At 39.3% G+C, this 70,821-nt stretch overlaps 6 protein-coding genes and 1 pseudogene across 7 annotated transcripts; 6 read left to right on the forward strand and 1 right to left on the reverse strand.

The window, feature by feature from the left end:
- Nucleotides 1–10,337: 10,337 nt before the first annotated feature.
- On the forward strand, nt 10,338–20,905 carry LOC110701738 (WD40 repeat-containing protein HOS15). Its single transcript, XM_021879370.1, has 14 exons — nt 10,338–10,533; nt 13,100–13,245; nt 13,340–14,075; nt 15,242–15,336; nt 15,437–15,483; nt 15,953–16,097; nt 16,401–16,464; nt 16,944–17,102; nt 17,203–17,324; nt 17,899–17,973; nt 18,669–18,722; nt 18,821–18,894; nt 19,618–19,692; nt 20,419–20,905. The coding sequence occupies exons 1-14, from the start codon at nt 10,473–10,475 to the stop codon at nt 20,636–20,638; spliced, it is 2,073 nt and encodes a 690-aa protein (XP_021735062.1). The 5' UTR covers nt 10,338–10,472; the 3' UTR covers nt 20,639–20,905.
- A 199-nt stretch (nt 20,906–21,104) lies between these two features.
- LOC110701740 (pentatricopeptide repeat-containing protein ELI1, chloroplastic-like) lies at nt 21,105–23,702 on the reverse strand. Its single transcript, XM_021879371.1, has one exon. It carries the CDS (start codon nt 23,102–23,104, stop codon nt 21,203–21,205), a length of 1,902 nt encoding a protein of 633 aa, XP_021735063.1. The 5' UTR covers nt 23,105–23,702; the 3' UTR covers nt 21,105–21,202.
- A 568-nt stretch (nt 23,703–24,270) lies between these two features.
- LOC110701741 lies at nt 24,271–27,232 on the forward strand. 2 transcript variants are annotated; one of them, XM_021879372.1, is made up of 3 exons: nt 24,271–24,533; nt 24,628–24,820; nt 26,895–27,232. In XM_021879372.1, exons 1-2 carry the CDS (start codon nt 24,382–24,384, stop codon nt 24,776–24,778), a joined length of 303 nt encoding a protein of 100 aa, XP_021735064.1. In that variant the 5' UTR covers nt 24,271–24,381; the 3' UTR covers nt 24,779–24,820; nt 26,895–27,232. The 2 variants fall into 2 exon arrangements, with proteins under 2 accessions (XP_021735064.1, XP_021735065.1); XM_021879373.1 differs by having other exon boundaries at nt 24,274–24,533; nt 24,628–24,746; nt 26,895–27,178.
- Nucleotides 27,233–28,983: 1,751 nt separating this feature from the next.
- LOC110701698 (zinc finger protein 7-like) lies at nt 28,984–29,960 on the forward strand. The gene has a single exon (XM_021879325.1). The coding sequence runs from the start codon at nt 29,101–29,103 to the stop codon at nt 29,641–29,643; it is 543 nt and encodes a 180-aa protein (XP_021735017.1). The 5' UTR covers nt 28,984–29,100; the 3' UTR covers nt 29,644–29,960.
- An 18,107-nt stretch (nt 29,961–48,067) lies between these two features.
- LOC110701742 (probable indole-3-acetic acid-amido synthetase GH3.1) lies at nt 48,068–57,052 on the forward strand. The gene is made up of 5 exons (XM_021879375.1): nt 48,068–48,351; nt 48,841–48,903; nt 54,542–54,580; nt 55,193–55,981; nt 56,108–57,052. Exons 1-5 carry the CDS (start codon nt 48,068–48,070, stop codon nt 56,673–56,675), a joined length of 1,743 nt encoding a protein of 580 aa, XP_021735067.1. The 3' UTR covers nt 56,676–57,052.
- A 2,409-nt stretch (nt 57,053–59,461) lies between these two features.
- Nucleotides 59,462–62,038, forward strand: LOC110701743 (probable indole-3-acetic acid-amido synthetase GH3.1). Its single transcript, XM_021879376.1, has 4 exons — nt 59,462–59,745; nt 60,267–60,368; nt 60,495–61,283; nt 61,369–62,038. The coding sequence occupies exons 1-4, from the start codon at nt 59,462–59,464 to the stop codon at nt 61,919–61,921; spliced, it is 1,728 nt and encodes a 575-aa protein (XP_021735068.1). The 3' UTR covers nt 61,922–62,038.
- Nucleotides 62,039–67,030: 4,992 nt separating this feature from the next.
- Nucleotides 67,031–70,724, forward strand: LOC110701699 (annotated as a pseudogene).
- Nucleotides 70,725–70,821: the final 97 nt, after the last annotated feature.

A 70,821-nucleotide genomic window follows, 5' to 3' on the forward strand; every position in this document is an offset into this window, starting at 1 on the left:
TCGGTTATAAAATTTGCTGATTCTCTGCTTATAAGCGGCCATTCTGTCTCGGGCTGAGTCTCTTACTTCGTCGAGGAAATCGAGAGATTCCCTCATCAGTCGCTCATTCTCAGCCGAGAAGTGGTGCACTCGTAGGCTCTCAGAGCCAATTTCCACTGGAAGAACGGCTTCGGCACCATACACCAGTTCAAAAGGTGAATAGCCCGTTGCCTCTTTTTCAGTTGTCCGAAGGGACCAAAGGGTTCCAGGGAGCTCCTCCAGCCACTTGGACTTTTGATCTTCCACCCTCTTCTTGAGGGCATTTAGGATCTGTTTATTTGCAGCTTCGGCTTGTCCGTTACTTTGCGGGTGGCATACCGCTGAATATGCCAGTTTGATGCCGAACTGATTTGTATACCGCTTCAGTGGTAAGTTATCAAATTGCCTCCCATGATCGAAGACAAATACTCTCGGGATGCCAAAACGAGTGATGATATTCTGCCAGATAAATTTTCTGACAGTTTGCTCTGTAATGTTCGAGGCTGCTTCGGCCTCGATCCATTTACTGAAGTAGTCAACACCAACTATCAGCCATTTTTTCTGGTACACAGCCTCTGGAAATGGTCCTAGTATATCCAGTCCCCATTGGGCAAACGAGAGTGGATTAAGGATCGGCTGAAGATCCCTTGCTGGCTGGTGGATAACTGGAGCGTATTTTTGACATTTTTCGCATTTTCGGACCAGCTCCTTAGCATCTGCGATCATGGTGGGCCAGTAATATCCATCCCTCAATGCCTTGTGGGCTAAGGTCCTTCCCCCAATGTGGTTCCCACAGATGCCGAGGTGAATCTCCCGTAGGATATAATCTGCATCTGTTGGTCCCACGCATTTCAGCAATGGGGCAGAGAAGGACTTTTTCAGAAGTTCCCCCCTGAAGACAATGAACCTTGAGCTGGTTCTCTTCATCTTGGAGGCCAAAGCTTTATCTTCGGGAGTTTCTCCCCGAAGCTTGAAAGCTAGGATGGGGTCCATCCAACTAGGCTCTGGGTCAGCGCAGCACACTTCAGGTGCTTCGTCGACACTTCTCTCTCGACGCACTTCTACATATACAGATCTGTTCAGCTCGGTAAGAGTCGAACTGGCAAGTTTGGAGAGTGCATCGGCTTGAGTATTCTGACCCCTTGGGATCAGCTGAACCTCAAAAGTTTTCAGCTCTGCAATGACTGACTTGGTCTTGGCAAGATAAGCTATCATGGAGGGCTCTTTGGCCTCGTAGCTGCCGCTAATCTGATATGCAACTAGCTGAGAGTCTGTTTTCAGGCAGACATGATCGGCTTCCAGGGAGATGCACAATTCTAGGCCGGCGATTGCTGCCTCATATTCGGCTTCGTTGTTCGAGGCCTTAAAAGAAAATTTTAGTGCATACTCGAAGGATTTGCCTTCGGGAGAAGTTATCACTACTCCTGCCCCCGAACCGTTTTCGGTGGAAGATCCATCCGTAAACACGGTCCAGACTTTCTTTTCATTGTCTAGCGCTTCTTGGTATGAGCATTCGGCCAAGAAATCCGCTAGAGCTTGAGCCTTAATGGCAGCCCTCGGACGGTAGCTAATGCTGAATTCGATGAGCTCAAAAGCCCACTTGGCTAGCCTACCAGATTTTTCAACCTTGCCGAGAACTTTTTCCAACGGCTGATCAGTTAAGACCACTATCTGATGGCAATCAAAATAGGGCCTCAGCTTCCGAGCAGCTACTATTACCGCGAAAGCGACTTTCTCGAGTAGAGGGTAGCGAGTCTCGGCATCCGTCAGTGTATAACTGACAAAGTAGATCGGTTGTTGACTTTTACTTTCTTCCTTCAGCAGTACTGCACTGATGGTGGCTGGGCTAACGGCCACATACAGGTACAAAGTTTCTCCTTCTGCTGGGCTAGCCAGCGTTGGGAGTTGAGTCAGATGCTCCCGAAGCTGTTTAAAGGCGTCTTTTTGCTCTTCCTCCCAAACGAGCTCTTTTGTTTTCGGGAGTTTCAGGGCTTTGAAGAAAGGTAACCCCTTATCCGAAGCTCTGGAAATGAACCTCGAGAGGGCTGCCATTCTTCCGGTGAGCCGCTGAACATCCCGCTTTGTTTTCGGCTCAGGAAGGTCAAGCGCTGCTTTGACTTTGGAGGGATTGGCATCAATCCCCCTTTTGCTGACTATGAACCCAAGGAATTTCCCTGACTTCACGCCGAAGACACACTTCTTCGGATTCAGCTTCATTTGATGCTTTCTTAAGGTGGCGAAAGTTTCAGCCAGGTCCTTAACATGGTCCTCAGGTTTTTTGCTTTTGACGATCGAATCGTCGACATAGACTTCCATGTTTCGGCCCTTTTTATCGGCAAAAAATTGATCCACCAGCCTTTGATAGGTTGCCCCCGCATTTTTCAATCCGAAGGGCATCATTTTGTAATTGTACACCCCAGCGTTCGTGACGAATGCCGTCTTTGCTCGATCGTCGGGGTGCATGAAGATCTGATGATACCCCAAGAATGCGTCCATGAAACTAAGCAAGGCATGGCCACTTGTCGAATCGACTAGCTGATCGATCCTCGGCAAGGGATAGAAATCCTTCGGACAAGCCTTATTTAGGTCCGTGAAGTCAACGCACATCCTCCAGGTACCATTGGCCTTCTGAACCATCACCACATTTGCCAGCCATTCTGGATATTGGCAAGGCTCGATGAAGCCTGCCTCCAGCAATTTTTTGACCTCGGCGGCGATGTCTCGGTTCTTATTAGCGGAGTAATTCCACTTCTTTTGCTTAATTGGTCGACACGTTGGGTCAACATTTAACTTATGGGAGATGAGGTCTGGACTTATCCCGGGCATATCAGCTGCCGAGAAAGCAAACACATCTCTGTTGTCCCGAAGGAGCTGAATAAGTTCACAACGGGTGTTCGAATCAAGGTCCATCCCGATTGTTACACATTTCTCAACGTCTCCTTCGGCCAACTCAACTGTTTTAGTCTGTTGGTCCATGTCCATTGCTGATGGACTGGACTCTTCAGAATCTGGCCTGCTTCCTATGTCAGCAGGTGTCCCAGTCTTTTTGTTCTTCGGCTGGCTCTCTGAGTCTTGCTGTTCAGCTGAAGAGCTAGCCTTTTCCCTTTCGGGCCCTTTACCTCTGGGTACAGATCCTTAGGCCGAAGCGCTTAGGCCTTTCGGCTTTTTTGTGCTTGGCTCTCTTTCTTTTTCTTTCTCCTCCTCATCCTTGTCGTCATCTGGGCGACTACTGGATGGCTTGAGGTAGTTGCACCTTCGGGCGTCCTTTTGGTTGCCCTGTATCCTTTCAGGGAAGCCAGCGTCTGAGACGTAAATCATCAGCTGATGATAAGTTGAGACGACCCCTTGGATCTCATGAATTATGGGTCTCCCCAAAATCACGTTGTACACTGAAGGAGCGTCAATGACCAAAAATTCAATCATGACGTTCCTGGCTGCCTCATCGCAGCCGATGGTGATAGGAAGTGTCACCTTCCCATCTGGATAAGTTGAAGCTCCGTTGAACCCGGATACCGGGTAGGGTACCGGCGTAAGGTGCTTGGGCTTCAGCTTGATTTGATTGTAGGCCTTTCGGAACAGAATGTTTGCTCCGCTGCCACCGTCAACAAGGACCTTACTGACGTCGTGGTTGGCCACCGTGGCGATGATCACCAACGGATCCTCGTGAGGGAACGTTATCCCCCGGCAGTCGGCGGCTGTGAACGTCATGTTCGGCACCGGCGATTGGGGAGACTGAATGTCAGCGTTGTTCACCTGGTGAGTCAAAGCCCTAAGGTGTCGCTTGTGCTCCCTCCGAGAGCATATTCCTCCCGAGATAACATTGATCGGAGAGAATTTCCCCTCCGGCTTTTTACTGTTCTTCCGGGGGAAGTCGAGGTCTTGCCGAGAGTCCTTTGCTGACTTCTCGGACTCTTTTTTCTCGCGGTGATCCGCGATGTATTTTTTCAAGTATCCCTTCCGGACCATGTCCTATATCTAGTCCTTCAGTTGGATACACTCCTCAGTGTTGTGTCCCGGAGATTCGTGGAACTCGCACCACTGATTTTTATTTTTTCGCTGATACCACTCTAGGAGTGGTCTCGGCTTTCGGTAACTATGCTCCTCCTTCGTCACGCTGTAAATTTTGGCGCGTGGAAGAGAGAGCGGAGTGTAGGACTCGTATCTGCCTGTGTATGAGGCAGATTTTTCCTTCTTTGGGTCGCTGGCCGAAGATTGCTCCGAGGCCTTTGACTTTCCCTTTGCCTTATGGCCTTGGCCTTCAGACAAGGGTATTTGTCTTTGTTTCCCTCCCCCGAATTGAGGTTGGGTTTTCGCTTTGTTCCATTCTTCGGCTCGGATGAACTTATCCGAGGCTTTCAGAGCTTCCTCCAAGGTCTGCGGGGTATGCATGACCATGAAGTCTAGGAACTTCCCGGGCTGAAGGCCATTCTGCATTGTAAAAACGGCTAGCCCCTGGTCTAGCTGGGAGACGCTGGATGACTCGTTACTGAAACGGGTCAGATAGTCTCGGAGGCTTACGGTTTCCCCCTGTTGCAGACTCATGAGTTCTGCAGTAGTCTTCTCTCGGCGCTTTGCCGTGGAAAACTTGCTCCTAAATTTGGAGGACAGATCATCCCACCCTGTTATAGAGCCTTGCTTTACTCCTTTGGAGATCCACGCTTGCGCGACCCCCTTGAGAGTGGTTGGAAAAAATATTTGCACCAAGTCGCTTCGGATCTGGGGCAAAGATGCATATGAGTCTCATACGAGGCCACGTGATCCTTCGGATCCGAGGTCCCGTCATATGTGATGTGCGACGGTATTTTAACCGTGGGCACGTGCTCTTCCAGTATCCATTGCTCGAATGGCGAACTGGCGGGTAGCGTAACGGCCTTGCCCTTGTTCCTGGCCGAAGGGACCGCGCTCCGCCCTCTTAGAGAGGTAGGAGTGGTTTTCGTCCCTGGCTGGGAAGTCTGGGCCTCGGCCGCAGGGAACGAGAGGCGACTGTGCACGCTCGGTTCCTTGCCGCCGAGTCGGTCGAGGACGCTTCGGCGAACAGTCTCAGGTCGTTCTCGGTGAATAGATTCTGGCCGAGAAGCCGAGCTGCTGCTCTTATGCGTTTCTGGTCGGGAGGATGAGGATCCTTTGAAAAATTGAGGGTTCTTTTTCCTCTCTTTTTCAGTTTTCCAGGTATCCTCTTCCCACTCTCCCAGTTCCCGGGAGGAAGGAAGCTTCCCACCATCACGGTCTAGCTTCCTCCGTTGATGCCGGGTATGCGGAGGAGTTCGATCACGAGGTGGTGGCATATTTTGTGCCCTCATTGCCTCCATGAGCACTGCCAGTGCTCTTGCCACCTCCTCCGAGCTGGGCCCCGCCAAAGGGGTCCTCGGTCGAGTATGGGAATGAGAGCGCACAGGCGATGGTTGGCTTTGGGGCACTGAATGTGTCTTATGATCGGACTCACCCCTGCTAGACCGAGAGTGACTCGGCCTATGATGAGAGTTATGAATAACGGGAGAAAGGGAATCCTCCCTGTATGATCCTCCCTGTATGATCCTCCCCCCGAGCTGGCACCCTTGGGAGAGTTCCGGTCCGGCGAGGGTGATGGTGTAGGGGTTTTAGGCTTTTCGCCTGCTCCTTGACGGAGGCCTTTGCTCTTGCGGTTCTTAGCCATTGCTACTAAGATTATTGCAAGATGATCTTGGTTAGAAATTTGGCTTAAAGATTTTTGAAAGTCTTCCCCACAGGCGGCGCCAAATTGTTTCGGGTGAAAACAATGGGACCTTGTCGAAGGTCCGATGAAGTGGAGAAGACTAGATTCGATCCAAGTAATGTTGGGCCGAAGGTTTCCTGCACAGTAAACACACGTAAACTAGCCTCGGGGGTGTTGCCGAGGAAGGCCCCTCCGATGCTAAAGTCAGTACAGTGTGTAGAAAGAGAACACTATGCAAGAGAATTAATTGCTAGAGGCTTTGCCTGAATGAATGTACAAATGTAATATTGATGACTTTTATACCTCTGCATACATGGAGAAGTTGGGCCTTAGCCCAATTGGCTTGCCTTGAGGACTGATCTTTGACTTTAGCACAATTGGAGAGATGAACCTTGACCTTGGACTTTTAATTGGATCATTTAATGCCTAGGCCCAATTGGACTAAATTGGACCCAAACAATGGTGATTTATTTTTTGGCAGATGCTAATATTATGGTGTTATACATGGCATTCTTATCCTGCTGCACTTTGTATTTTTGGTTTCTTTTGTTTAGGTAAAAATGTCGAATTTAGTATCAGCTAGAGTTCATGGGAAAATTGTGAATGGACTGAAGATTAATTCGAGTAGTGATAATATTATTAAGGTTAATGAGTTGGTGCATTGCGCCCATAAATATGGAGATAACGAATCAAAACTACATTATCTTGGTTGGAATAAAGTGTTACCCTCTACCATATTTAAATTTCGATTTCATAAAGATGGTACAATTTATGAGAACGACGTCGTTCTTGTGACATGAAATGGAATGGAGTCGAATGTTTAATAAATCTTGTGTACAACGGGCGTATGTTAATTTTATTGTTAACGGTCAGTTTGAGTATAACTTTAACTGTTTTTATGGTAACTTTAACTATTTTTATTGTAAACGGTTAGTTTATCGTTGATTTGAATTTTATTTTAATGTGTAATTTCTTATAAATTCGTGATTACATACTATAAAAACTAATATGATTAATCTAATACATTACAAGTTTTTTGTAAGATAAAATTTTTTAATAGAAAAATAATAACTTTTGCAGTATAAAGGGTAACTTTAAGTATTTTTAACATAACTTTAACTTGTTTTACAATACGTACAACCGCCTTTTTAGAGAATTTATATCGAATGTTAGCGCCGTCGTGATTTTGGACGTGGATGATGCCCATTTTGAATGGTCTTCCGCAGGTAATACAATTTATTTTGACAATTTCAATGTCAAATACAAACTTATTAAGGCTAAGTTAACCAATAAATGATGTAGTCCCATACTCTCATTATTTTACCTTATTTTTTAATAACGTTAGCGTTTTTTTTTCTGTTTTTTTTTTTTTTTTTTTTTTTTTTTGTAAGAACAGAGTACAGAATACAAAAAAAAAAAAATTGTCACCAGATTCTACATGTACTCAGAATTTTATAATTGGACTATTCTATTGTTTTATGTATGCTTTGTTCCGTTTTATACAACAACCAAATAAGGTATTTGGTGAAGAATTGAAGATTTTTGGCACAAATTATTATTGTTAATTATAAGTAGTAGGAAAATAAATGTTATTAATAGTAATTTAAGGGAAGTAAAGTACAAAGTATCTTGCCATGGCCATGGTTGCATACCTTGGTTTGGTTACACAAGATTTAGGGTCATCACACTTGACACTATAAATGGGTCGTAAATTCGTAATAAGCAACAATTTCGAATAATGTTCCTCACTTCCTCCAATCATGGAGCAAAGCCAGGCCACTTCATGTCATATTTTTGCATTTTTAAACCAACATTCACTTGTTTTGTCGTACTTTATTGTGCTTAGATATTCTGATGGTTCAACAAACATGTAGGTCTAAACCCATGACATGGAAAGCACATCAACGTGTTATGACATGCTTTATTGTGCCGAAATATGATATAGTCAAATGACTTCTAAAAAAATTACTCAAAGCATTTAATTTGCATAAAATTTCTCAGTCAAAATAATCAAATTATATTGACATTCAGACTTTGTTTTTAAAAAATGTCCAAGAGGACATTAGTTTTCATCAAAGATCCAAAGTAAGTTGGGTTAAGGTGATTTATTCTGTAAAACATGCATATAATCATTAGAATCAATCAAATCTACTGGTAATTTATTGGGGTATTAATTTATTAATCTATACTTCGTATATCATTTATGGACTAAAAATAAACTTGATGAAGTCAATTAATCTATTTACTGAGCTCGTGAATTGCTCGAGACTCGGCTCAACTAAGCTCGGTATAGGCTCGCCTTGAGATCGGGTTCAACTTGAGATCATAACGAGCCAAGCCTAAGCTATCCTTGGCTTGACTCAAAAGTTTGATTTTTTTTTTTGTATAATATAGACTTTTTTTGCTAATAAATTAATTATTAGCATAAACTTTTCTTCATATTAGGGCGGCTAACACATGTGATGTGCGCGTCATAGCCAGCCATATCCGTAGGATCTTTCGGGTTGGCGTTGCGTTGTTAGTAGCGTTAATTAGGGGAAATATGTAAACAAATAATCTTAGGGGTATAAATGTCCACACGCTATTCTTAAGATTTAAAAAAACAATTAACATTAATGAGAGAAAATATTTAAATGAATATTTTAGGGACATAATCGTCTCAACACTATTCATAAAGTGTTGTCATACTTTTAAAAGGGATACGTAAATAAATATTTTTAGGGGCATAATAGTCTCAACACTATTAATAAGAGTTTACTATACTTTTAAAAAGTAGTGATTTAAGGCTTAGGGACTAAAATTAATCTTCATAACTCTAGTGTTTTTGCTAAATTTTGAAGCTTTTGTTGAGGATTTTTGTTATTGTACATACATATTAAAACTAAAACAAGAGAAAGAGAGATAGAGAAGAAGAAGAAGAAGAAGAAGAAGAAGAAGAAGAAGAAGAAGAAGAAGAAGAAGAAGAAGAAGAAGAAGAAGGAGAAGAAGAAATAGTCCTAGATTCAAATATAGGGGCAATGGATATAATATGATAGTTATAAAAGCAAACTTTGTTTGTCTTGGAAACAATGAATATGGACACCATTTGGGCCCTTGTTAAATGAACTAAAGACCAAATACTAAAGTCCTTAAGCCTCGAGCTAAGCCAAGTCGAGATGAGCTTCCACGAGTCTCAAGCCTTTAAAAGTCTTGAGCTCAAGCTGAGCCCCAAATTTCCAGGCTCGACAAAGCATCGAGTTCGAGCCGAGCCTACCGTAGCTCGGTCTTGATTCGACTCGTTAACAACCCTAGCTTTAAGTAGTAGATTGCCACATGATAAACCCTGGTTTATCAATGTGACAATTGACAATGATAATTTGAAATAAAGTAGGGGAAAAATAATAATAAAAAATGTAGTAGTGAGATTAGCTAGGGATAATGAGCTAGAGGAGAGAGATATAATATTAAAATTTAGTTTTTTGTTTTAAAAAAGGAAGTGTAATACTTACAAAAACTTCTTAATTCCCTATCCCTACCTTATAAAAAGTTTAAAAGAACTCTTATGAATAGTGTGATGACTTTTTTACCCCTAAATATGTTTATTTACGTATATACCCATTTATGTTATATTAACTTGTTAAGTGTGTTTATACTTTTCATATTTGTTTATCCTCTTTAGTCTCCCTTCCCTTCCAACCTTTTCCTCTCTTTTAAACCCCCATTACTCTCTCCTTCCTTCTTTACTTCCCTACTCTCTTTTTCTCCTTCATTGAAGCAAAGGAGTCCTCAATTAAAGCACCTGCTAATGGATACAAGCCACTTTGTTACTATTATCTTATATAAAATAAAAGAAAATAATAAAAAAAAAACATACACGCACAGAAACCCATCAAAATCACTCCCTATGTGTTTTACTTACCTCATCATCTAATTAGACATTTTTCTTTTGAATCTTTCTCCGTTAACTTTAGTTACAACATTTTAACTTTCAAGCTTGCAAATGCATAATTTTAATCTTCCGTATCTTTGATTAGACGTGTAAAAAGATCTAAAGATTAAATATTTAAAACATATATATAAATCGAGATGAATCTAATAAGATCCCACATGACTATTTTGCCCAACAAAAAAAGTCAATAAAAATAAAGATTAGTTATAAAAATGTGAATAGTGTATATATATTTTCATGTGTTGGAACTAAAAGTGACGGAGGATGTATATTATATATCACAACAAAAGCCATATTACAACACAAAAAGCTTGCAACTAAAATATGAATAGTGTATATATATTTTCAAGTATTACATTTCCATGTCTACACAAGGATATGATTGTCAACGAATTATTTCTTAGTATATGCGTTCAAAAGTCTATCCAATAAGTTTTGAGTGTCATGACAAGCAATTATAACTCGACCATAAAAACTGATTATGTCGTGCGCATTCCCCTAGTTTTTCAAAAAAATACCATGTACTCATATCTTATACTCCGTATATTTTTATCGTACAACAGCCGGAAATCCGTGACCGTAATTATTTACTACGTATCTGCATTACGCCTCGAACCATTTCGGCCCGTTTCTCTAACCAATTAACGGGCCCACCTAAAATTTACCACATACCAAAATTGGGTAAAAAAAAACCTTCAACGGCGCACAACATCAAATAATCTCTGAACTCCGTAACTTCCTTTCCTGTAAATCAGCAGCTCTTTCACTCTCTCTCTCTCTCTTCACGGAATTCATGGCTGCCTAATTCCACCAGTCACCGGTAAATTCGCAACGATGTCTTCTATATCTTCCGGTGAATTAAACTTCCTCATTTTCCGTTATCTTCAAGAATCAGGTTGTTTACCCTTTCTCTTCACATCCTTTTTTCTATTTATTTTTAAAAATTATTTCAATAATCTTAATTTTTCAATTTAAGCGACCAATTTATGCTGTTGATTTTCGGTTTTTGAATTGTTTTCTCATCAAATTATTGCCGAATTTCAGTGATTCGAAGATTTTGATTGTGTTTGTGAGTATTCCTGTTTGCATTTTTGTTGATTTTGTTATTTTGTGTTTGAGAATCGAGGATTTGTAAGTAATTAGGGTTTTGATTGGTTTTATATAGGCTAGAATTAAATTCTGGAATTGTATTGTTGATGGTTTCTTCAGATTTGTGGTTTATGATTTTGGTGCTTACTTGTTAGGTTAATTATTTGTTAGAGTGAATTTTCCGCAAATTTACATGATAGTTGATAGTTTAGAGACATGCATGTTTAGGATTAATTTGTGAGATGCCATCCTGAAGTTTTTGTCTGCAATTTAGGGTTATGACTTGTGAGTGAGAGGGTACTGTAGGAGTGTAGAGTGGATTTAACTGCCGTGGAAAGTGAGTGGTCAACTTTGAGGAAATTGAATTTTGCCGTGGAAATTTACGAGATAAAATGAGCAGTCTATGTAGAGTGGATTTTTTTTTCGGATTGGGAAACTTAATTGACAATTTATTGAATCCGGTAATATTGATGTATGATTGGTTCAGCTTTAATTTCTCGAGATTAGACAACTGGAATGGTGAAGGTATGAAGAAATGGGAGCTAAAAGTGAATTGTTGGGGAATCATGTGTGACTGTTGAAGTGTTGATTCATCTAGTTTGAGATATTCTCAATTTTGTAGGATATAGAAGCTGTTTTGGCTAATTGAATCTCCTAAGAAAACCTGTCTACCTGAGTGCTTGTTGCTTAATGGCAAGACTCAATCCCACAAAGCCATATCGCGCTAGAATGACCACAATTATTTAGTTAAGATTACTAGAGGGTACCTCATCTGATTAATGAAAGCTCCTAGTGAAGCTCCATTATTGATTTTGTACAATGTGTTAGAATTTTAAGACCCAACTATCCAAGCTTATATTTTCCTCTCTACTATTTGCCTATCTGATTATTATTGTTTTTATCAAAATCTTATGGCCTTGTAGATTATTGTTTCCTGAGATTTTAAGGCCCATTTTACGTGTAAAGTTGTATATGTGTAGGGTATTTTGAATTATTTTTTTGTTTTTTGTTTTTTGTTTTTTGGATGAAATCTTTGCTGTCTTGCTTAATTTTTCATCATTAATATAGAATGCTTCAGTATTGAGTTATACATTACCTATTTGGCCTTGCTCGTGTTAATCGACTGAAAAGGACTGTAAAGTCTATGAGGTTCTTCAAAGGTTTTTAGCTTTTTACTAGTTATGATGTTAATTACAATGCTGATTATGAGAGATGTGCCTCTTTTGGTAATTTCTATTGGTAGTTATTGGCTTGGTGCATTTTATACATTTTTTCACAACATGTCGTGCTCAGATTGCCTCATTGTTTTTTTTTTTCTTTCAAATGTGCTTTACTTAGATGGCATACGATGATTTTTTCCATTTATTGAAGGGTGATTTATTGCATTAAAACTGTTGTTGATTGTTTTTTGGAGCTATTTTGGCATTCAGGTTAAAAACCTTATGATAAAGTCTGTAGTAACTGAGTGCCTCTTTTTTTAGCGAAATAAGAAGGCTGGCCGTGAAATATGGGGAATATTGTTATGGGTCATATACAAGAGTCTTGGCCATAGAGTTAGCTTAAATTATAACTTTAATGGGTGTGGAGTTAATGCTTTTGGTTTGCAACATTGTTAGGAGACCAAAATGGTGTTTTTATAGATAAGGTTGCTATGATCTGTTTATAGATTGGTCAAGGTTGATTGCTTTTCTATTATTTGATCATGATTGAACTAAACTTAAATTGTACATCTCATTCTTAGTTTGATATTTGAAGTTATACATTCTCTTGCCCACTTAATAAGTTTCTTGTCTCTTCTGTGTGTTTATGCCTTTCCTGTTAGTGTTATAACTTGCTATGTTGCTTCTTTTAATAATGTTTACCCATCTACTTTATATCCACTTTTTCTCAATATTATAAGCTGTATATTATCTTGCCCCTTTTTAAGCCCTTTGTCTTTTTTATGTTTAAATGCTTTTCCAAGTGATATAACTCTCCATGTTGCTTCTTTTTAATAAGGTTTACCCTTCTACTTTATATCCACTTCTGTTCATTAAGATATTTCTAGACCTTGCCAATGATGATATTAGTTTTTGCTTTAATCAGAGTTTTAAATGTTAGGATTATCAGGTTGTTTTCTACTTTATTTGGTTTTTCTTGAATGATAAATGGTGATATGTATTAGAGGACTCCCTTTCCTTTGAAAGGAAATGCTTTACTCTTCATATTTGTTACTAGTTTATGCATTGCTTTATTCTTAATTGAGCATTTCATGTTTAAATGTGCTCGTGACCCAAGATGTGGAAGAATTGGGACCATATGTTTATATTCTAGTGATGTATAAGATAACAACCTTGACATATGCATTTTTTTTAACATATTTCCCATTGCAGGGTTTACACATTCTGCTTTTGCTTTAGGATACGAAGCCGGAATCAATAAGTGCACCATTGATGGCAATTTAGTTCCACCGGGTGCTCTGATCACCTTTGTGCAGAAAGGGTTACAATACTTGGAAATGGAAGCTAACGTGAATAATGTTAGCAAACACATGCAACCTTCATCTTTAATGTATTGATTGTCCTTGTTATGGTTTTGATGTTGACATTGGTTGTTTTTCTTTGGTGCTGCAGAGTGATGCAGATATGGATGAAGATTTTTCATTTATACAGCCTTTGGATCTTATCACTAAGGATGTGAATGAATTGCGCCGAATGGTTAAAGAGAAGAGGAGAATTTCAAGGAAAGATAAGGAGAAAGAATCTGAAAAGGATCGTGATAGAGAACGAAAGCGAGGAAGAGATAACAGGAGGCTTGATAGGGAAAAAGATCATGTTAAGGATGGAGATGGTAAAGAGAAGGATGAAAAAGCTGTGAGAGAAAAGGATGAAAAAGCTGCGAGAGAAAAGGACGAAAAAGTTTTGAGAGAAAAGGACGAAAAAGCTCTGAGAGAAAAGGATGAAAAAGCTGCGAGGGTGAAGGATGAAAAGGCTGCTAGAGAGAAGGATGAAAAGGCTTCGAGAGAGAAGGACGAAAAAGCTGCGAGAGAGATGGTCAGTAAAGCTGCAAAAGAGAAGGAAGAAAAGTTAGGGAAAGAGAGGGAAGAAAAAGCAGGGAAGGAGAAGGAAGAGAAAACTGGAAGAGACAAGGAAGAAAAATCTGGAAAAGAGGGGGATGAAAAAGCTGTGAAGGAGAGGGAAGATAAAGCTGGGAGAGAGAAGGAAGAAAAAGCTGGGAAAGAAAAGGAAGAAAAAGCTATTAAAGAGGAGGAGGAAAAGCCTAAGATACAAGATCCGTCTGATAAAGAAGATGTTGTTGAGTGTGAAGAGAAGCCTGCCATCAAAGACGAAGAGAATGCAGTTTGTCCTGGTATATTATTTTAATGTGTTCATTATGTGCTTTGATGCGAATTCTATTTCCTGTCCTGTATAATTCTGTATTTGAGTAGCATAGGTCAACACTCAAAGCTAACATCGTTTTTGAGTCATCTATATGAGGTTGTTTTAGGCGTCTTGTATTGGTTGGACAGGGTAGAGGACATTTGGGGTTAAGGAATTACTAGGATTAATCTTAGTCCAATTAGTCAATTAGGAATTTTATTAGATATGGTTTAAAAATTATAAATTATTTACGTAGGTAAAGGATTAAAAGTTATCAAAACTAAAACTCTAAATTAACTTTTTTATCCTAAAAAATATATCTGATAATGCTTACCTGTCGCTGTTTTGTTTATGATATGATATTTTTTTAATCTTAATCCAATCAGTATTAAATATATCTTTTTAATCCTAGTCCAGTTAGACACAGTTTTACTACTTCCTTAAGGACTTGATTTACGCATATAAAATAGAGTGTTTTATTATTTTAGGAGTCCTGGTTATTTTATTTATTATCTTATCTAGATATCTTTGTTAGATTATTCCAGAATTTATATATTTTAAGTTAATTTTTGTGTGATTTAGGTTAATAAAGTTTAAAGATTTGTGATTAAACTTATGAGAGTAGGTCTAGTTTGGTTTATTGTTTGGTAAGTTTGATCAAATTGTTTAGTGTTGGTTCACTTGACTCTAAATTAAGTACCTAGATTTTGTGAAGTTTGTTTGACGTAGCAAAATCATATCAATGGATGTAGGCTAATTAATATTTCTCTGCATCCTTATTTATTGTCATATTTTAAATAGTATTGGTGAGGGCAATATCTTGTTACAGAGTATCATGCTGTTGCCATCTATATTTTGTCTTTGTTGGTGAAGGAAACGATGAAGAAAATAGTGCTACCATCTTCATATGATACTCTTGCTGATTAGCTATTATTGTTTTTATGTCTCAGTTTCTTGGTTACTAAGTGCTGGAAACCAATGCAACTTAGTCAACAAGTATTTGCAATTTAATGTTATAGTAGACACTAGTCCATGATAGGCTGTGCTTTGATCTTTTTGCATGTTTTTGCCTGCTGTTTCCTTCAATGCTGTATTTTTATGGTTAAAATGTTTGTCTGTCTAGTCATCTGAAGCTAATTTTGTCATGGCTTACAGATCCTGAGCCCATGGAAATCTCTCCATCGTCCCCTTCTGTGGGATGTGAAATTTCTGCATCTGACGTGACAATATTAGAGGGCCACACATCTGAGGTTTAATAGCAAACTATCTCCTTTTGCCTTTACACTACATTTTATGTTATTATTCCCTCTGTAGATATGATGAAGCTATATGGACTCATATATTGTCTAGGTTTGCGCTTGTGCATGGAGCCCTTCTGGTTCACTTCTTGCATCTGGGTGAGTGCTTTTGCTACTTGATTGGTTGCTTCTAAGCTTTCTTTCAAGTGTTGTAGTCTATTTTTTTTCTCATACCAAAATACTATTGTTTGATTTTAATAAATGAGCCTGCTTACCAAGCTCTAATTATTTATTAACATTACTCTAGAACTGAGACTAAGTATTGCATCAAATCTTACTATACTTACATGTTGAGTGCTTGATCTCTGAATAGTTCTCTTATGTTTTGGCTGTTTGAAGTCTATACAATTGGCTAAATAGTTGTTCGTGAAGAGTAATATTTGCTTCTGTTGTTGTTGTTGTTGGTTTTTTTTTTTTTTTTTTTTTTGGTAAATTAGTCAGGTGCTCTGAGTTATTTACCATATATCTTTATAGGCCTTAGCATATCTGCCTTATTCTACCTTTGACACTGTGGAAGGTTAAAGTTGCTTCTCTTTTGATTTTGACTCTTTATTTCTGTATGTTTTAGTTCTGGGGATTCAACGGCTCGGATTTGGACAATGCCTGAGAAAGGTTCTAGATCACACAATGGATCCACAAACGTTGTTGTGTTGAAGCATGTTAAGGGGAAAACAAATGAGAAAAGCAAAGACGTTACTACTCTTGATTGGAATGTAAGTTGTACTAGAGCTATTTCCTAAATTGCTTAAATGTATGCCATCTCTAGTTTTTGCATCATATTATTATATGTTGCTCAGTAATAATCAATAAAGTTCACTAGATTGACAAGACCTCTACGGTGGGTGAAGTAGTTTAATAATGTAAAGAACAGAATCAAAATTTGTTTGTTGCATGTTCTAGTGATCTAGCCTGCAGATCAAAAGAAAATTCATTTTCGTTACCTGAGTTTTATATGAATTTTAGTGTACTGCTGCAACTTCTTTGCTCTAAGTTCTTTTCTGTTGTTTCCTTTGCAGGGGGATGGTACCCTTCTTGCTACAGGGTCTTATGATGGCCAGGCAAGAATTTGGAACACAAATGGTACGTCTATATCTGGTTCTCATCTTTGCTAGGTGACTTGTGGAAAAACTGGACAGTCTATTGGTCTTTACTGGTTAACAGTCATGACTGCTGGCTTCCAAAGTTTCCCTAAGCCACTGACTACAAAGTACAAACTACAGTATTTGTTTTTATTTTATTTTATTTATTTATTTTATTTATTTATTTATTTTTTTTTTTTTTTGGGGGGGGGGGGGTTAATCTAAGACTTATGAGAGTGGCTGTTAAGAAAGCAAGCTAAACCATATATAAGTAATATAATTGGAAGGATTTGTTATGGAGTGCAATGGCTAATTAGATTTCTTCTGGTCATTGATAATTGTGGGAAATTGTATTTTCTGATCAGCGCTTTTTGAGAGTAAGGTAGTCATTATTAAGCTGATTAATGCATGAGCTGTGTAGTAGATTGTTGTCTAGATACTATAGCTCCTTTTCATATATATATTTCTATTGATGACCAGGTGACCTGAAGAGTACATTAAGTAGACACAAGGGGCCAATATTTTCCTTAAAATGGAACAAGAAGGGTGATTATCTTCTTACTGGTAGCTGTGATAAAACAGCCATTGTGTGGGATGTGAAGGCAGAAGAGCCAAAGCAGCAGTTTGAGTTTCATTCAGGTGTTTTTTAAAAGGGGCTGTTATTAACTTTACAATGGAATATTTTTAGCTTTTAAGATAGTTGTATATGTGCATTATACTCAAGTTTTCTTTTTTGTAGGTCCGACCTTAGATGTTGACTGGCGGAACAATGTTTCTTTTGCAACAAGTTCTACAGATAACATGATTTATGTATGTAAAGTCGGGGAAAGCAGCCCTGTCAAAACCTTTGCAGGTCATAAGGTTTGTTTTCTTCTTCTTTGTTGTTTTTACATGCATGTCTCGTATTTTCCCATAAGCCATACTGCCATAGCACTTGCTGGATAAAATGGCTTAATATATGTGAATACGTTTTATGGATTCTTGCGTACTGTCTGCTTATAGCCTGGCCTTGTGATAACAACTTTTGGGTATTTCTCTGTTATTGTGTTGCTTTTTTTTTTTTTTTTTTTTTTTTTTTTTTTTTTTTTTTTTTTCCAGTTGAGAATATGAGATTGACTATAATTCAGAATTTGGTGGGCATTTAGTTTTTTGTCCATTGTTTGTTATGTTTGAGAACTGAGTGCATCAATCCAAAGTATTCTTAGATTTATTTAGTTAAGTGGCTCAAATTGTTGGTTGTTCTTTGACTACCTTTTTTTTGGAGGGTGGGGGTTCAGGGCTATATGGGTTTGGATGCAGCTGAGTAATGTGTTCTTTGAATACTTTGATTTTTTTTTTCCCCCCCTAGTTTTTACTGAATAATGCTACAGGATGTTTTAACTATTGTTAGTATTTTATAATTTTTTTCCTTGTATATATATTTTTGCAATTTCAGGGTGAAGTTAACTGTGTGAAATGGGACCCAACTGGGACATTATTGGCCTCTTGCTCGGATGATAGCACTGCAAAGGTTTTTCTTTTTCTTATTAGCTTTAGTTATGTGTAATATCCGTTGCTGGCCTGATCTATTTATTATTTTCTCTGTTCTCTATGCAATATCTTCAATACTGTGTTAGTTGGTTTCGTACGGTGTAGGAGAATAACTTCTTTTAGGTATGAAAGCGTGAATACTTTCCAAACTAAGAATGAGAGGAAATGAATACTTGATAAATTGATCTGAAACGCTTGATGAGCAGCTACTAAGATTCTTTAACGTTATATGAAGTATTCTTATGTAATGTGTACAATATTTTCTTTTTCCATTTTCCTACCAAGAGTTTGTGACAAATTATGGTTGAGGACTTAAGGCTGCATATGGTTGTTATTTTATCAAAATTTGTCAGTAGAATTCATACTGGGTTGTCATTGTGGTTGACTAATAGATTGTCAGGCATTAAGACCAAGTAGAGAAACTCAGATATGAGATCTCCCATAATTTTTATTGTGAAATCTTTAGTTTTTTGAGCTATATTTATAGTAATGATTAGCAAAATTAAACCTATAAGGGATATGAACACCCTTTATCTCTCTAATTACTATGAAGTTTTCCCGTCATTTTTGTGAAAATATGGTGTGCTTTTTCTTTCTCTGCGGTATTATTTTTTCATAGGTTATTTTTCATATTATATGCTGATTTGTAAATCCATATGTGAAATGGATGTGCAGGTCTGGAGTATGAAGCATGATGTTTTTGTTCATGATTTAAGAGATCATTCGAAGGTTTGCTTTGATCTTTTCTTGATTACAAATTTATTTTCTGCTATGGAATCTTAATATAGCGTCAATCTCAAATCTATATATCATATATTTTATTTTAGGAGATATACACTATAAGGTGGAGCCCTACAGGTTCTGGCACTAACAATCCCAATCAACAATTGGTTCTTGCCAGGTAATGTTCTTCTTTACTGTTTCTAATGCAATTAATGTATCATGGATTGACAGGATAATCAATTATGGTTCTGCTGTTGACTTGTAGCTATAGATCATTGTATTTTACTTTTGGCATCTTCATGGCTTACATGTACTATTTATGCTCACCTATTATACTCAATGGTTTAAGAATAGCATGTAGCTAGTATGAACAAATTCTCTCTGCTTGGGCATGTTGAAGGCTTATTTATTTATTGTAAATAAAAAACTTCATATTATAATTATGCAAGTCTTGTGGTTTTTTGAAATGCTGTAGTATCTGATTCCTACTTCTTGTTATTGAGGTGCCTAGCACTTGAAAGAAGCGATAGTACTCGTATAAATTTTTTTATTTTTCATTCATTTTCCAATTTATTTTTCATTCATTTTCCATTTATTTGGAAAATGAGATTAAAAAGGAGCTAAATTCACAATGCAATCACGGCTATAATTTTCTCAAGACTATCTATTGGCTTGACTTGCTAGAATGTAGGCTGACATCTCTTATGAGTCATGACACATGTTACATTGTTACGCATACCTTTCTTAAAGAGAGGACAATTTTACCTCCCATATATATGTTTTTATTATTTCTCAAATCAATTTACAGTCTGCAACAGGAAGATTATAGAATGAATGCACCTGCCATTCCATCTAATTTGTTTTGCTGATTTATGCACTTCTATGATTATTTTTCTTGCAGTGCATCTTTTGATTCCACTGTGAAACTATGGGATGTGGAGCTCGGAAAACTACTGCATAACTTGAATGGTCACAGGTAGTTCATCATTTGAGATGTAGTTGGTCTATGATTGATGGTTTTTTTTGATACGATGCGATTTGTAAACATGGATTATGTTGGGGGCCTCTCATTATGATGGGAGAGGAAGATAAGAAAATATGACTTTTTTTTAATAACTACTACGCATTTTGCTCTGTTCACAGTTCATTTGATGGAGTTCATATTTTACTGAAGTGACAGGAATTACAAATATAATTAAAATTTAGATGATCAGTAAATTAGCTATTCTGTCTTGTACTTGTAGTGTATCATAAGCACTACTCTAAATGAGGTCAGCAAAACTATATTATAAATTGAAATAGGAAAGCAATATGACCACATAATAAGCTACGAGATACATGATGATCCAGAGTCCGGAGTTGCCCAGAAATGAGGCTGACTGGCTGAGTAAGAATACAAGTCACATTTGGTTGGGGATGGAAAAGGAGGGGGTCTCTGATACTGCTTCATGTGTCCTGTTGGATAAGTAGAAGAAAAGCATTATTAATCATGTCGTGGGTTGTGAAAGGGGTGTATAGTTGACAAAAGGCTTGTATAGTCTAGACAGGGGCGGGCATGTAGAGTTTGGTCAGAAGTTTATAGTATGATTCTTGGAATGTTTATGATCTATTGATCTCCATCTGACTGTATTGTTTGATTATATCTCTATATGAAGTAGCTGCTTATGTTTTTCTATGAAGCCTGATCTTGTTCCATTTACAGGGAAGCTGTATACTCACTTGCATTCAGTCCTGATGGTGAATATTTGGCTAGCGGGTCTTTGGATAGATCGTTGCACGTGTGGTCCCTAAAGGAGGGAAAGATTGTGAAGACGTACTCTGGAAACGGGGGCATATTCGAAGTATGTTGGAATAAGGAAGGCGACAAAATCGCCGCATGTTTTGCCAACAATACTGTATGCGTTTTGGATTTCAGAATGTAGCAGTCAGAGGCACAGAGCATGCATGAGAACTAGATGATGCCGAGCTTTAACGTTTTGGCTTAGCTTAGAAAGTACTTGGAATTCTTTCTGTAGTTTGGGTTAGGATTAGATGTTCATTAGTGATGTAGATTTGGTCCGCAATATACAATTATGCTATTTGATAACCGTAATTAAATATTTAAATTACAATTGTGCAGATTACACTTGAGATCAAAGTTTATGGCCCTTCTGATTTTCTATTATTATAGTCTCCAGTTGCTTTGGATCTACAGGTTATCGGCATACGCATTTTACATGTCCTGTTTCATCCTACCTTAGCTCTATTTGTGTCAGTAGGGAATGAGGGCTTCATGATTTTTCTAGCTGGTTGTTGCTGAAGTTTTACTAGGCTGTTTGCGTTGTTTTCTTCATCCAATTTAAAGCTTCTTGTTTGCTTGGATGCTGCGTGAGGGATTGATTTTGGAGATTTGTATTTAGGATCATATTTTGGTATATATACTAGTAATTTCATACAGTAGACAACAACTCTGATAATTTTAACTCTTCAATCATGGTCTTCCTTAACTACCAATAATCTCCACAAGAACACATGCCATTTACGAAATGGTGGAATCGGTTCCTATCCCTCACAACTATCTTGCGTCCTGTAATCTTTGAGATCAGCTTCGTAACTACATGACAATCTGAACATACGCGAAGGTTCTTCACAATCTTGATTGTAGTTCCTGGAGAAGTGCTAATTAAGCCAAAGGCAATAGCAAGTCTCTCACTATGAACTCCCAAAGATTGCTCTTTCTCCTCCTCTCCACCATCACGTAGTACGGTCTCTGTCTGAGGGGAGTAACCATGATCTTTTAACCACTTATACATCTCTTCTAACATCTTATAGATGTCTTTGCTCTTTGGATGTCTCAAATCTCCAGCAAGAAACTCATGTACCTTGTTATTCACCTCAATAGAACTACAACCAGGTTCCTTCTGTATCCCTCTCTCTTTCATCATGGCCCTCACATTGGCTACACCATCCCAGTCCCCTACTCCTGCATATATGTTCGATAGAAGAACATATGTCCCGTCACTTGCTAGGTTTCTGCTGACAAGAAACTTGGCAATTTCCTCTCCTAGAGAATTATTTCCATGTAGACGGCAAGCACCTAGCAATGTTCCCCAAAGAACAGGATCAGGATCGGCATTCATGCCTTTGATAAGGTTGTAAGCTTCCTCTAAATGCCCAGCGCGCCCAAGAAGATTTACCATACATCCATAATGCTCAACCTTCGGTTCAAGACTGTAAGCATCCTTCATCAGAGAAAAAAACTCCTTCCCTTCGGATACCAAACCAGCATGAGCACAAGCATTCAGGACACCAATAAAGGTGATATCAGTTGGGCGAAATCCCTTCTCGCGCAACTCATCAAACAACTGCAATGCCTCTTGGCTAAACCCGTGCATTGCATACCCAACAAGCATCGAATTCCAAACAACAACATCCTTCCCTTTTACACCATCAAACACAAGTCTCGCATCCTCCAAACTACCACATTTAGCATACATATCGATAAGAGCCGTACCCACATGAGCATTAACTTGAATTCTATTATTTACAATGTAAGAATGAACCCATCTGCCTAACTCAAGTGCCCCAAGTTGCCCACAAGCAGATAATACTGATAAAACAGTAATTTCGGTAGGCTTCAATTTCGCCTTCAACATTTTCTGAAAAAGCACCAATGCATCATTAGGCCTTCCATGTTGAGCATACCCATCAATCATCACATTCCAACACACCACATCCTTCTCCACCATCCCATCAAACAGCACTCTAGCATCATCTAGATGCCCATGCTTTGCGTAACAAGTTAGCATCGCGGTCACTGCAACCAAACTTCTCTCAGGCATTGTGTCGAACAGTTGGCGTGCAGAAACCAAATCCCCACCTTTAGCATACACATCCAAAATTCCAGTTCTTACAAACAAATCCCCATCAAATCCAAACCTAATTGCTTGCGAATGGAGCAAAACCCCATCTTTAATCAAGCAAGATTTCAATAGGGAAGAGAAAGTGAAGACATTGGGCTCAACACCTTGAGTTAACATCTGAACATATAATTCAAAAGCCTGAAGATGCAATCCGCGAGAAGAATGAGCATTGATGATAGCAGTGTATAAATATACATCTGGGTTTGCTGTCTTTTTGAAGAGAGAGAAAGATCGGTCAAGATGTCCAACAGAAGAGTAGGTCTTTTGAAGCTTGAAGTTCAAAATGGGGTTGTTTTCGTGGCCGTGCCGGAGAATTACGGCGTGGATTTGGAGTAAATGGGTGAGATTCCTGCATTTGTCGAGCAAAAATGCGAGTTTTTCCGGTGGTGGGCGGTGGCTCGACGGTGGAGATAGGTTTTGAGTACGGGCCGTGCGGCTGGTTAGGGGTGGTGATGGTTGGGATGTGAACAGAGGAGAGGAAGACATGGCGTTTGTTACAAGTGGAGTTGTTGAATTTTACCGGTTATTCAAAAATAAAAAGCCATTTGTAACGAAAATTTTATGTCTCAAACTCTCAATTGATTGCTGATTTAATTACTTGTGAGTTGTATTATTGTATAAGCCATTTGCGGATTTGCCTAATTCTGCTCACTTCGGTTTGATAAGGGCCATAAGGCAATCTATATGGCGGGTTGGGTTTATGGAGAGGTGATTTAAGTTTTTCGTTCGGCTATATGTTGTACTCCGTAGTACAAAGTGATTATGTGTTTTTTTTTTTTTTTTTTTTTTTTTTCAAGTGCTACATCAATTGATGTTTGATACTACTTCGTATTTGCTAAACTACTCAACTAAAGCTAAATTATGAAAAATGTAATATCCAACGCTTATATGTATAGAAAAATAAAATAAAATATTATTGAGAAAATCAACATTTATTATTATTATTTTTTGTTATGGAGAATGACTCAACAAGATCAGTACCTCTCATAGAGTCATAGGTTAACTAGCCTATATACGAACAGGCAGGAATTGAACCCATGAGATCAGAAAGTGAAGCTCTAAAGTTACCAACTACACCAAGTATATGGATTTAAAAAAAAAAAAAAATCTACACCAATAAACTTTGAACAGATGTTACTTTGCTTGTCCAATTAATAAGGCGTAAGTGTTTTACTTGACATCATTAGATTGGGTTGTGAACTTGTTTATAGATAGGTACTTGAATAAATTATGGCGTGTTCGGCAAAATATTGTTGTGAAGATAGCCGTTAGCTATTTAGGTAGCTGTTAACTGTGAAGATAAATAATTTAGATATGAATGTTTGGTAAAGTAGCGGTTGACTAGTTGTTATATATAAAAATCAATATTTTTTTAAAAAACTATAGATTAAATTTTCAATACCTATGTCAATGGCTACCTCTAATTTCAAAAACTAATAGTTTTAACTTTTGATAAAAGCTACCTCTACCACTCAAATCTATCCCAACCACTATATTATCAAACAATCTATTTTTTGTTAAGTAGTGATTTGACTTTTTCAAACCACTAAAAGCTACTAAAAAATTAGCGCCGAACACTACCTAAGATTTATTAATATCGGTTTAGATAGATTATATTTCATATAGTGTTGGTGCCCTTGACGTTGGTGACCAGACGTTATTGTTACCATATCCCCTTAAAGGCTTAAACCCTACATTTCAGTAAACCCTCCTCACTCAACTCTGAGCAAGCAATTGAGCACCCAAACTGAAAACAAACAACAATGGCGTGGAGAAGTGGATCATTCTCAAGGTCTTTCCTCAACGCAACCAGATCTCCTTCCATCCGCCCTTCCACCGCCTTCCGCCGCCCTCCTTCGCCGCTTCTCCCTAACCCCGCTCGCAATTCTCGCCGTCTTTCTTTCACCAACCCTAGGTACCAGTTTTTCCGCCCCATTTTTCAATTCTGTGATTTTTCACTCTTATTTCTGCAAATTTTGATATTTATGAATTCATTATCAATTGTTCAGGAGCGTTGAAGTGTTGGGATGCGCGCAATCGTTGATGCCGATGCATTCGGTGGTGGTCGACACTCGATTGACATCTTACATTGCAGTCGACGCTAGGGCTTTTTGCGAGTTGTCTCAGGGTACCTTCTGTCGCACTTGTCAAGATCGCTAATTTTCTCTCTCCTTTCCCCTCTCTCTATTTCCCTCACACTTAGTGAGTCTCAATTTTTTTTGTGGCATTATACGATTATATTTGTGTTCGTTTGCTTTTCCTTTATTGTTCATTTCAATTGCTTTTATGTTGTTGAGATTTGCTGCATTTTCAACGGTTTGATTTTGTAGTTATTGGATGAATTTAGATTAGAATGACATTGTATGAACTTAGATTAGAATGACATTGGATGAACTTAGATTAGAATGACATTGGATGAACTTAGATTAGAATGACATTGGATGAACTTAGATTAGAAAGACATTGGATGAACTTAGATTAGAATGACATTGGCTGGCTATTCGCATCTTGAATTTGGTGATTAATTTATATGTTTCAGCTATTAAGTGAATTTTGGTTATAAGATATATTTGGACATTATACCAGATACAAGTGAAGTGTTTGGATTTGTTTTGTTGACCAAGAATATTGACAGGTTTGTGTGTGCCTTGATCTTTAATATTTCCATTACTTGTAAAACAAATTCTTTTGGGTCAATTGTCCAATTGGAAGACAACATGCATTGTTTTAACTTGCAAGATGCCAAATTGCATATCCAATGCCTTTATTGAGAAAAGAGTGAGAAGTCTAATTTGCAGAAGTTTTTTGGAGCTCAGGCACGACTGTACTGTATGAGGTCATGGGCCTCATGCACTGGCATGGGCATCAGTTGCACAAGGTGCATTGTTTTTTAAGGGAAAAAATGCCATTTTGTTCTTTTTAAGATGGCACATCTGTAAGGAATTCTAGTATGAGTTTAGGGAAATGAAGAATAATAATGTGATTTTTTTTTTAGTTGTGGTCTTCACGCCTTCACATGCCCCTCATAGATTTGAAGAAAGGCTAGATGCTAAACCTCTAGCCCTTAGCCATTAAGTACAACCGATTACCATAAGTACACCCTTGTCGCTTTTAATGCCAAAATGCATATCGGGGTTTGTATTCTGATTTAAATTAGCTTGAACCCTTGTCACTTCTTTTGTTCTCCAAGCAAGGGAGATTTGTCAAGAAAAGAATTGAGCTCTTAGGTTCTTTCGTTCCCCCTCCCTCCTCTCTTGATGTGTAAGTACCATAAGGGACAGGGTTGCTTTCCTTGAAAAAAGGAGGGTGTTTTTGTGTAACAGTTATTGTGATTTTTCATTTTACATTAAGTATATATGTCGTAGCCAAAATACTCCGACATGTACTTGAGTCCTAGTAACATGGGTAACAATAACAACGACGACGACAATAGCAAAAAAAAAAGCCTTATTCCCAAAAGGTTTGGTTTGGCTGCATAAACCAAAAACTTATCTCTCTTGATCATCCAAGAAGTTTCTTTTCCTCTATTCGCATCTACTTCATGCTTTTGCAAACCCATAATCGTCATGTCATTCTTGTTTCCTCTATCCAAGTCTAGAGTTGTGAATTCGGGTGTCCGGATCGGACGTTTGGGTTCGTTGAGGTCAGGTCCCGTCAGGTCCATTTTTAAATTTAAGGCATGCTAAATTATTGTGTCCATACAAGACAAACTCCGAATTTGGTTTTTTTGGGACGGGTTCAAGTTTGGGTTGGGTTTGTATGATTTGTTTTTGACACCACTATCCAAGTCATGTTTGGCAATTGTATTTTTTGCTAGCACTTTGATGGAATACATAGGTAACAAACCTTGATGTGTATTCCTTGAATATTTATATTGTATAATTGTAAATACTTGTTGAATGTTATTTTTTGCTAGCACTATGATGAATTAGATAAGGCATCTCTCCCTAGGGTTGTGGGCATTTGTTGAACTTCAAAGAACGCACTACTGAATGTAGTAACCATTAAGCAACAAGGAACAATAGAAGCATAATTTTATAATATGAACTGAGGTTCTGAACAAGAAACCTATATTGAGTTCCTTTCCCAAAAAAAATATAAAAAGGTACAATAAATATGATGTCAGATTTTAGTGTATTTGAGCTGTGAAGATCATCTTAATTCTGCTGACATTCTTGTCTTCCAGATTATGTTTATAACAGTTTGATTCATGTTGTGCACATGCACCATTATTGTTGATGATTTTTTTTCTTAATATATTTTGTTAACGTTTTAGGTACTTAAATTGCCTAGTTTGGTGAAGGAAAAAAAAAAAAGGAATTTACTCAGTTGATGGCAGTTGAATTGGTGCATGGAACACTCCAACTTGCAGTAGGCTGCTGGATTAAATATAAGTAGGTTTCATCTACACTTTCCTAGGATCTGTTGGGAAGTTTACTTTCAATAACCTTGTGAAGATCAAGTTAGATTTTTCTTGAATACTTCTATAAATAATCTTTTTAACATTACTTTATGTAGGTGATTCTTTTTTTATTAAAACTATTGAAGGGATTGATGGTACCCCATTTAGTCAGTTTTTTGTTGCTTGCTTCCGCTTGCATTTATACTTTTTTACCCCATTTGTGTATACTGTGGCTCAAGATTTTTATGTTCCTTCCCCCCCTCCCTTCCCATGTCTGGGATGAAGATCGTTCTATGATTCTATCACTCTGTTAGATTTATGATTAGTTCTTCAAGTAGTATTAACCTAGGAATCGTATTACTTGATTACTGGAGATTGCTACTTTGAGTCGGTCTTTAATTTGCTGAGCTATGCAAAGGATTTTTTTTTCCAGAAAGAAGGGTGTGTTAAGGGATAAGATAGACTCTGGAAGCTGGACTCTAGCTGCATTAGCTATGGGACACCATTTTGAGTTAACATGCTGTCTCATGTAAAAATACTAGTATACAATATAGAATTTATCGTAATGTAGACCAGACAACCACAGTGCTGACCATGGAGCCTTAAAAACTTTGATCTTATCTTGCTACCCTGTTTGATTAGGGTAGTTATCAGATAGTTCCATTTTGATCAAATGCAAAAGAATTGTTCTGTTTTGATCAAATGCAAAAGAATTTATTGATCAAAACTAGAATACACAGTAGTAATTTTGGGGACTCCAAATGGGAAAGAATAGACATCCATCTTGAAGTATATGCTAAGCAATTTTTCAACTTGCTAACTTTACTAGGATGCCATAGAAAATTTGAAGCACAAAAACAGCTATAGCAATAGGAATATTCTTCTTTAAAATTGAAATGCTTGTACTGTAATTTTTTTAGTAATACTCCCTCCGTCTCACAATAATGCTTGTGCGGAAATTAAGAAAGTTGTAAATTCCTTAAAACTAATGATTAGAAGTATATGTACATGTGGGGTTAGAGAGATATAGAGAGAAAGAAAAAGTAGTTTGGGAATAATTGAAGAGATAGAGAGAGAAAGTGTTGGAAATTGATGTTAAAAATACAAAAAAGAAAAGGAAAAAAGATGACAACTCATTAAAAAGAGGGTAATTTTGTCAAAAAAAATACAACATTTAAATAGAAAGAGGCATTATATTTTGGTTTACCCAAAAAGGAAAAGAGGCATTGTAGGATAAATTTCTAGGTTTTTTTTTTGGTTTGTTTGTGGGGTAGAAGTTAAGGTTGGTTATGGTGGGGAGAAGCAGAGGATCAGTAGGAGGTGAGATTTAGAAAAATTAGTTATGTGTTGCATTTACTGAATGAAAATGTTAAGTGCAGCTTTAAGGATTATGCGTCAGAATTTTAATGGAGTAATACTGAACTCTTTCTCATAAGTGCTAAATGTATGAATCAGAGCTGCAAGATGGAATAAAGAACTGCAGATGATTGGTAAAAAATGCCGATATTTTCTGGCTTTGATTATAAGTACCTTATTAGAATGAACTCAAAAATATTAGACCATAAACGTCTATTAATTTCTGTACATGTAAATGTGGGGCTGTCCAAATTATAGCAAGTTGCCCTCATTCTTAACAGGCTTACCGAAAAGTATGGGGCAGAAGCAGAATGCAGCTTTTCCAACACATCTTTCTCCTTGGAAAGGAGAATCTTGATCAACTGTAGTTACTCCAACAAAACATTTGAAAAGGTTAGGAAAAGCAGTATGAATAACTCCCACCATCCCAACTACCAAAGAATCTTATTCTTCAATAATTATAGTCCTACACTCCTACTTGATTTGGGATAGAAATAGGAGGAGTTGATGATGGAACCAAAATCCTGACAGAAACCTGCTGCACTTAAAGTTGAGATAAGGATTTTTTTGATGATATGTTAATCAGAAAGTTGTGTTTATCTTAATAGAGAAGCATCCTTTTCCACTAGGATCTTTAAGATGCTTCTTCATCTTTCCTACTCTTATTTAAGAGTATGCATGTCTAGTCCTTCTCCCTGCAAGAAGAAAAATTGTCGGATTTAAAATGGTTTTGGAGAGGGAAGATGGTCAAAACCAAACTGTCAACAATGATCAAAACGAGATCAATGTTGAGATAGGTAATTGGTTAAGCCTACGCTTTATTACAGCTGAGGTAGATTCAGACTGTGGTGGTACGATTAAGACTTTTAATTGCAGTTTTTGCCAAAGGAAGTTTTTTAATTCACAAGCGCTGGGTGGCCATCAGAATGCACACAAGAGAGAGAGAAGGGAAGCTAGGAGGCATAGACTATTGATGAAAGAAATTAGGTCAGTGTCACCTATTTGCAGTGCTCGAGTTGTTAGGTCACTTGGTATTCAGCCGCATTCACTCATTCAAAAGTCTGTCAGCAGAGAGATATTGATGTCGAGTGAATCTCGGTATAATGAATTCAGCTGTGGGTTTGGAACCACATGGAGTGGTAATCTATATAGGCCTGAAGAAGAAATGGCGGCATTGGTTTGGCCTGGAAGTTTTCGGACTCCAAAACAGCAGCCTTGCAAGAAACTCATGAATCATAACGAGATTGACTTGAATCTCAGCTTATGATCATGGTTTATTCTTCCTCAAGCTGTCGGCATAAATAGAAACCTCAATTCTGGTGCTAGCCATAAGATAATGTAGTTTTTTTTTTTTTTTCCTTTCCGTTTTCTATTTTCAGGATAGGATGATCTCTAGAGCCAAACAAACCTAATTAACCTGACCCAAAACATGTGCCGCTTAATACTTGATTATTGATTATTCTACGCTATATTTTGTTCTAAGCAATACTGGTGATCTTACTTGTAGTTTGGTTACCTTGAGATAATCTTAGCGTAAAATAATAACTAGCTTAATAACTGTAGCCTTTGGACGGTGGTACGAGCTTACCTCAGTTCAGAACATATACAGTATTCATCACGTTACTTAGCCGAAATTACAATTCTATCCGACCTCAATGTTGAGAAGGTGATTTTAACTTCTAACTTTAAGGTTAACAGCTACAACTATAGTGCTTATAAAGTTATAATTGCGACCTTTGTTATGATTATGAATAGTAGATATTTTGATTTTGTATGTAACTGATAACCGGCTAATCAGAAACTGGCCTAGTAGGCAAAGAGGTTATTTTTTAAACTTTTTTTGCATTTCTTCATTTCAGAGATATACATCAAACATGTATGAGTTAGAAGACTACTACTTAAACTGGAATTTTTTTGGTGTATTTTTTTTAGTTTTATTTATTTCTCTTAGGAGTGATAACGATGCCTAACTGGCTAACTTGCTCGCGAGCCACCCAAAGTAGATCTAGAAAAACTCATCTTGAGTAAACTTAACATGACTTCAAGGTTTGCTCGAGACTTAAATGAGCCGATTTTTTTTATATGTTATACAATGGCTCTCATGCATCAAGTCTTTGACAATAAACGATGTGCTTGTGCATTATGATGATGGCTCAGAACTTCAGAAGTGCTTTTTGAAAGGAGTCAAAGGACTTCATAGCTCAAGTCGAAGCAATAGGTTATGTATGTTGTTGACCATTTTTGGTAATTTTGCTTCTCGAAAAAAACATTTTCATTCTTTTTTAAGCTTTACTGTTTGTTTAATTCTTTCATTTTTGCTTAAATTTATGGATTTGTCTCCTAAAAGCATAAATGAAATAGATAAACTGCCCCTATAACTTTGGTCGACATAATATTATGTTTGGTGGAATCCAGGAAAGGATCAAACTTCATGCAATCTTGCAAAATCCATACTTTGTGAAAATTTCATTTTAATATTCAACACCCTATTTTTTCAAGCAAGAACAAATCCCTCGAAACAAGGAGAATTTCTACAAATATCCTTACTTTTTTTTTTTATTTTGAAATGTATTGTGTGGAATATCTGCTTTCTAGTCTCTACCACCAAACAAGGAAAGAAAAACCATACAAATTAAGTACAAGTAGATCAATATTAAAGCAATAAGGAAAATTACAATCTTATACAAGGTTTTTTTATCCTCAATTTGAAATAATAATCGTTGTATTTTTTGAGATTTAAAAAAAAAAAATCATTTCATTTCTTAACGTTGAATTATATATATATCTAAATTTATAGATGTGTCATCACTTGATCATAGTGATTGAGATAAAATAAAAGACAATAATTACCCCGTATTATAGAGAGTATTTTATAAACCTTAAAAAAGGGAACCGTTAAGATAGACCGGCCTCTATGCTAGTTCCTCGAGTGGTCCAAATAATTGCTGCCTCTATGGTGCAATTTGTCTTTCAAAACCGTTAATTTCCTTGACCTAATTAAGTCCCCTCTAATTAAAAATGATAGCTGTAGCAATTGCCTATAATATAATCTGCAAAGCTAAGTAGCTTGGCAATATTTAATCAAAGTCTAATGGTAGATTGTATCACGTGAAACTTGTTGGAACCACGACTTAAAGGCTAGACTACAATAAACTAATAAAGTGACAGCTTGATCGCAAAATTTAGCACTCCAAGAATGATTCGAAATGTCCTCATTTATGCAGGTATACTGAATCCAATAACCACTACTTTTTGCTAACATACCTCGTTGTACATATGTACATTCCTCCTTATAATAAAAATAATTAAGAAGAATTACTTTATCATTATCGATATTTTTATAGATAAAATAATGGCTAGGTAGCCTAAATTCCCAACAATCTTAATAGCCGGAAAATACAAGTATATACGTTTCGTTTTGACTCAACTAGTTAAGGGCTTGTTTGGCATCGTTTTTTAATTTAAGTTTTCTTTTTCTTAAAAACAAAAAACCAAAAACAAGAAACAAGAAAAATGTGTTTCCACTCTATTGTCAGTTTTCAAAGTTATCATGATTTTAATAAGTTTGACTAATTTTTGATTCATTATATGACATATATCATATGATTTTGAAAAACAAAAAACAGAAAAATAAAGCAATGTCAAACAAGCCCAATTTAATTTTGCTTGAGTTTTGTTTATTAACTTCGAGTTTTATGAGCATAGAGTGAGAGAGAGAGAATCAAGTACTTGGGATGAAGAGGGGAAAAAAAAGGCAAAGTAGTACATAGAGAATACTAGAACAGTGTGTTATGTGTGATTAAGGGTTTGTGACTGAAGTCATATATAGGCTCAAAACAATCATTAGCTTGAGAGATTGTAGGCCTGGTATATTCACGAGCACTAAAGCCTACAATTGAAGTACTTCAAAAACCTACTATCGAACGTGTTTATACTTCACACGAATCATAATGTAATAAGTTAGTAGATGTCAATAACTTAGTTGTATAAGATTTGAGCCGGGGTTAACATCCAAGACCTATGATCAATTTGGTATGCCAACAAGTACATCATAAGTCATTCGTTACTCTATATACACTACAAGAATGATGTGGAATTGTGGATTATGATTCTTTCTACACAAAGTTTTATCAAATTGCAAATCAACACCCATGAGGCTAATGTGGGCTAAGACTCTATGACTTCTTTATTATTTTCTTCTTGTTATTTATGTTAAAGGTTCCAATTATCAAAGCAAGATGTTGTGCATCTACAAAATGGTTCACTAATTAAAACTCATACGAAGTATTTTTTTTCAATTCCCTTTTTATAAAATAATTTTTCTCTCCCACTTTTTTCTGAAGAACTTATTAATGATAGTATGAGTTTTTTTTTTCCCCTAAAATACTTATCAAGACAGTATCATAGGTAATAGGTTAAATGGATTGAGTCTGAGATGGTCCACTTACCCCTCGTTTTTTGACGAGCACTAAGGCCCCATTATACCTTGCAATCTTGCCAAAATTAATACTTGTACGTAGTATATAGCAATAATATTCCGTATTATTATTTAATAATTAAATAAATAAATAAACTATTAAGAAAGGCAACGCAAAGTGATACCCCCTTTTTTTTTTTATAAATATGGTAATTGGCCTGGTATAACCTTCCAGTAGTATAATCTCATCCAAGTGCTTCAAAATATTACATAAGCAGCCAGAAACAACCAAGACATGCACAAGTTAATTGGACCATTTTTGTTATAGCGTCATACCTAATTAACCAATCACTTTCACTTAATGTAATAATCTTTCTATAATAAAATGTCATTAGGGGCAGCTTAAGCTAAGTTAGTAGGAGACCATAAGAATAAATTAATCTTATTTTATACTCCGCGTAGTAGATTACTACTGTTTGGGGTAAAAATACCCTAAACACGTGGCCCAATGGCCTAGTGACACGTGGCATCCAGCCGTTGGTCAGCAGGGCTCCAATCCTCTGCTGACACGTGTCCTCTAAACCCTAAAAGGGAAACCATCCCTTCCCCACTATAAATAGTGGAAGGACCCTCATTAATGGAGGGCTGGAACATTTGTGGTTCACATTGAATACTCCTCAAAAAGAAAAACACTTACCCGGAGCAATATTAATTGCAGAATTCTCCCATTACGCGAGAAGTAACTTCTACATTACGTGCATTCTACCTCCCGTATCTTTACTAACTTGATCGTCGGAGGCGGAGCTCCTACCCCCAGGAGTCTTCGTGATTTTGCAGGCACAGGCGTCGAAGGGCATTCTTGGAATTGTAACTCTCCCGCAGGACACATCAAAATACCCCGAAACATTTGGCGCCGTCTGTGGGGAGAGTACTTCTAAGATGACTTCTGATACTGTGTCACCGAATCAGGGCAAACGGCCTGTGGTCGAGCCTGAGGTCCAGACGGACCATGAAAGTGGAGACGAAATTGAAACATATGTGGCCCCGGATGGGTCTTTCAGAACGAAGCACCTCGTGCTAAAGATAGAAGAGAACGGGAAATCAGCCAAGCTGCTCCCAGCAACCCAGCCGGGCAACCGGCTGGAATTGCCCAAACGGTGGAGGGCTCAGCCCCCGTTACAAGAAACGAACTCATGTCTTTCATGAATAGTTTCAAGGGTGAGATCAAGAGCCTCATCCGGTCAGCTACTCCAAAGAAGGGTCATCCGCCCAAGAAGCCTTCTGGAAAGAAGGCGGTCAAAGAACGAGTTCCTACCCCTCATCCCAAGCCAAAGGAGGGGGAGGGCTTAAGGTTTGATCCAAGCAGACTCCGTTTTCCTCAAGGGGAGCTGCGAAAGGCCATCCGGCACGTACAGCCGGATGGCTCCAAGAAAACATTCTCAGACGCCCGCACTTTTCTCCAAGAGAAGCGAGGTCAGGCGTCTGCGTCGGCCTCAACGTCGACCTTCCCGGACAGTTTCCATGACGTCTCACACAGGCGTACGGGAACGAACCTTGGGAACCAGACGGGCGAAGCTTCTGCCCGGTCTGGACCCAAAGTGATCCAGCCTGGCCTATTCGGCACACCGAATGGGTTGGGTGGATCCCCTTTTATGTCACCGGGTCTTTTCGGTGGGCAAGCGCAGCAGCCGTTCCAACCCACGGACTGGCAGCTGCGCCTGCTAAATTTGGGGGAACAGCCAACGGCGTTCTCACCAGAGATAACCCAGGCGACACAGCCGCCTAAGATCAAGAATGTTTTGGTGGGGGCCTATGACGGCACCACCAACCCAGAAGACCATCTAATGGCCTACTCTAACCTCATGTACCTCCAGGGGTTAGATGATGTCGTCTGGTGTCGATGCTTCCCGGCTACCCTCAAGGGCATAGCCCAGCGGTGGTTTGGTAACCTACCAGCCGGTTGCATCAACAGCTTTCGAACTTTGGCGTACTTGTTTACGTCAAATTTCTCAATGAATATTCCTGCCAAAAAGACTAGCCTCGACCTAGGGGCAATACAGCAGGGCGACCGGGAGGGCCTCCGGTCATACGTCAGACGGTTCAATCTGATGAGAATTCAGATTCCAGGACTATCAGACGAAGTGGCCTATACAGACTTCTTTCGAGGTCTGAAGGATGGGTCGACTTTTAAGTTTGACCTCGTCCGGAAGAGGGTTGCTACCCTCCAAGAGGCGTTAATTGAAGCTGAAGCCTATATACAGGCGACGGAGCTTTGTGCTGTTAAGCAGCCGTCAGATTCTAAAAAGTCTGATAAAAAAGAGAGCCGGCAACAACATCAGCCGGCAAGAAAGGAAGAAAAGAGAAAAGGGGTCTGGGCAGCTGACCGATTAGGACAGCCGGCCCAGAAGATCAGGCGGAAGTCAGAACCATATGTCCCCAAATACGAGTTCACAAAAGATTGCTCCACCATCCTCCTGGAAATCAAAGACCGGATGTCTCTCGACAAACCGGCTGAAATGAAAAGCCCCGTGAATAAACGGGACAAGAGCAAGTATTGCCAATACCACGAGGATGTTGGCCACGACACCAATGGCTGCTATAGCCTCAGGCGGCTATTGGACCGTCTGGCAGATGAGGGGGCCCTAAAATCCTACCTACCCAAGGCTAAGGGTAATACCCAGGCCAAGAAAGGGCAGGCGGCAAAAACCGGCCCAGTAAACTCCGAGACGGATGAAGAGACCATCTTCACCATAGCAGGCGGTTTTGCCGGAGGGGGTCCCACCATCCGGGGCACCAAAGACAACATCAGGAAGCTGGTCAACTCAGTGGATGAGGGCCAGGCGTCGAAAGACATCTTTCCTGAGGTCCTTATTTCTGAAAAGGACCGGGGCAAGGTCAGGCGGCCTCATGATGACCCCATCGTCATCGAATGCAAGGTTCCCAACCAGAAGGTTGGCCGAATCCTAATAGACACCGGGAGCTCGTCTGACCTAATCAGTTATCAGTGCTTGACCAAGCTCAAGTACACATCCGGTAACATGCACCAGGCTCCTCACCCACTAGTCGGTTTTGGGGGTGGAGTAGTGCATCCGGTCGGAAGCATAGATCTTCCGATCCGGCTGGGTGAAAAGGGGCAAGGACGCCACATGATAGTCAAGTTTTTAGTTGTGGAGGAGCTGTCCGCCTACAACATGATATTTGGCCGTCCTACCCTCAACGCATCTAAGGCTGTCATCATCCCGTCCCTCATGTTGGTCAAATTTCAAAAGGATGATGGTACAGTCGGTGCCCTAAGCGGGGACCAGAAGACGGCAAGAGAGTGCTATCTCTCTGACGTCAAGACAACTATGGGTGCAGCCGGCCAGGGCGAGCCCATAGATATTGATAATTGCGACCCAGCAGTCCCGGCTCCAAGGGCAGCCGGTATGAAAAGAAAGGCGGACCAACTGGCACCCGTCAAAAAGGAGAAATAGCATTCACTAGCCGGGGAAAGGTCAGATGACCAACGACCTCAGCCGGCTAGTGACTGCCTTGATGTCATCCTAGATGACAGCCGTCCTGAAAGAACAGTCAAGGTCGGGACGGTAGCCTTCGAACGGTTGGGAGAAGGCTTGCTCCAGCTGCTGAAGGAATTCAAAGACATCTTTGCCTTTGAAGTGGAAGAGATGCCAGGCGTCAGCCCGGATCTTGCTGTCCACAAGCTAGCCGTAGATCCCAAAAAGCAGCCGATTAGGCAGAAAAAGAGGGATCATGGTGGAGAAAGATCTCAAGCGGCAGCGGCTGAGGTCAAAAAGTTGTTGGATGCTGGATTCATTAGGCAATGCTACTACCCGGATTGGGTGGCAAATGTCGTTCTAGTAAAGAAGCCGAACGGTACTTGGCGGATGTGTGTGGATTACACAGATCTGAACAAAGCATGCCCAAAAGATAGCTACCCGCTTCCAAAGATTGACAGCCTAGTCGACTCAACAGCCGGCCATACGTTAATGAGCTTTATGGATGCTTATTCCGGCTTCCATCAAATACCTCTCTGGAAGAAAGATCAGGAGAAGACGACTTTTGTCACCGATCAGGGGTTATTCTGCTATACGGTGATGCCGTTTGGGTTGAAGAATGCACCGGCTACATTCCAGCGCATGATAAACACCGTTTTTATCAACCAGATTGGCAGGAATGTAGAGGCTTATATCGATGACATGATAGTCAAATCCAAGCTACAGACGGATCACCTAGCAGACCTGCGAGAAACCTTCACCACACTCAGGCGGCACCGGGTCATGCTTAACCCAAAGAAATGCGTATTTGGTGTTGAGTCTGGGAAGTTTCTCGTATTCTTGATTGACCAAAGAGGCATCGAAGCTAATCCGGAAAAAATACAGGCGGTAATTGACATGAAGTCTCCCCGCACTGTAAAAGAGGTCCAGAAGTTGACCGGTTGTCTGGCGGCATTGGGGAGGTTCCTCAGCCGGTCAGGTGACAAGTGCCTCTATTTCTTCCAGGCAATCAGGAAGAGGTCAAGGTTTGAATGGGGTGAAGAAGCAGAGGCGGCATTCCAGAGGCTTAAGCAGCACTTGCATTCTTTGCCAAGGCTAGTGAGCCCCCTACCCCGGGAGGTTCTGTACATGTACCTAGCCGTCTCTGATCACGCCCTTAGTGCCGTTCTCCTCGCTGAGAGAGACGGCATTCGGCTGCCGGTGTACTTCATCAGCCATGTCTTAAAAAATGCTGAGCTCCGGTACCCCATGATCGAAAAATTTGGGTTGGCCTTATTCGTAGCAGTCAAGCGGTTGAAGCCTTATTTTTTGGCACATCCGGTTGTGGTATACACAGATCAGTCGCTCAAGCGTACGATGACTGCTATAGAGTCATCCGGTAGAATGATCAAGTGGGCTGTTGAAATACAAGGCCTTGAGATAACTTTTGAACCCAGGCGGGCAGTGAAAGGTCAGGCGTTTGCCGACTTTATTGTCGAGATGACTAGGCCGGTGCACCCGGAAAACCCTGATCAGGTCTGGAAGTTATTTGTAGACGGCAGCTCTACGGTGAACGGCTGTGGTGCAGGTGTTATCTGTCATTCCCCGGAAGGGGATAAGTTTGAATATGCACTACGGTTTAAGTTCCAAGCCTCCAACAATGAGGCAGAGTATGAAGCCCTGCTAGCCGGATTGCGCATGTGTAAGGCAGCCGGTGCAAGAAAGGTCGACGCCTGCTCAGATTCACAGCTGATCGTTAGCCAATACCTTGGTGACTACGAAGCCACCCATCCGGCTATGATCAAATATTTGCAGGCGGTCAAAGAGGAGGCTGGGTCCTTCGATGAATTTCATCTGCGACAGGTGCCCCGGTCTGAAAACAATCAGGCGGATGCCCTCTCAAAGTTGGCATCATCAGCCTCCGGTGATGCTCCTAGGACGGTCTTTTGGGAAGTCATTGAAAAACGAAGTATTCAGAATGATCCCATTGGAGTCTTGGACAGAACTGCTACCTGGATGGATCCCATCCGGTCCTTTTTGACGGATGGTACCTTGCCGGATGACCCTTCAGAAGCATCAGCGCTCAAGAAGCGTGCTTCAAGTTTTGTTATGCATCAAGGGGAACTCCTCCGGAAGGGATACCTGCAGCCGTTTTTGAAATGTGTAACCCCGGATAGGGGGAGAGAAGTTTTGGAAGATCTACACGCGGGGTTTTGTGCCTCGCATATTGGCGGCAGGTCCCTGGCCAGAAGAACCAGACGGCAAGGGTACTTCTGGCCCACTCTTGAAGCGGATGCCATGGATCTAGTAAAGAGATGCGACAAGTGCCAAAAATTCGCTAAGTTGATACATCAACCGGCAACAGAACTCACGGCAATCCATAGTCCGGTTCCGTTTGCTAAATGGGGCATGGACATTTTGGGACCTTATACGCCTGCATCAGGCGGCCGCCGCTACATTCTTGTAGCAGTAGACTACTTCACCAAATGGGTTGAGGCAGAGGCGGTAAAAGGGATTAAAACGAAAGACGTGATTTCTTTCATCTGGAGAAACGTCATCACCCGGTTCGGGGTTCCAATGTCCATGGTTTTCGATAACGGACCGCAGTTCGAAACGCCTGTCCTGAAGACCTGGTTGGGAGACCAAGGAATTTCCCATTGTTTTGCATCCGTTGGCCGTCCTCAGGCAAACGGTCAAGTTGAGGCTTTTAACAAGTTGATCTCAGACGGGATAAAGAAGAAAGTAGAAAGAGCCGGTGGACTATGGGCAGAGGAATTACCTCATGTCTTTTGGGCTATCCGGACAACCGAAAAGGGGGCAACCGGTGAGACCCCATTTCTCATGACATACGACACTGAAGCAGTTCTTCCCATTGAACATTATGAGCCTACTCTACGCATTATGTTATATGATGAGGAGGCTAACTGGGAAGCCATGCGGTTGGCATTAGACGCTCTTCCAGAGCGAAGGGGGAATGCTGCCTTGCGTCATGAGATCTACCGTCTGCGTATGACTAGAGCCTACAACAAGCGGGTTCGTAAAAGACCTTTGAAAGAAGGAGATTTTGTGCTTCGCAAAATGGAGGCAACCGGTAGGGCCAATGAACAAGGCAAATTAACCCCAAATTGGGAGGGACCCTACCGGATCTTTGAAGAAGTACGAGACGACACTTACCGCCTGGAAACTCCAGACGGAAGAAAGTTGCCTAGAACTTGGAATGTAGATAACCTCAAAAAATACTACTTCTAAGTATTGTACATCTTTTGAAAATTTTCAAATGATTAATGAGAATTACATTCAATTTTGTATACAACCGCCATGTCTTGTGCCTACCACAAGCGGCACCAGTAACTAATTTTTTCATCCGGTGACACCCATACGGGTGAATTCATCGAAGAGAACATCTCCCATTTGGGTGGTAAATTGTTCTAAGCGATCACACAGGCGGACAAATCCGCCTGACGATCCTTCGCACCAAAAAAAGGCCAGGCTAGCAACCCCAAACTTGCAGCCGGCTCACTTTTTGGAAGGACAGCCGGTACTCAATACCGCCGCCTGACTCTCTAAGAGCAGGCCTAAAAATTTTTTCATCCGGTGACACCCATACGGGTGAATTCATCGAAGAGAACATCTCCCATTTGGGTGGTAAATTGTTCTAAGCGATCACACAAGCAGACAAATCCGCCTGACGATCCTTCGCACCAAAAAAGGGCAGGCTAGCAACCCCAAACTTGCAGCCGACTCACTTTTTGGAAGGACAGCCGGTAATCAATACCGCCGCCTGACTCTCTAAGAGCAGGCCTAAAAACATTTGGTCTAGGCCATAATTCATTCAGGGGTATGCTTGCAAAAGCCCAATCGGTGAATGGACATCCTAATCTGGCGTGATTCTTTTGCGAAGTCCCGACCGGTAATTCAGTATAAACCGACTGGCTCCCGAATCTAATGTTGGCACTTAGTGTATATTCGAGCTATATCATATGGATAGTCGCCTGGCTTGCAAAGACCCAGACCGCTATCCAGGGGCAATTACCCAGACGCCATCCGGTTTGGTTTTGGGTCGAAATTTCTTCGCCTAGTTTGCGAAGACCCAGACGGCAGTGTTACCGGTGGGGTCTTCTTGGCAACCCTAGTAAATTTCTTCGCCTAGTTTGCGAAGACCCAGACGGCAGTGTTCCCGGTGGGGTCTTCTTGGCAACCCTAGTAAATTTCTTCGCCTAGTTTGCGAAGACCCAGACGGCAGTGTTACCGGTGGGGTCTTCTTGGCAACCCTAGTAAATTTCTTCGCCTAGTTTGCGAAGACCCAGACGACAGTGTTACCGGTGGGGTCCTCTTGGCAACCTTTGCAAATTTCTTTGCTGTTTGCGAAGACCCAAGCGGTAGTGTTACCGGCGGGGTTCTTTTGGTTATCCTCGCAGAAATATGTATAAAAAATAACAAGAATTCTAGTATTGAAGTGCAGAAACATAAAAAGCATTCAAAAGCCGGCTCAGCCGGTGAAAATGTTAATATTCAAAATAAAAATTATTACAGCTTAGCCCATCTCATCCGGTGCTATTACAAGATAATGCAAGGCGCGCAGGCCGAGAAGTAGTTGCTACTCCAGGCGAACAGTGAACCGGTCCTCTTCCGGTTGGTTCTGGGTTGGATCAGGGTGAGCGGCTGCGTCGGCTTCAGGAACAACTTCTTCCTCTTCAGCAGCCTCCGCCTGCCGTCGCGCAATCTCCTCCCTAACCCAAGCGTCATAGGGTCCGGGCCCCAGCTCATTCGCCTCTTCGGCCAGAATGGCAAGATCAGAATATTTGAAGGCGAGTTCCCAGACGGTGAAGTCCGCCTCCGGGTGGATGAGGGAAAACGCCCGTTGCATCCGGTTTGCACAGTCATGCTCATTCTCTTCAATGAGCCTCTCCTGCTCCGACTCCAAGGTGGCCTTGAAGTTCTCATTGGCAGCAGCCGCCTCTTTGCGCAGGCGCTCATTCTCTTTGGCAAGGCGGCCATTTTCAGTCTCCGCCTTGCTCAGCCGTTGGAGGGGCTCATTCTGCTCCTCCAACTTTTTATTGGCATCATCCAGGGACGCCTGCAGTTGGTCAACTTGGTTTTTCAGCTGATCAATTTGCTGTTGGAGGGCCTTGGTCTTCTCCGCCTGTTCCATGCGTATAGATTTAGATTCTAAGCCATGCATGTACAAAGAGTAGTCAGCAACATTATGGGCGTCATCAACAGCCCGTTTGCTTCTCCTTACCTCTTCAGACTTGCGGGTATAAGCTCGTTTGAGCCCCTCTACGCGCAGCATAGCCTGCAAAAATACAGCCGGTTAATACTGCATATTTAAAAATGCACGTCAAGAAAATTACCGCATGGTTGTTGGAGCATACGTCGGCCAGGTCGACCAGCACCTGGTCGGCATTAAAGGAGTTGATCCCAGGGATCGCCTCCTTCTCGTCCCTGGGGACGGCTTTCAGCATGGCCCGGGCATATTGTGCCCTGTTCGGCCAGCGGGGAGAATTATCTGCACCAGAAACAGACGGTGAGAAACTCGCATATGCTCTGCCTATAGATTGCCGGCTGATTGGAGAATCCCCCGGCTGCGATCGAGACTGTGAATAAGACTTGACCCGCATGGGCAGGTCAAGCAGTGTAAGGTCGAAGTTACCTTGGCGGCCCGAACGGCCTTCAGAGGGACCGGTTGCGGCCCTCAATGGGATGGCAGAAAGCACATCCGCAGATCCAGGCCCGCCTGGGACCTTTATTGATTTGCCGCCGGTAGTTTGCCGGTCGGCTGTCTTCTGCACCTTGGATGCAGACTCTTGTTGGGTCGGCGGAGGCCTGACCTGTTTTTGAAGGGACCGGGGCATCTGCTTCCCGTCCTGTAAACGAGAAAAATATAAGTTATGGGATAAAAGGATTGAAATAAACGAGAAGGATCAGACGGTTATACCTTCTTCGCCGCCTGGGCAGCAAGTTTTTTCTCGAGATTGGCTTTCCGGATGTCGGCAGCCGACCTAGCCGGTGTCTTCTCGGTGGGCAGCATTTTCTTGGCTTCTTCTGCAGAGGAAGGCACACGGTTAGAATAATAAATAAGCAAGGAAATAAAAGCATCCGGTTCGAAAGAAACCGGCTGAGTTCCGAATACATACGTTTTTTAAACATGCTGCTTAGACCACAAGCGGACAAGAAGCATTCGTCCCTAAAAAAATCATGTTTGGGCACCCAGTTTCTAGGTACCCTTACTATCTCTCCGGATGAGAGGGTGTCAGGAACTAACTCAAAAAACCCGGAGTCAAGGATGGTCTCTCTATCATCCTCCGGGACAGGGGGCAGGCAGCACTTGGTCCCCAAGAGTTATGGTTTCCGGTTGTAGATCCGGAATTCTTTGTTCTCTGCCGTAGTTGGGGCCTTAACCAAGTAGAACCGGTGCTTCCAGTCCGACCATTTGGATGGCTTGTCCAAGGTCATAAGGTATTTGGGCTGGGTGGTCAAGGTATACCAGGCTCTCCAGCCGCCTGGGCTCCTACTCAAGTAATGCATGTGGGCAAACGCCTCCCAGCCGGGGTTGAGGCCCTGCATCTCGCAGGCGGCGATATACCCTAAAATATTTACCCATGAGTTGGGGGTTAATTGCCAGAGACCTAGGCCATACCCCCTAAGTATGGCTTTTATTGTGTCGTGGAGAGGGAAGCGGACTCCGGCCACGAAGGCCGCCTCGTAGCACCCGAACCAAGCGTTCGCGTTCGTTTGTCCATCCTCCCACCATATTGTTCCCATAGCAACCGGGATTTTTATTGTATAGTCACCCCCCAGCGGCCGCCGTTTGATAAAATCTGGCAGCGCAGCCCGCATGAGCTCGCGGTCCTTAGAGGAGACGGCGATCATGAGAGGATCGTTCCTATTATCCCAAGAAGGCCTCTCCGCCTCCTCGCTATCCTCAGATTCGGTTAATTAGCTGCTACTGCTACTTTGAACGTGACCGGCATCAGAGCCGGCTGGGGAGTTGGAGACCTCCTTATCAGAGCCTACCTGCTCTCTGGTCTCCTGGAGGGGAGCAGTCTCTTCGTTTAAAATGCTATCACCCGGGGTGCTAGGAGCGCCCCCGGGTGAGCCTCTCTGCTCTACCTCTCCTTGCTCTACTTCACCGCCTGAAGCTGGGACCTCAGGCGGCTGCTCATCTGAGCTCCCACTTCTGTAGTTGGGATCTCTGACAGTAGACCGGATTCTGGCCATTGTGTCCTGCACAGACACAGAGTCGGTCGATATGGGTGTTGAAAAAGGGTTGTCCCAAAGAACAGAGGCGACAAACCCAGTTCTAGACTCAGCCGTACTAATAAACCGGCTGAGTTCACAGCTAGGTTCCGGGTATGGGTATAAGGGGTCCATCTACTTATGGGACCAATGAACAAAAATGCGAGTAAAAGACTCAAACGGAAATACATGAAAAAGTTAGAAAGAATAGAGACGGTACCTAGAAGAAAATCTGGAAATTCTTTGGGATGCTTGCGAAGACGCAGGCGGTTCAAAATCCGGCTGGGTTTCTCTGATTACCCTCTCGAAAACCTTTGGCTAGCTTGCAACGACCCAGACGGTCTGTAGACCGGTTGCTCTCAACGACTCTCAACTCCGAATGCTCTCAACTCTCAAATTGCCGGCTGCTCTCAAATTTTCAGAAATTTGGCAAAGTTTGTAAATGAGAGCTCGGGGGACATCTTCTCCTATTTATAGAATTTGTCCCAGAAGGTGAAAAGTCGTGACTCTTCGCCAACTGCTTTTCCATCCTTCAAAAAGAATCTGAAGAGTTGTAAAAAAAAAAAAAAAAAAAAAAAAAAAAAAAAAAACCTTTCACCGGCGCCACGTGGCACCCTGCCACGTCAGCACCAGTGAGGGGCAAATGTTTGGGGTAAAAATACCCTAAACACGTGGCCCAATGGCCTAGTGACACGTGGCATCCAGCCGTTGGTCAGCAGGGCTCCAATCCTCTGCTGACACGTGTCCTCTAAACCCTAAAAGAGAAACCATCCCTTCCCCACTATAAATAGTGGAAGGACCCTCATTAATGGAGGGCTGGAACATTTGTGGTTCACATTGAATACTCCTCAAAAAGAAAAACACTTACCCGGAGCAATATTAATTGCAGAATTCTCCCATTACGCGAGAAGTAACTTCTACATTACGTGCATTCTACCTCCCGTATCTTTACTAACTTGATCGTCGGAGGCGGAGCTCCTACCCCCAGGAGTCTTCGTGATTTTGCAGGCACAGGCGTCGAAGGGCATTCTTGGAATTGTAACTCTCCCGCAGGACACATCAAAATACCCCGAAACAACTACGTATATAGCTATACATTATTGTTCAATTTTTATATATCGTCTATGTATATGCCTTGTAGTCTTTGGACACTACTACTTTATACAATTCAAATGCTACATTGAGTAGTTATATTGAAAGAATCTTTTGAAAAATGCTAGCACTAAACATAGACCACGATAATAATTCTAAGAATTTGGTAAACTTGTGTAGGTTAGAATAGTTAGATAAACAGTCCATTTACGTGATACGAAAATGTCGAAACACGGACTTTTTACAACCAAAAAAACATGATGATAGCATGTTTCATGCTGCATGCCAGTCAACAAAGGACTTAGTCATTGAAAGTTGTTACTTGCAAGAAACAATCAATCTCTGGTGAATTTGTGGATTGATCAAAGCCAAATACGAAGTACTTCGCATAACTTACAAAAGAACTTAATGGAAAATAATTGAGGCATTGTTTTTTTGTTTAGTGATTATGAGGATTTATTTTAGTGACAGAGATTAAGAGATACAAGGTGTCACATACATGTTTGGCAGTAAGCCAATAGCTTTTACACTATCGATTTTTTAATGTTTAGACAATGTCAAAATACTATTAACCCACATACACATGTTCGGCAATAATGCGTGTAAGGGGAGTGGTAAATGTTGTTGTAGCATTAGTCAAACATCGTCGCTTTTGACCTTGATTGTAACTTACATCTTACAATTAAATATTATATGGATAAATGACCACTTGCCAGTTGCTAATCAAGTATATTGGGTTGCAGCGATGAGAATATGAGAATATGAGATTATACCATACGCTAACCCTTAACCTTTTATTGAAAGACTTAATCCATTATTGGAAGTCATATCATATTTACAATAGAAATATTAAACAAAAATATTCTCCTCAATGAACCTCAATAAATTCTTCAGATCTCCACATTGAGTGTAATCAATCAAAACATAGGTTTACTAAAAAAAAAAAAAAACCTACGAATTTGCTACATTATGAATTCAAGTCAATTTAAGTTTAAAATTCATTCATGTCATAGTAATTACTGTAGTAAGTAAGTAAACTACTACTGCAACAACCTAACACATGCAGACCAGGGTAACAAAAAAACCTAGACTGGACATTTAAAGGCAAACACTACTTTAATAAATGATGAAGATGTTGGTTGAAAGTATGGGATGTAAAAACAAATAAAGCTATCCACTAACAAAAATGGTCACTTTGTGTTGACAGTTTAAATGTATGATTTCGATCAGTCGGTTTTCATTTTCAGGTTCAATGTTTTTAATCTTGCATGGCTCTAATATCAACAGTATAACACGTTTAAACATTCTGAACGGTCTTTCAGAAATTAAAGTTTTTATTCTGCTACATGCAATTACATGCAACTTTGCTTTGCCTTATCTCACAGTCACTCACAAAAAAAGTAGAAATAATTTACGTGTCTTTTTGTTTGGTATGAGAGTCGCCTTGGCGCAAATTAGATCATACACCTGCTTAATTATTACCTATAGTTCTACATGCAAATATGCAATAGGTTTTATAAAAGCACATACGAATATCACCTAATAAAAAAAATATTATAACATGATAAAAGTACAATACATTTTCATGCATTTTACCCACTCGTATGTAGATCTACATACAAGTGATACAACCAAGTATTCTACCCATTGACATGCGGATCAACAAGGATATAGACGATATTCGATTTTACTGAAATAAGTTGAATCAATAATCTAAATTTTACTGAAATAAGTTTAGTTGAATTGTTGTTATTACTTCAGTGCTATTATTGATAAGCGTTACTTTATGTCTTAAATAATATTATGAACTTCTAAGTAATGACATTCAACGTGAAATAATAATAAAACATGATCGGTTAAAAATTTTATAATTGAATACATATGCGTCGAATAAGATCAAACATATAATCTGTAAATCGAAGATGACGAATTTGTTAGGCCAATTCACACATTTCAATATAATTTATTCTTCAAAAATCCTTGTAGTACATACATTTCAATTAATTATGTAACAATAAAATTACGAATGGATAAACTTCCTAGTATAATTACTCAAAATAGCGAACGTCCTTGCGTAAGAATAGAAAAGTCACAACTCAAAATAAAGGGTTGTAATGTACAAAATACACATGAGCTCAACGTAGCAAAATGGTACCAATACAATGCCTGTCTTTTGTGCCGTTTCCGCCGGCAGGCTATCGTTGTCGTTGGTCAGCAGCCTCTTCTGAGGTTTCCCAACTCTTATCCTTTGAAAGCTTCGTGGTCCGTTCAACTCGTATGCCCGACAAAATCAACTGACTTGACCCCTTCAACGGTCCCACATGTCCCCTTAACCTTATACCTAGTGGGCCCTTATGTCCCCCTCTTAGCCCTACAATCTTTGCATAAAATAATATGGAGAAACAAAGATATTCATGATCTCTTCGAGAATATTATCACGGATATCGAAAAAAAACAAAAGTGTTGTAAATTTTAGTAGTACACTCAATGCACAAGGTCAAGGATTTGAATTTTGGAATTTATAGAAGATTCTTATCTAGACAATTAACAATTTCTTAATCATGCATGCTACACAAATAATACTATTAAACGTCAGATAATTAGGTTTTGGATCTATATAAATTTAGTCAAAGAAAAAAAATTTAAGCATTGGATAGTGAGCTTTTGGTTGTTAAATTTCAAACGTAATAGTTTTTGTTGATGCTGTAAATTAGTAACACTTTGAAATTTTACACGATGGAATTTCTAAGATGTATAGTGAACATTATAACATTAGTCAATGCTCATACTATTAAAGCCAAAATCAACTTTTCTTAAGTTCCATGACATATTAAAAGTCAGAAAAATAATATCATTTACAAACAAGCCCATATACTAGTTAAGTTGTCCAAAAGACAATAACACACAAAAATGACAAATATTGGAATATAAAAAAATACTCAAAATCTATAATTACAGTTTTATTTAATAATTTTGCTAGTACGGAGTTATTTTATTTCAAGGACGGCTAGAATAGCTTTACAAAAAATGATTTAAACATGCAAAAAAAAAAATATATCCAATCAATATCACATCATTTGGGTTTATTATGATTAATTGATTATAACTCTATATCAACCAATCAAAAAAATTAAAAATGCATGTCACTGTAATTAAAAATGGAATTAGTACATACGTATTTTAGTCAAGAGCCACAATTCACAAGTAACGAGTTTACTTGTCCCTCTTCCTTGTGGCAACTTTTTACGTGTACCATGACGTCTTTATCCTACGTTATAGCTTTTTTTGCCCTATATAAACTCCTTCGCTCTTTTCATTCTCCCATACTCACTTCAAGCAATATTCACTACTTCACTAGAGCTTCCCAATTTACTTAGCGCAAAAAAAAAAAAAAATACTAAGCTTTCTGCAATATTATTATTGCATTAAATATCTTTTATCTTGCAACATTATTTTTACGACGATAAGCAATGGCGAGAAGAGAGAAAGATTTGGCTGCGTTGCAGTTCATCGAGGAGGTGACGAGCCAATGTGAGGAGGTTCAAAGGGAGGTTTTGGCTCAGATATTGAGCCGAAACGCCGACACCGAGTACTTGAATCGATATGGAATGAAGGGGTGTGTTGATGTTGAGACATTTAAGAACAAGGTTCCAGTGGTGTCGTACGAGGATATTCAGCCCGATATCCAACGTATTGCTAACGGGGATTTTTCCCCTATTCTTTGTGTCCAACCAATCACTGAATTTCTTACAAGGTAACATCCTTTAACTGATTTAATTTAATAATACCAAGTATGTTTTATTCGCAAATTTTTACTGCTAGTATAGCAAGTTTGTGGCGATAATAATGTTATGTTGTTATAAAGATTATGTTTATTTTACACTTATTATTTTATAAAATGATTGCCTAATAACAGTTCGCTAACAAAAAAAAAAGATAAATTTAATTTTGAGTACCTTATATATACAGGAGAGTATATATTATTAACACTCATTAATGTAATGTAGAGTCAAAAAATGTGGTGATTTGACTTTCAATTCTTTTATTGAACGTAGTCAATAATTAAGGATAGATAGATTCTGGTCGAAATTGACTAACTTAATTGAAATAACCTACGAGAGAGAGAGAGAGAGAGTGGGAGAGAGAAAAAAAAAAGAAAAGTTTATTAATATAATTACAAAGAAGTTAATGTTTAATTATGCAAATAATTAGTAATTAGAGATTAATTGGGCGATTATTGCAGCTCTGGAACTTCAGCAGGAGAGAGAAAAATGATGCCAACAACTGCTGAGGAGATGGATAGAAGGTGTTGTGCGACAGCGGAAGCAAAGGTCGAAAACAAACAAGAAAACAATAAAGAAATTCAATGCAAACAATAAGAACAACACCAAGAATTTACGTGGTTCACTATCGATGTGATAGCTACGTCCACGGGCACCGAGATCGAATGATTTCACTATAAACTGCAAAGATTACAAAGATGATTCTTGTATTTCTCAAGAACGGCTTTCACTCTGTCTCTCTTAACCCTAATACTGATATTAGGGAGGTTTTATATTAATCCCTAATTAAAAGATACTTGGGCAAAAAGATAATAAAATAAGATAACCTAAAACCGCAAAATCCGCGTTCCGTATTTTTCCTTCTCCGCCCGGTCAGACCGGGCAAGGTCTGCCCGATCGGGCGCGAGAAGAAAACTCCATACGAATGCTTCAACGTATCTAACCCCCACCGCCCGGTCAGACCGGGCAAGGTCTGCCCGATCGGGCGAAGGCTCGCCCGGTCGGGCGAAGGCTCGCCCGGTCGGGCGCGAGAGCAGCTTCTTCAACGAATTTGCCAGGCACCTCTTCTTCTTCCGCCCGGTCAGACCGGGCAATGTCCGCCCGATCGGGCGGACAAAGCTACGAAGTACGAGTCACCTAATATACTTATCAACAATCTCCACCTTGACGAGAACTCGTAGTCAGCAAACGACCCCATCAAGACATAGTGAAAAAACATCTCAAGCCAAACCCGATGCAGGACTCATGCATAAGCCATACATCCCGATAAGTCTTCAACCAAGACCCATCACATACTCGTCTCCAAGTATAACAACTCATAATGCTCCACCTGCATCACAAGCCCCGGGCAAGCTCCACCTTAAGGCCAACACACCTACACCAGGAGCTCCCCAACTTCGCCCCTCAGGGCCTACTACATCACGTAGTAATCAATATTTAACAAGTCTAAGCAATGTTTAAACTTGCTAAACGGAACAGGCTTAGTGAAGAAATCAGCCGGGTTGTCAGCAGTCCCAATCTTCTTCACCTTAATCCTCTTGTCAGTACGTAAGAAATGATACCTGACATCAATGTGCTTCGTCCGATCATGGTGTACTTGATCTTTAGCTAAGCAAATCGCACTTAGACTATCACAATACACTGTAGCAAAATCCTGTGCAATACCCAGTTCACCTACTAGGCCTTTGAGCCAAATAGACTCCTTAGCTGCAGAAGTTAGAGCCATATACTCAGCTTCAGTAGTTGACAACGTAACTGATGACTGCAATGTAGACTTCCAACTAACCACAGAACCACCCAAAGTGAACACATAACCAGTCACAGACCTCCTGGTATCCACATCAGCTGCATAATCAGAATCACTGTACCCAGTGACCAAGCATTCCTTATCATTCCCGTACACAAGACCAATATCAGTTGTCCCTCTCAGGTAGCGAAAAATCCTTTTCACCCCTTGCCAGTGTTCCCTCCCAGGTCGAGCCATAAACCTGCTTACAACACTAACAGCATGCGCAATATCCGGCCTAGTACAGACCATAGCATACATCAAACAACCAACCGCGTTTGCATATGGAACTCTAGACATATAAGACAACTCCTCCTCTGATTGAGGTGACATAGACAAAGACAACTTACAACTAACAGTAGTTGGCGTACTTATAGGCTTCGATTTTTCCATCCCAAAACGAGACAAAATCTTTTCAATGTAGCTTTTCTGAGTCAAGAAAAGCTTACCTCTAGCCCGATCCCTGTAGATCTCCATACCCAAAATCTTCCTAGCTGCACCCAAGTCTTTCATGTCAAACTCCGAGTTAAGCATCTCCTTTAATCTAGCAATATCAGATTTATTCTTTGTGGCAACCAACATGTCATCAACATATAACAAAAGATAAATCATGGAACCATTATCCAGCTTACTATGATACACACAGCAATCATATGAATTCCTGTCAAAACCTTGTGAAACCATAAAAGAATCAAACCTTTTGTACCACTGTCGGGGGGATTGCTTAAGTCCATACAATGACTTTAGCAATCTGCAGGCATAGTGTTCCTTTCCAGGAACTTCGAATCCTTCGGGCTGCTTCATCAGAATCTCCTCCTCCAAATCGCCATGAAGGAAAGCCGTTTTAACATCCAACTGCTCCAGCTCAAGATCAAAATGTGCTACAATTGACAATAACACACGGATAGAAGTATGTCGAACCACAGGTGAGAATATCTCAACAAAATCAACCCCTTCTACCTGACTGAACCCCTTAGCAACTAGCCTAGCCTTAAAACGTATTTGCTCAGTTTCCGACAACCCTTCTTTCTTCTTGTAAATCCATTTACAACCCACAAGCTTCCTCCCTTCCGGTACCTTTACCAGTTCCCACACTCTGTTCTTGTAAAGAGACTGCATCTCTTCACCCATTGCGGCAAGCCATTGCGCAGACTCACTACAACTAATTGCTTGTTTATATGTGGCAGGTTCAAATGACTCTACATCATCAGCTACACTCAATGCATAACCTGTCATCGCATCAACACAGCAATTTCTTCCCTCCATCTCTTCAATCAATCTAACAGGCTTCTTGATAACTCGTTTAGGCATCTCAAGAATGGTGTCAGGTTGACTAGATGACCCCTGATTAGATTGCTCCACCTCATCCCCAGAGTTAGAATGAGTAGGAGTAATCTCAGGTTCAGGAGTACCCGGCACTGGAACATCAGCATCATCATCAATATATTGTACCCGAGGTAAATCAGCAATGGTAGACTGATGTACCTCAAGTACCCCATCTGTCTGTAATAAATTGTCTCCTTCCCTTCTCAAATCTGAAATCTCTGCATTTTTAATTGAATACATGGTGTTTTCATCGAAAGTAACATCCCTACTAAGAATGACCCGACCCTCCGAAGGTGAAAAAATTCTAAACCCCTTCACACCATCCCCGTACCCAACAAAACACCCCTTCTTGGCTCGTGGATCCAGCTTACCCTCAATAACATGATAATAAGCAACACAACCAAAAATCTTCAAATTCGAAAAATTAGGCAACTTACCACTCCAGATCTCAAACGGAATTTTGGAATCAATTCCAGAATGAGGACCCCTATTAATGACATAACAAGCTGTTAACACAGCTTCACTCCAGTACCTCCTCCCAAGCCCTGCATTAGAGAGCATGCATCGAACTCTCTCTAGCAGTGTCTGATTAACCCGTTCTGCTACACCGTTCTGCTGTGGTGTCTTCCTGACAGTATGATGCCGACCTATACCCTCATCTGCACAGAACTGATTAAACTCGTCTTTGCAAAACTCTAGCCCATTGTCCGTTCGTAGCTTCTTAATCTTCCTTCCTTGTCGATTTTCCACCAAAGCTTTCCATTGCTTGAAAACTTTGAAGGCCTCATCCTTTGACTTAAGCAACCTAAGCCATGTGTATCGGGACTTGTCATCAACAAATGACACAAAATAGTGGTAACCTCCCATACCTTCAACTCTAGATGGACCCCAGCAATCTGAATGGATGTAATCGAGCACTGCATCAGTAATGTGAGCACCCTTGCTGAACTTTGACCTGTGTTTCTTACCAAACACACAATGCTCACAAAATTCAAGGTTGGCAACCTTGACCCCGGATAGAAGACCCCTCTTGGACAATAGCTGCATCCCCTTCTCCCCCATATGACCAAGCCTCATGTGCCAAATCTTAGTCATCTCCTGGTGAGATACAGATGCGCAAACCGCAGAACTAGGCAGTGTAACACCCTCAAAAACATAGAGGGTGTTCCTTTTGATACCCTTAAGTACCAACTCAGAACCTCTGAAAATACACAACTCCCCATCTGAAAACACACCATTGTACCCCAATTCATCCAGGGTACCCAATGAAATCAGATTCTTTCCTAAAGCAGGAACATGCCGTACATTAGTCAAAGTTAACCTCCGCCCATCAACAGTCCTCAACCTCATGGAACCAATACCTGTGACCTTACATGGAGCATTGTTACCGACTATAACCATACCCCCATTGCGAGGTTCATATGTATCAAACCAATCTCGACGTGGACACATATGGAACGAACACCCCGAATCTAGAACCCAGTTATCAGATAAATCATCAGACCTAGCAGAACTGACTAATGCTAAATCTTCCTCTGAATTATAGCTCTCATTCGGTTTCTCTTCAACTACAGCAGCCTGGGACTTGTTTTTCCTCACCGGACAATTATTCCTAAAGTGACCCGGTTCTTTACAGTAATAACATGTTTTAGTAGTAGTTTTACTAGATCCATCCTTGCCGTTTCCAGCACCCGACCCAGCATTGTTCCCCTTGTTAAACCCCTTATTCTTTTTAGACTTTCCGGACTTAACAAATAACCCACTACCATTATCCCCATTATCACTCGTAGCTTTCATTCTGAGTTCCCTAGTATGAAGTGCTGCCTTCACTTCTTCTAAGGTTATAGAATCCTTACCAACAACAAAAGACTCTACAAAATTCTCAAAGCTAGACGGTAGAGATACAAGTAAAATCAACGCAGCATCCTCATCATCAATTTTAACATCTAAATTACGTAAATCAAGCAAAATAGAGTTAAGTTTTTCTAGATGTTCCCGTAAGGAAGTACCTGACTGCATCCGGAGGCTAAACAACCGCTGTTTCAGTAATAATTTGTTGGTCAACGACTTAGTCATATACAATGACTCCAGCTTCAGCCACAATCCAGCCGCCGTTTCCTGATCAGCAACCTCCGTGATGATTTGATCATCAAGACTAAGTAATATGGTAGAGTGTGCCTTCTCTTCCATAACTTCTAACTGCGAGTCAGTCGGTCCGTCTCCTGACTCCGAAGTAGTACTCTTTGGAGCCAACGGACGCCATATCTGCTGTTGTTTTAACAGAGCCTTCATCTTAATTTGCCATAGCCCGAAACTATTTTTCCCGGTAAACTTCTCAATTCTTATTGTTGAATCTCCTGCCATTGTTATCTTCAAGAAACTCTCCAAGGATTGAACCTGAGCTCTTGATACCAATTGTTGTGCGACAGCGGAAGCAAAGGTCGAAAACAAACAAGAAAACAATAAAGAAATTCAATGCAAACAATAAGAACAACACCAAGAATTTACGTGGTTCACTATCGATGTGATAGCTACGTCCACGGGCACCGAGATCGAATGATTTCACTATAAACTGCAAAGATTACAAAGATGATTCTTGTATTTCTCAAGAACGGCTTTCACTCTGTCTCTCTTAACCCTAATACTGATATTAGGGAGGTTTTATATTAATCCCTAATTAAAAGATACTTGGGCAAAAAGATAATAAAATAAGATAACCTAAAACCGCAAAATCCGCGTTCCGTATTTTTCCTTCTCCGCCCGGTCAGACCGGGCAAGGTCTGCCCGATCGGGCGCGAGAAGAAAACTCCATACGAATGCTTCAACGTATCTAACCCCCACCGCCCGGTCAGACCGGGCAAGGTCTGCCCGATCGGGCGAAGGCTCGCCCGGTCGGGCGAAGGCTCGCCCGGTCGGGCGCGAGAGCAGCTTCTTCAACGAATTTGCCAGGCACCTCTTCTTCTTCCGCCCGGTCAGACCGGGCAATGTCCGCCCGATCGGGCGGACAAAGCTACGAAGTACGAGTCACCTAATATACTTATCAACAGAAGGCAACTGCTCTACAGCCTTCTCATGCCTGTTATGAACCAGTAAGTTTATCTAATTTCCTCCACTATTCAACTTTGGACTAATTATATTTGTTCATTCAATTAAATTTTGGTTATACAACTTAATTATGAAATCATACATGTACTACTAATAGAAATTTACTAGTTAAATATAATGCATTGAAATACAGGCTTTTGAAATTAGCCAAAATTATATATTTATATCCTTTAATTTGTTCTTTATACTCTTTTTAACTTGTGTTTTACAGAAAAAGACTACTGAATTTTACAAATAAAATGCTCTCTTACACTGCACCATACTTAGCATTGTGCTTTTTTCTTTGTTGTTTGCTTTCGTTTTTCCTTATTGTATACTTTTGGTATATACACATAGTTAGGTAGGACATGATATGTCCAATAAAATTACACACAAATTTATAATTTATATTATGTCCCTATTTTTCATCTAGTAGCTAACGCGCTAGTTTATACTCGATCTGACCATTTGCTGTATTTGGTTTATATTTTTGCATTAGCTAGCTAACTATTGTATTAAGAATTAATATTCATTCATTAAGCCTTTCATATTTTAAAAAAACATGCAAAATTAATTGCAACTCTGACCATAAATGTTTGATTAATTTGTATCAACAGATACATGCCAGGGCTAGACAAAGGAAAAGGCCTCTACTTCTTATTCATCAAGTCAGAAACAAAAACTCCTGGAGGTCTAGTGGCTCGCCCAGTTCTCACAAGCTACTACAAAAGTAGCCACTTCAAGAACCGACCTTACGATCCTTACAACCTTTATACTAGTCCTAACGAGGCAATACTTTGCCCCGACTCCTTCCAGTCCATGTACACGCAAATGTTATGTGGGCTATACGAGCGCCACGAGGTACTCCGTGTGGGAGCAGTATTCGCATCCGGCCTTCTCCGGGCCATCCGTTTCCTCCAAGTCCATTTCCACGACCTCTGCCACGACATCACCAATGGAACCCTTAGCTCAATAATCACTAACTCGAGCCTAAGGGCTTGTATGAGTAAGATCATGAGGCCTGACCCGGAACTTGCGGAGTTCATTATCCATGCATGTGAGGGTGAGAATTGGGAGGGGATAATCAAAAGAATTTGGCCTAATACAAAGTACTTGGAAGTGATTGTGACGGGTGCCATGGCCCAATATATACCTACGTTGGATTATTATAGTGGTGGCCTACCTAAGGCATGTACTATGTACGCTTCTTCGGAGTGTTTCTTTGGACTCAACTTGAACCCAATGTGTGCCCCCTCAGAGGTTTCCTACACTATACTACCTAATATGGCGTATTTCGAGTTCATCCCACTCGACGACAACTCGGGCTCTCAGATTGTAAACTTGGCTGATGTGGAGGTTGGCAAGGAGTATGAGCTTGTAGTAACCACACAATCAGGATTGTACAGGTACTTGAACTTGAATTAATACTCTTGGTTAATTAGTTAATATAAATATATTAAATAGTAATTTTACTATTATGTATTTGTTTTTGCACAGTTCTAATCAGTTTTCTATTTCTGCCTTATGTATAGGTACCAAGTTGGGGATGTGCTATACGTGACAGGGTTCTACAACTCAGCCCCGCAATTCAAGTTTGTTAGGAGGAAGAACGTTCTACTTAGTATCGACTCAGATAAGACCGATGAGTCAGAGTTGCAAAGCGCGATTGAAAGCGCATCAGCTTTACTCAAACCCTTCAACACAAGCGTTGTTGAGTACACAAGTTATGCGGACACCAAATCTATACCAGGACATTATGTCCTTTATTGGGAGCTTTTAACAAAAGATCCCACAAATGGGCCGGATCATGAGGTATTGGGCCAGTGTTGTTTAGCCATTGAGGAGGCCCTTAACTCGGTTTACCGACAATGTCGGGTTTCGGACCGGTCAATTGGGCCGCTTGAGATCCGAGTGGTAAAAAATGGAACATTTGAGGAGTTGATGGACTATGCAATATCAAGAGGAGCATCAATTAACCAGTACAAAGCACCTAGGTGTGTGAATGTCAAGCCCATTGTGGAGTTACTAGACTCTAGAGTAGTTTCGGCCCATTTCAGCCCTTCTATGCCCCATTGGAGCCCACAAAGAGGCCCCATTTAAGCCCATTAAAATGTAACTGTTTAGTTTGTTAGCGGACACTGGGCTATAGATAGCAGTATTGCACCACGTTGTTTGACTTGTACCCGGTGACCGGTGTACATTGTGTTTAATTATCTGTTTTTTCATAAATAAATTACTTTGTAGTTAATTTTATTTCATTTTCAGTCTTAATATTGTATCATTGTACCACTAAGAATTCCAAAGAGTCGTTAGCCTAACATATTTTCACCCGAAAAAAAAAAAAAAAAAACCTTAACCTATTGCTTGGTACTACTGTTTTACCGCTATAGAATGTTCGAATTATTATGTGCTTAATATACTAATGTATCTACTGTGAAACAGGCTTTGAAAGCAAAAATACCCATCTTGGCCATCTATATGGAAGTATGAGTATAATTTTTATTTTTTTTGAAACAACCCTCAAAAGGGACTTAGATTAATAAATTATTGTTCGCTACATCCAAGATTCGAGTCGGGAAATTATTATTCCACACTCTTTAACCGAATTTTCACGGTTGGAAATGAGTCAATTTATGTGCTACTCTATTTCCACTCCTTTTAACAAAATACCAAACAACATCAATAAAATTAGAGCATAAATCTAGAATATCCTCAGCAATGAGATGGAACGAACTCAAGCCTTTCGCAAGTATGAGTATCTGATTTAGTTCTTACAGAATATATTACACCCATATAGAGTGTTTATTTATACAAAAAAATTAAATACTACTCTATATACGTATAAAGCATGGAACCAAAAAAATCATCCAATTCAAAAGGTCAATATTATACAAAACATAAATTGTACAAATTTTAAACCCGTGATGTGGAGTTAAAACACAAAAGTGTACATTAATTTGTTAACCATCACTATATGTCTTGTTACATACTTCCTCCGTTATATTTTATTTGACCCGCTTTGACTTTTACACTATTCACCATCCCTTCTTTGACCGTCTTTTGTAAATAATATGTAAGGAAAAATATATTTATGTGAGATCATTTTAAATTCGTCTCAATAAATACTATCATAATATATAACTTTAATTTTATAATTTTTACCTATAGAGAATTTAAGTTATTGATCATTAAAGTTTTGCATTAACAATCGTGATAAAAAAAACAGGTCAAGTACAAAAAACAGAGGAAGTTTTATTTAAAAACAAAAAACAAAAATGTTTTGACCGATCATGACATGAAAGCATGCCCAAGTCCAAAACTACGAGTAGTTTTTACTCCGTAGTTGATTAAAGACTAGAGAGAGAGAGCCCGTACAAGTACTCCCTCAGTTTTTTTAAATGCATCACTTTGACTTTTGCACTATTCACATACCATGGTTGACTTATTTTTTTCACCTCTATAAAATAAATAAATGTTATTATATAATATATCATTTGATTAGTCATAATGTCTAGTTTCATAATATAATTTTGTTACAATTTTTACTAATAGAAAATTAAAGATATTAATGGTCAAATTTATGTCTCGGCAAATGTGCCGGTCAAACTGATGCATTTAAAAAAAACAGAGGTAGTATTAAGAATTGCAAAGAATAAATACTTTATTTAAACATAGTAGTTTAGTACTAAGTACATTATTATATAACATCATTTTACAATGGAAATTTTGTATTTTACTACCCACAAATAACCCACTTTTTGAAATTACCACCCAAAATTTTTTTTGTTTAAATTACCACCCATAAAAGATATAAAAAGTTAGATTTTAGCATTTTACCACCAAAACCGTTAAATCTAACGTTTTAAAAAAAATTCTTCGATTTTGTGTTAAAAACATGCTCTTTAGAGTTTTTGGGGTCATTTTTGGCCAAAGGATCCGATTTGAGATCAAAATGACATATAATTAAAGAAAATGCCTCATTCTATGTGTGTCACGCAAACCGATGTATATTTTAGTACGCAAAATGAGGCATTTTAAATCATTTTTTTGTAAATTTTGACTTCAAATCGGACCTAAAGGACAAAAATGACCTCCAAAATATCTAATGAGCATGTTTTGGCTCGAAAATAAAAGACTTATTTTAAAAACTTTAAACTTAACGGATTTTTTAACGGAAAGTGGAAAAATATAATTTTTTTGTCTTTTATGGGTGGTAATTTAAAAAAAAAAAAAAATATTGGTGGTAATTTCAAAAAGTGGGTTATTTATGGGTGGTAAATACAAGTATTCCTTTTACAATTATAAACGGATAAAAATGATTAATCGTTGTACTTTGACACATTTTGGAAATTGATGAAACATAAAATGAATTAATGACTCGAAAAGTTGAGATGGTCTGGAAAGTAAGGGTGGTGATCATGTATATCACATGGCAACTGTTTTTTTCTTTTTTTACAACATTGGCAACTTATTATTAGTGGTATGCATTTGTTTATGCATAAGTGTGCTGACGTCGATTTGAAAAAATCAAATAAAAAGATGCCAATCTGCACATCACAATAAGAAAACGACTGAGCACCAAAAAAAAAATAAAAAAAAAAATGAGAAAACGACTTCCTAATAATGTAGTAGCACACTCAATGCATAAGGTGAATTAACAATCATTAATAAAAAATGCATGGTTTATACATTATATTATTATTATCTACTCGAAACTTCAATCGTGTACCACGACCTTCTTTTGTCAGCTTATTTTGCCCTGGTCATATTACTTATATACATTATATAATCTTCTTTCCAATCTCCCATTTTCAACCAAAACAACAACAAGAGCTTCTAAATTAAGCTACTATCTCAAACTTACAACATTTTTACAACGATCGACGATGGCGAGGAGAGACAAAGATGTGGCTGCGTTGGAATTCATTGAGGAGGTGACGAGCAAGTGTGAGGAGGAGCAAAGGAAGGTTTTGGCTCATATTTTGAGCCAAAACGCCGACACCGAGTACTTGAAACGACATGGGATGAAGGGGTGTGTTGATGTTGAGACATTTAAGAATAAGGTTCCAGTGGTGACATATGAAGATATTCAGCCTGATATTCAACGTATTGCTAATGGGGATTTCTCCCCTATTCTTTGCGCCCAACCAATCACTGAATTTCTTACTAGGTTATTCTCTCTTTGAATTGGTATCTATTACTGTATCCACATAGGCACATATGTATGTGGCCACTAGCTATTTGCATAAAAATCGAAACTCAGTCCAACCCAATATTGGTAAATCTGTCCGAATTAAATTAGTAATTTGAATGAAATTGGATTGAATTTTTTGAACACTCGAATTTTCATATCGAATTAAAGGGGTTTAGATATTCCAAATAGAGGAAACCAAAACTTATTTTGTCACAAAACGCTTTATATATACTCCGTATATATTTTTTTTTGTTGAAACCGACCTATTTTATTTTCTTAAAAAAAAATTGTCAACAACCACCTTTAAACGGAATTTATCATTTGACCACTATTCCAGCATTAACCACCTCCCCACCGCCACCACATCACCTTTTTCGCCCTAAAAACCATCCACCCAACCCAAAACCACCCACACCGGCCTAAAATCGAAGTTAATGAAGCTAAAATTACTCCCACGCAAAAGTGAAAGCGATTAAATTATAAGGTTATCATTGCAGCTCGGGAACTTCAGCAGGAGAGAGAAAACTAATACCAATGACTTCTGAAGAGATAGAACGAAGGTTGCTGTTTCCCAGCTTTTGCACACCCGTGATGAACCAGTAAGTTGATATTCTTAATTGGTCGACGATAGGGTTTCATGTAGCCGTTAGCAATGTGACAAAGTTGAAATACTAGCAACTAGCTAGCTATTTAATTACTTGGTTAACTTTAATTTGTATCAACAGGTATATGCCAGGCCTAGACAAAGGAAAAGGTATGTACTTCCAATTCATCAAAGCAGAAACAAAAACTCCGGGAGGTCTTGTGGCTCATCCACTTCTCACAAGCTACTTCAAAAGTAGCTACTTTAGAAACCGACCTTATGATCCTTACAACGTTAACACTAGCCCACACGAGGCGGTACTTTGCCTTGACTCTTTCCAGTCCATGTACACCCAAATGTTATGTGGCCTTTATGACCGTCACGAGGTCCTCCGTATAGGAGCCGTCTTTGCTTCTGGCCTCCTCCGGGCCATCAACTTCCTCCAAGTCCACTTCCACGACCTTTGCCACGATATCAAAACTGGCACTCTTAGCTCAACTATCACTGACTCGGACCTACGATCCTGTATGAGTAAGATCATGAGGCCTGACCCGGAGCTTGCGGAGTTTCTTATCCATACTTGTGAAGGTAAGAATTGGGAAGGGATAATCACAAGGATTTGGCCCAATACAAAATACTTAGAAGTGATTGTGACTGGTACCATGGCCCAGTATATACCTACATTGGACTATTATAGTGGTGAGTTACCTAAGGTATGTATTATGTACGCTTCCTCGGAGTGTTACTTTGGACTCAACTTGAACCCAACGTGTGCCCCCTCGGAGGTTTCATACACTATAATGCCTAATATGGCATATTTCGAGTTCATCACACTCGAGGACAGCTTGACCCCTCAGCTGGTAAACTTGGCTGATGTAGAGGTCGGAAATGAGTATGAGGTTGTAGTCACCACCCATTCAGGATTGTACAGGTAATTGATTTTAGTACTTCTAGATAATAATGTAAACAGAAAGCTTTTTGAGTTATTTATCTACTAATTACTTCAAGTTGTGTAGGTACAAAGTTGGGGATGTGCTACAAGTGACAGGGTTCTATAATTCGACCCCACAATTCAACTTCATAAGGAGGAAAAACGTGCAATTAAGTATTGACTCGGATAAGACGGATGAGTCAGAGTTGCAAAATGCGATAGAGAGTGCATCAGCTTTGCTCAAACCTTTTAACACAAGAGTTGTTGAGTACACAAGCTATGCAGAAACCAAAACTATACCGGGACATTACGTCATTTATTGGGAGCTTTTAACTAATGACACCACAACTCGGCTAGATCATGAGGCATTGGGCCCATGCTGTTTAGCCATTGAGGAGGCCCTTAACTCGGTATATCGACAGTGTCGGGTTGCCGACCGATCAGTTGGTCCGCTTGAGATTCGAGTAGTGAAGAATGGAACATTTGAGAAGCTGATGGACTATGCAATATCAAGAGGAGCATCTATCAACCAGTACAAAGTGCCTAGGTGTGTGAATGTCATGCCTATTGTGGAGTTGCTGGACTCTAATGTAGTTATGGCCCAATTTAGCCCTTCTATGCCACATTGGAGCCCATAATTAGGATCCATTTAAATGTGAGTTTTAGTGAATGGGCTAATGTTGATAGCTCAACGTTGTTTCACTTGTACCGGTGTACTGTGTACATCGTATTTGTTTATTGGGTCATCTTTTTTTTTTTTTTTCTTATTAATAAACACAATAGAAATCTTTGTGTTTGCTTTGTATGATTATGAAATTAAAGTTTCTTTGTTTTAATATTTCAGTATTAACAAAGGTATTATGTAGAAAAAGTTATACTTATTTTTTTGTGAGGCATAGCTATGGAGATTACAATTATAATTTACGGATTTTTCACCAAATACCACTGAGTTTTTCAAAAATTCACCATATACCACACAAAATTTTCTAATTCACCATATACCACTGAGTTTAACATAAATGTCACAACATGTCATTTCCGTTAACTCAGTTAGACATTAATGTTAATTGTGCCACGTGGCAGCTTGTAATTGGTTGCCTTTTAAATTATTTAACTTTAAAATAATTATCTAATCAATTATCAAAAAATAAATATAAAAAAAATAATTGAAAAACTAAATAATTAATTGAAAAACTTTTACAAAAATAATTGAAAAAAATTAAAACCACCACCAACTCCCAGCCATCTCCTCGCCCCCAACCTGCACCCAGCTCAGCCCCCCGCCACCCGCTCCCAGCCTTGAACCACCACCGCGCCGGCGCCGCCCCACACCCAGCCTCTCGCCGGTGCCCCCATCCCTCCCTTGAACCACCATACCCAACCCAAATTCTCCCTCATATCTGCCCAAAACGTCTCCCCCTGCAACCCTTCCACCTAAGCCGAAACCCACCATGCCGAAATTCAACGCCGGCGACCCAGATCCCCCTCCCTCACGTCGCCGCCGCCCAATTTAGTTGCAAACAACCAACCCAAAACCCAAAATCGAGATGAAAGGTAATCGGAGAATACCTTTACGAAAGTCGATGATGAAAGATAAGAGATGAAAGGGATCCATTCCTATTCCAAATACAAATACAAAATTCAGAGTATTAGACCTATCTTATCTCAACTTATACCAAGGAATTACAACAATCTTCAAATACCACAATTTTTTCAAGTTGAAGAGAGAAACGAACAGAGATGAGGGTTTTCGTGGGAGATGCGGGCACGACGGTTCAGGGGAAGGGGAGGAGCGCCGGCGAGGGGTTTTGGTCGGATTCCGGTTGGCGGGAGATGCAGATTGATTTTTGGGAAGATGGGTTGAGAGAAGTGCATTTAGAGGATGGTGGTTTAGGAGGAGGACAGGAAGGGGAGATGGTAGGGGTAGGGGGAGCTCCGGAGGGCCGGCGAGGGAGGAGGCTGGGCAAGGCCGCCGACGGGGAAGGGGAGCTGGGTTGGTGGGGGAAGGGGGTGTCGGGGTTGGTGGAGTGAGGAGGTGGTGGTTGTTTTGTTTTAATTCTTTATTTAACTAATTAATTAGATAATATTAATAAGAGCCAATAAGTGACAGCCACGTGGCATAATTAACCCTAATTACTAACGGCAGTTACCAAAAATGGCATTCTGTGTTAACGCACAGTAACTCAATGGTATATGGTGAATTAGAAAATTTTGTGTGGTATATGGTGAATTTTTGAAAAACTCAGTGGTATTTGGTGAAAAATCCGTATAATTTAAGCATAAGTGCATAACCGCGCCAAATATAGTACACCATTATCCGTAATACATTTAATCAAAATATTTCTATGTTTGTAATACTTTCTTTTTAGGTAAATTTGTCAGATTGGTCCTTTTATGTAGACCTTTTTGTCTGAAAGGTCCTTTTATAAAAAAAAAGGTGGCGCAAAAGGTTTTTTTATCGCGTTTGAGTTGTGGCGAGGATCTTTTAACCGTTTTTCGGCGTTGACTTTTTTCTGGCCAATTAAAGTCACGTGCAACGCACGTGACCACTTAAAGTTCCATTTTTATTTTCTTTTTCTTTTTTCCCCGTTTCCCCCTATTCCAGTTAATTTCTTTTCCCTCCCTTATTTCCCTTCACCTATCCTCTGTTTGTTGATGTGATCGACTAGAAGCAACCCATTAATGGCGATTTATTAACTTTAGAGGACATTAATGGCACATTGATTTATGGTACTGGATTAACGACACTTTCTTCATTAGGTAAGGGTTTGTTTGTCTCTCTCTCTCTTTTGTCTCTTTCAAAATATTTCAAAGTTCCTTTGTTTTTCCAAAATTGCTAATTTGGTTATGCGAAATTGGTGAAATGAGACAAATAGAAAAGTAATAAATTCAGCCAATTAACAAAGGGTTTTCACCTTACCTTGTTCGATTAGCCTTGAATTGCTTTGAATTTTAATGTCATGCCTATTATAGAGTTACTGAACTCTAATGTAGCTATGTCCCAATTCAGCCCTTCATATGTTTCTAGAAATGACCCCAAAAAGTCTAACGTATTATTTGATACTTCATATGTTTGGGCTACAATTTTCTGAATTGGTCTTACTTTTGGAGCCCCTTTCATGTTTATTTTGGGAGTATCGTATATTTTCTAAACCTAATCTAATTTGTGTGAAGTACGGAGTACTATGTATAATGTCATGTCTATTTTCTATGATTGTCATGTATTTTTGCTTATTTTTAATGGTAACAAAATATTTGACAATTTCTCCCAAATAGCATTATTGTTTTCAAATTCTCCCAAATTCTAAATTATAAAAAAGTAATGCTATTTGGGAGAATTATTTGCCAAATTCTCACCTATGCAGTCCTTGGATATTTGTTTTCATTAGTTGTTATTAGTTTTATCTTTTAGGTTGTTACATTTATTAAGATAGTGTTTTTATTAGAATAGAATTATATTTAAGCTAGGATATCTTTGTAGATTTTATTAGCTTATGTATACTGTATAGTCCATGTTAGTATCAATTTATTCATTATTGGAGACTTGGAGATAAAATAAAATTAGTTTATTTAGAATTATTGTTTAGTTGAGGAGACAAGCAATTAATATGCATTAAAAGATAAAGACAAGCAAATCCTAGTTGAGTATTGATCGGGGAAAGATTAATATGGAGTAGTCATCATATCCTTGTGTTACTTGCAAATCAAACTGAACAACCACCACATTACACAGTGTTAAGCATTTCACAACTTTCACGCAAGAAATCTCTTTCTTGTTTATGGAAAACTCGTCAAGTGCTGTGGCCCGTGGGTTGTTAGGAAGCACGGACACGCCACTTGGCAGGTGTGTCCGAGTTGAGTCGACATGTATGTCGAACACGGACACGCGTGGGACACGGGGCGATACGTGTCCGACACGCGAAAAACCGTGTCCGGTTTTTTTATTAATTTTTTATGCTTGGACATGGACCGTATCACCCAAGACACGACCCGTTTTGTTATGGACACGAGTGTTTATTACACTTCCTGCTGCTCTCCTCTCAGCTTCTCATCCTCTCTCACAAGTCACTTTGAAATTTGAAACCCTAAGTACAGGCAACCCAGCCACCGTCGCTCACCGCCTCACCGTGGCTCATCGTCGCTCGCTTGTCTGAAATAGAGAAACCGTGAAACAATCGTCTGCAAAGTGCGAACAAAATTGCTTGTAACACTTTGTTTATTTACTTGTTTTAAACAAAATTGCTTGTTTTCAGGTTAAATATTTAGTGTTTTATTGAATAGGTTGTCATATTCTCGTTTTTTTATATATTATATGCCTTGTTATTCGCCGTACCCGTGTCCCCTATTTTAGAATTGCCGTTTTTCCGTGTCCATTTCGCACCCATGTCAGTGTTCATATCGGTTTTCATGCATCCTAGATGGGTTGTGGCGCTTGCATTCCAAGGAATAAAAATGTTTGTTTGGTTAAGCGCAAGCTTAAGTTCCCTAAAAAAAAAAAAAGGCACAAGTTCTTACTAACTTAAGTTTCGTTCCATGTAAAATTTTTTACTAAATTTTATAATGAATTATGTTAATTCAACAATACTCCGTAACTTACCATATATTTAATATTTTACATAAACTAAAATATTTAATTTGCAGCCATATTAAAAAGATAAAGGTTATTAATGCATAAACTTTCTAAAAAAATACTAAACAAGTTGCTTCCTAAGTGAATAAACAATTATTAATCATACATGCATTGTTAAATTAGGATAGTTTTAAAATGGCTATACAAAAATTGTTGCTGCTTTTGTAGATCAAATTCCAACCGTTCATTAATGTTGACTAGTTCAGACCATTAAATGGGGTGACTTTGTAATTTTTTTTAAAAAAAATTTAACAAAGTAAAAAGGAATTAAATAATAAAATGCTATACATAACCCTAAGACTATGTATAAGAAGTTAAAAGAGAAAAATATATATTAATGAAATATAAATCACAAAGTCTTAAATGTAGCTGGCCACACGGTGTGGCCATCCATAATGACGGTTACTTCGTTAGTGTTATAAGGGTTATTCGTTCAGTTTTATGGGGGTTACTTGGTCAGTATTACAGGTGTTACCGGGTCAGTGTTATAGGGGTTACTCGTTCAGTTTTATAGGGGTTAATTACTTGGTCAATATTACAAGTATTACCGGGTCAGTGTTGTAGGGGTTACTTTGTTCTTTTACAAGGTGTGACCAGCTGCACACAAGACGCACCACTGAATATATATATTTATAACATACGTTCTTTTAGCTACTTTACTTTCCTTCAATCTAACACTCTGTATTTTGCCTTCTTCTTTACAATAATCCCTTCTATTAAATTTAGGGTTCTTGTTGATAGATTATGCAAATAATCTAATTATGTAAATAATATTTTTTATATATTATTTTATGTATATCTTCCTAGCTAGTTTAACCTAGAGTACTGTTGTAACCATCAATGAGAAAGGCATGGTAAAAAAAATTAAGTAGTTTAATTTACATGTGATCCTAGAAAAACTTTATATCAATTGATGTGCTGCCTTGACGTGAGAGAACACTCAAACATTAGTCGATTTTTCATTATAAAAAGTGAATGGAGTTTTACTGAAAAAAATATAAATTAATTAAGCATAGTTAGGCTATCCACTAATTATTATATATGATTGGTCATGATACTCATGAATGTTAGCCTTATGTCCTTATTGACTCTTACGTAACTTTCAACGTGTATCATGACATTGTTTTGCCTAGCTAGCTTATTTTTCGCGGCCTAGCTGGCTATATAAACTTCTGTTTCTGATCTCCCACTCACAACCCAAACAACAACAAGAGCTTCCAAGTAACTAAGCTACCACTACCACTACCACCACACACTTACAACATTATATTCTTACAACGATATTATAGACAATGGCAGCGAGGATAGAAAAAGACACGGCGGTGTTGGAATTCATCGAGGAGGTGACGAGCAAGTGTGAGGAGGAGCAAAGGAAGGTTTTGGCTCATATTTTGAGCCAAAACGCCAACACCGAGTACTTGAAACGACATGGGATGAAGGGGTGTGTTGATGTTGAGACATTTAAGAATAAGGTTCCAGTGGTGACATATGAAGATATTCAATCTGATATCCAACATATTGCTAATGGGGATTTCTCCCCTATTCTTTGTGCCCAACCAATCACTGAATTTTTCACTAGGTAATTCTCTTAGAATTGTTTTCTATTTACTATTTGTGACATGTGTCTACATAAGGAGTACTACACATAACTACATACGTATGTTGTACGGAGTAACTTTTACAGTTTTTAATGCTTGAATTTGTTAATTTTTGTTTTACGTTTTTTACTCTTTTTCTTGAATTATATGCTCATATCAAATGGTGCAATAAAAAAAACAAAAAAAAAAAAAAAACAATAAAAATCGAATGAAGTATACTTTTAAACATTTATTTTACAGAGTAAAATAGTCATTAAAGTCAAAGTTTATTACAAGTACACTATCTTCTTTAATTTATTTATTTTTGGCACACATTTTACAATACTTTCCTTCTCACCCCATATTGTTTATAATTTTCACTCAATTTTTTTCTTACTCTTTCCGTTTATTAAATGCATGGCTTGGATTTCCTCAAAAAAAAAAAAAAAAAAAGAAATGCATGGCTTGGATTTTTACACTATTAATATTATATCTTTGGCTTAATTTTTTTACTAATTTATAATAAATTCTTGGTTATTCCTGTAGCTCGGGTACTTCAGCAGGAGAGAAAAAACTAATACCAATGACTTCTGAGGAGATGGAACGTCGGTTATTGTATTCCAGCATGTTCATGCCTATTATGAACCAGTAAGTTGGTATCTTTTATACAAGCGCTAGCTTAGAGAAAAAAAAAACACACACACACACAAACAATAGCTACTTTTGGTGTGTAAAGCTTCGAGTATAGTTAATCCACATACACACACAACTTCATTAGGTGTGTAAACTTGGATTTTTTTATCAAAACGGCTAATTTGACAAAAGTATATACCAAAACGGCTAATTATAAATTTTAATTCCAAATTAAAACTAGCTAAATTATTGACTTGGAAGGAAATTATCTATTTCTTATTTTCCTTTGAACTGGTTTGGTTCACTTTATTGATTTTTTTTCAAATTTTGTTTTATTGGTCTTATTTTAATTTTTTTTTAGGATTTTTTTTAAGTTGGAAAATTTAAGCCATATACAAATATACGGAGTATGTAAACAGATGCAGAAACCCTAATTTCGATCAAAAAAAAATTGTCTAGATCTTATCAATCACATAATTTGGAATTATATTTCAAGTAGTATTGTTTTATCAACACTACCGCAAATTTATACGACGATAAGGGATTTTAAGGTATTGTTCATCTTTTTCATGTCTGTTAATTGTTGTAAACTCTCTGTTAATGTCGGCTAATTTGAATAAATTTTTAGTTTAATGTGTATAATAAATCAAACTTACATATATTTATGTGATATATTTTTTTTAGTTCAGTGAATATGTTCGGAGAACAATTTGCTACTCGATTGCTTGATCTTGTAAGCCATTCTTGCTCCTCTGATGTTAATATAGATAATCTTATCTCGTATTTCAATGCTCAATAATCAGATAACAAATAATGTTGAAGGGAATAATATATTGAAGTTCTTGAGTCTGACTTTGAACGAAATTGAATATGAAGAGCCCCCACATTCAGATTTTATTGATCCTGTGCACTTTGAATATGGTAATAATTACGAATTTAGCTCTTCTCAAGATGTTAGCCGTGATTATCAACAATTGTATAACTCTAGTTATTTGTAATCAAGACTTTATGGTGCCTACTTGCTTTCTAAACTTCGAGTATAATAAAATTTTGAGTATATATAGTAATTTATTTGGTTGAATTTGTATTAACAGATTTATGTCAGACCTTGACAAAGGAAAAGTCCTTTACTTCAAATTCATTAGGCCGGAAACAAAAACTCCAGGAGGTCTAGTGGTTCAATCAGTTCTCACAAGCTACTACAAAAACAACTACCTAAAGAAGCAACTTTATGATCCTTATAACATTAATACTAGCCCTCATGAGGCGATAGTTTGCCTCGACTCTTTCCAGTCTATGTACACACAAATGTTATGTGGGCTATACAATCGCCACGAGGTGTTCCGTGTAGGAGCCGCCTTTGCGTCCGGCCTCCTCCGGGCCATCCGCTTCCTCCAAGTCCACTTCATTGACCTTTGTCACGACATCGCCACTGGAACCCTAAGCTCGATAATCACTAACTTGGACATACGGGCTTGCATGGGTAAAATCATGAGGCCTGACCCGGAGCTTGCGGAATTCATTATCCATGCCTGTAAGAATGAGAATTGGGAAGGGATAATAAAAAAGATTTGGCCAAATACAAAGTACTTAGACGTGATTGTGACGGGTTCAATGGCCCAATATATACCTACATTGGATTACTATAGTGGAGGCCTTCATAAGGTAAGTAATAGGTACATTTCATCAGAGTGTTTCTTTGGACCTAACTTGAACCCAATGTGTGCCCCCTCGGAAGTCTCCTACACTATATTGCCTAACACATCATTTTTTGAGTTTATCCCACTTGATGATAACGCGGCTCGTCAGATCGTGGACTTGGCTGACGTGGAGGTCGGGAAGGAGTATGAGATTGTAGTCACCACACAAGCAGGATTGTATAGGTATTTATTGGTATTGATACTGTTGGACATTAATCTAATAATGGAGGGAGCCCCAGTTCCTCATAATGGCACTTTGGAAAATAATGTGATGTTTTTCACTAGTGGGGACCGCCTACGTGTAATGAGTGGAACTCTGTGAGCTTGACACATACCCCATGAGGAACAAAACTTGTTCTTCACAGTGAGGAACAGGGAATTACCCCTAATAATAACTCCACAACTAAGGTTTATTAGGAGGAAGAATGTTCTACTCAGTATCGACATGGATAAGACAGATGAATTCGAGTTGCAAAATGCGGTTGAGCGTGCATCAACTTTGCTTAAACCCTTCAATACAAGAGTTGTTGACTACACAAGCTATGCAGACACCAAAACTATACCGGGACATTACGTAATTTATTGGGAGCTTTTAACTAATGACACCTCTACTGGGGTAGATCATGAGGTGTTGGGTCAGTGCGCTCTAGCAATAGAGGAAGCCCTTAACTCCGTATACCGACAGATTCGCGCCGATGACCGGTCAATTGGACCACTTGAGATACGAGTAGTGAAGAACGATACATTTGTGAAGTTGATGGACTATGCAATATCAAGAGGAGCATCTGTTGACCAGTATAAAGTACCTAGGTGAGTGAATGTCAAGCCTATTGTCAAGTTGTTGGACTCCAATGTAGTTATGGCTCAATCTAGCCCTTCTATGCCCCACTGGAGCCCATAAAACGATCCCTTTAAGCCCATTGAAATTATGATGTTAGTGGGCTGGAATATTTGACTTGTATTCACTACCCAGTGTACATTGTTTTGATGGGTCATAA

Source organism: Chenopodium quinoa, unplaced genomic scaffold (assembly GCF_001683475.1).
Source record: "Chenopodium quinoa cultivar QQ74 unplaced genomic scaffold, ASM168347v1, whole genome shotgun sequence".
Taxonomy (NCBI): domain Eukaryota; kingdom Viridiplantae; phylum Streptophyta; class Magnoliopsida; order Caryophyllales; family Amaranthaceae; genus Chenopodium; species Chenopodium quinoa.

Excerpts from the sequence above, each read along its gene's own strand:
- LOC110701738 (XM_021879370.1), top strand. The coding sequence starts at position 10,473 with ATGTCTTCTATATCTTCCGGTGAATTAAACTTCCTCATTTTCCGTTAT. Across the intron at positions 13,246-13,339 it reads TGGAAGCTAACGTGAATAAT|AGTGATGCAGATATGGATGA; the intron begins GTTAGCAAACAC and ends TTGGTGCTGCAG. Across the intron at positions 16,098-16,400 it reads TTACTACTCTTGATTGGAAT|GGGGATGGTACCCTTCTTGC; the intron begins GTAAGTTGTACT and ends TTTCCTTTGCAG.
- LOC110701740 (XM_021879371.1), bottom strand. The coding sequence starts at position 23,104 with ATGTCTTCCTCTCCTCTGTTCACATCCCAACCATCACCACCCCTAACC.
- LOC110701698 (XM_021879325.1), top strand. The coding sequence starts at position 29,101 with ATGGTTTTGGAGAGGGAAGATGGTCAAAACCAAACTGTCAACAATGAT.
- LOC110701743 (XM_021879376.1), top strand. The coding sequence starts at position 59,462 with ATGGCGAGGAGAGACAAAGATGTGGCTGCGTTGGAATTCATTGAGGAG. Across the intron at positions 60,369-60,494 it reads TGCACACCCGTGATGAACCA|GTATATGCCAGGCCTAGACA; the intron begins GTAAGTTGATAT and ends TTGTATCAACAG. Across the intron at positions 61,284-61,368 it reads ACCCATTCAGGATTGTACAG|GTACAAAGTTGGGGATGTGC; the intron begins GTAATTGATTTT and ends CAAGTTGTGTAG.
- LOC110701741 (XM_021879372.1), top strand. The coding sequence starts at position 24,382 with ATGGCGTGGAGAAGTGGATCATTCTCAAGGTCTTTCCTCAACGCAACC. Across the intron at positions 24,534-24,627 it reads CTTTCTTTCACCAACCCTAG|GAGCGTTGAAGTGTTGGGAT; the intron begins GTACCAGTTTTT and ends TCAATTGTTCAG.
- LOC110701742 (XM_021879375.1), top strand. The coding sequence starts at position 48,068 with ATGGCGAGAAGAGAGAAAGATTTGGCTGCGTTGCAGTTCATCGAGGAG. Across the intron at positions 48,352-48,840 it reads ATCACTGAATTTCTTACAAG|CTCTGGAACTTCAGCAGGAG; the intron begins GTAACATCCTTT and ends CGATTATTGCAG. Across the intron at positions 55,982-56,107 it reads ACACAATCAGGATTGTACAG|GTACCAAGTTGGGGATGTGC; the intron begins GTACTTGAACTT and ends CCTTATGTATAG.